Genomic DNA, 72,089 nt, shown 5'->3' with positions numbered 1-72,089 from the left:
GTTGACCAGGTTTCACCGAGGAACCTTAGGCAGGGGCACTTACAGGGTTCTACCATCTGGAGCGAGATGGACACAGGTTTTTTTTAACGAGGTGTTACTCCTCCCCCTCCTCCTTCCTCATCACTTGCAACATGAGGCCCCCGAGCTTGGGACTGCCAGTGGCATATGGCTTTCATCTTATTGGTGGAATTTTTTATGTATTTGTCATTTGCCATTAGTTTTGCTTGTTTGACAACCATTTTGAAGATATTTTTATAGGTTTTGCAGTAAGTATCAAATTCTGGTGACGTGAGTTGTTGGGACAACCTGTGTAGTAATATCTTTTGAGGATACCAGAATTCCAGAAGTGATCCATTTATTTTTTGTTTTCTTTGTGTATATTTTGCTCTGTGTTGGACGGAAGCACAATTAAAAATAGTAGGAAAAATTTCTGATTAAGTTTTATATTAATTTTTCCATCCGTGTGTTTGCAGTTGTAAATCTTTTTCCAGTTTTCTTTGCTGAAGTAATGGAGAAAGTGATTTATATTTTCATTACTGTAGTTTCTACTGGTGGTTCTTAGGCAGTGTTTAAATTGCAGCTCAGTTTCCATTCTCAGAAAGAGTTTTTGAGCTGTGTGTGTTAATATATTGGTGAGATTTGACTTCCTAGGAAATCCATTAGCTTTAAATTGGTTCTACTGATTGATTAAGTGACTGATTATTTTTAATTTGGTCTCATTCATGTGGAAATGTTAACTCAGTATATACACATTAATGAATAAAATGACTACTCAGTTTGTAACGGTTCTACCTACTTTATTTCTTTGTTTGTTGTCCTTGGTGTCGACATACTGTGTTGCTACACTGGCTGAAAAATGATGTTTGTAATTTGGACACTGACTATGGTAAATAATGTATCCGACAGATGCATAGTTACTTTTCACAGTCTTTTACTTTTGCCGTTCACAACCCACAACCCCCCCTCCCAGTAAAACACAGTGATATGGCCAGTGCACTATTGTTTAACCTTCGATAAGCCTCATTAATAGGTTGCAGGCAAACATTCACATACTGCTACAATAGTTTCCTGTTGAACATCTACAAGCAGTAAAACCTAACCACAAAGTCCACAGTTCTTGAAGAATAATCAGGTACGTATGGAGCAGACACTGTCATTGGTTTAACACATGGCCTATTGGTGTAACACTTATTTCATTGTTAAGTTGAAGCATTGTTGTTGTTCTAACCAACATAGGTTTCACGTCTGAAGCTCGGCTGTGGACTGACTGCCTCGTGACCAAAAATCGGGTCCTTATCAATAATAGGTACTGAAACTACACATTGTTCGAAGTTAAATTTACAGAGATTACAATTAAAACTTAACACATTAAATTAGCTGAATAAATTGAAAAATTCTGTCTTTTTAACAGTTTCTTCTACTACAATGTTTAGGTCAAATTATTTGGTTAAATGATGAAATTAACATATATAGTTATGTAAACAATACGTTTGACAAAACTGTTAATTACTTTGGAATTAATGAAGGGCAGGTTTTGTCAAATAAATACTTTAAGAATACTAGCATTTCATCTTCAAAATGGTTACAATTACTACAGAATTCATATTTGTTAATATTTCAACAGTAGAATTTAAGTTATGAAACAATTACAGATTTTACCCTATAACAAAAGAACTAACTAGGAATAGTCAAAATAAATGAGAAAATCAATTACATACCTAAAGCTAAGCCCAGAATTAGATCTGGTGTTAAATTCTTTAAAACTGAGGGCCAACTGTTCTCTTATATGAAAATACAGATTATACTCATGTATGATAATGGTAATTAGTTTAAGGAGGCAGATGGCAAAACAAGAGGGGAATTGAAACCAGCTTGCTTCCTCACAAGTTAATTTAGTTTATTACACTATCTTAATAGTATAAGGTTATTTCTGCATTAAATAATTTCTAGTGTCTTTGAGATAATCTCCTAATGTTTGATGTCTTATGCACTCTTTGGTAGAATGTGAAACAACTAGATTCCTGGGTCCCATCTCTCTTTCTTAAGCATTTTCATTCTGAGTAATTTGAGTCTTGGTTTTTCCATTGGGAACATTTGTATTTATTTCCAATTTATATTCATGGATAAATCAATGTATGACAGTTATTGAAACAGTTTCTACATGAAACTGTCTTCCATTTTCTTACAGTCATCAAAATTAAATCTTGCTCTTTCATATCAAAATAAAAGCTTTTTTTGTGGTATGAATGTTACAGTTTCTCACCACTGTTATTACATTTCTATATATAGTTTAAAAAATCTGTGGTATCCAGTACACAGCAGTTGTTCATCTGTGTAGGCCTATTGTGAAAGGTGCTTCATTGTAAATATAAATAAGCATAATTTATATGTCATTAGATCACCTGTACATCATCTCTACATAAACTGCGATCTAAATCTTTTCACCCTGCTCACTGTAGTCAAGCATTGGTCTCCTAAAATTTTACACGCCGTGCTTCCCTCCATTACCAAATTGACAATTCCGTGATACCTCAGGGTATAATGTATCATCTGATCCCCTCTTTTTGTCAAGTTGTCATGTTGTGCTACAGATTTCTCCCCCAACCCCCAATTTGATTCAGTACCTCTTCATTTGTTATTCAGTCTATCCATCTAATTTTCAGTATACATCTGTTCAGTGCTTGATTTGTGATGGTATGTACCGGTACTCTGTACTGGTACATGTGGCAAAAAAAAAAAAAAAAAAAGTCAGAACCACAGATTTTGAGACTGCTATGACAGAACTTTTATTGCAGCTGTAGCAAAACTTGTATTCGCACTTTTAAAATGCTCAGAAAAATGTTAAAATAACATTTTTTTTTTACAAATTAAATATTGCTTCTTTTGCATCACATTTCATAAGCTTCTGTTCTCTTCTTCTGTACAAGGCTACCCTCCAGACAAATACACTTAAAAACGATTTTTGAACATTTAAATTTGTATCTGTTGTTAATAAATTTCTCTTTTCCAGAAACATGTTTCTTGCTTTTCCCAGTCTGCATTTTATATTCTTTCTCCTTCAGCCACTGTCAGTTGCTGATTTTCAGGTTTCAAGACTGTAACTAAAAGTCTAAGAAGCCAACCTTGCCTACGATATTGGACAGGTCACAGGTGGCGGATAGTGAACGTTCCATCAGATATGGTAGACAGCTGTGAATGCAGAATAAGCAGTCCTGGACCAAGGCAAAATAAAACTAAGTCCACTTTGTGTTTGTCCTGTAGCAAGCACAAAGTGGTCAGTGTCTGCTCACCAGCTGTGTGGCTGAAATTTATATTCTGGAACCAACCCTTCCAGTCTTAACACTTTGAGTTCACTCAGTGAGTCTACTCAACCCCATCTTATTCCAGGCACAATCATCATGGAGCAGTTTGATAATCACAATATTACACCAGGTCGTCAATCCACTGACAGTATTTCTAGCATGACTGGTCTTTCAGATTCTGGGGTAGCCAGTTTAAAATGCAGTGTGATTCAACAGAGGAAGTCAGAGTCCTCTCACCATCTTAAAACCAACACAAATACATTTTTTGCAACCAAGTAAACTTCATAAATTGGGAGATACATTAAAAGAACAGAAGATTCAAATTTTGGCACTTCAAGAAACATGAATGACAAACAATAACACCATGGATTTTTGCAATTATTGTCTCTTTAAAAGTAAAACTGATAAAAGAATACACCACATCTGGGAGTCACTTTTTCAGTCTCCAAAAATATTTTTAATTCAATGACGGAAGTAAAACCTATTAATAATAGACTAATAACAATTTCTCTTAAATGTGCAAATAAAGCGTACACTTTAATTAATGGCCATATGCCAGTCAGCGAAGATAACTGTAAAAAACGTGAATAAGTTAATGAAGCTTGGGAAATGTTAGAAAGCATCATCTTGAAAATTCCCTTAAACCATGCTGAAATTTTAATGGGTGCTTTTAATGCTCAACTAGGTAAAGAGAAGGACATATAAGAAAATGGTGGATGGATTTCCTGCTCATAAGTAGACAAACCAAAATGGTCAAACACTTGTTGAAACATGCAAAAATTTTAACCTTAAAATCACATCAGCACATTTTAAAAAGAACCCTTCTAAACAAAAGCTTGACAGGAGCTCAATACATTTATTGGGGAATTTCATATCGATCATTTAGCAATTTCACACCCTAACGACAAAGAAATTTTAAATTTCCAAGTTAGGAAAGGGGCTAATCTTGATTCTGACCATTATTTAACATGAATAAAAGTAAAACTTCATACTCAAAAACTCTTCAAAACAAAAAATGCTATCCCAAAATTTGACACTGCTAAAATAACGTCAAACCTAACAAGTGAGCTTGACAAAAAACAATCCAACAATTGGCAAAGCCTAAAAGAAAAGTTCATCAAACCAGCACAAAATTTAATTCCGCTTCGAAAGAGACAAAAACACCCTTGGTGGGAGGCATTAAAAATTGGAATAGTAACAAAACTGAAAATATGTGCAACACCTTTCTAACTGTAATAAAAGGAACATCTAAATTAATCCGACAGACTAAAAGAAACTGTGAAAATGCCCAACTTTTATAAACCAAAAAGACTTCCAAAAGAACAATACAAGAAACTTTTATAAGACATTCAAAACAATACTCACTGGTTACCAACCTCAAAGTCTTTGCTTCAAAAATGAAAATGGCAGTTTGCCTCTTAACAACCAGGAAAATTGTACGGCATTTGCTAATTACTTTTAAAACTTTTAAGCTGTCTAGAACCACCGAATAAATTCCAACCACAGCAAAATAACACCAACGCTAATTCTAAAGAACCTGATGAAATTAAAATAATTAAACAAATTAACAGACTTAGAACAATAAAGCTTACAGAAAAGATGGTATAATTGCAGAACTACTAAAAATAAGCTGGCCCTAACACTATAAAATAGATCACTCAACTAATAGGACATATCTGGCAATCTGAGGAAATACCTGAGGACTGGAAAATTGCCCTGATTCATCAATTGCATAAAAAAGGGGATAGAGCCAATGTTAATAATTACTGAGGAATCTCTCCGCTTCTGGTCACATACAAAATTCTCTCGCAATGTTTACTTGATTGAGCCCAAGGATAGTTAGAACCTAAAACTGGTGAATACCAAGAGACTATAGACCAAACAGATCCTGTCCAGAACAAATTCCTAATTTAAAACTAATCCTTAGGCACCAAAGAATTTCTGGTAACAATATTGTAAGTACATTTGTGGATTTTAAAAAGACCTACAACTCAGTTGATCGTGAATCTCTTTTTCCACATTTTGTAGGAAGAAGGGCTAGATAATAAAACTCTCACACTTAATGAGGAAACATTAACTGACACTAGCTCTAAAGTTAAATTCATGTGAGAAATTTCTGAAACATTTGATATAACAACTGGTGTTAGACAGGGAGCTGGACTCTCCCAATTACTGTTTAACTGGTAATTACAGAATGGCGATAGCAAACATCAAGTCAAAATATAGATCAATCAATCAAGTTAGGTAGAAGTAATATTAGAGTAGATTTCCTCGCTTTTGCAGATGATCTGGCAATTTTAACTAGTGATATTACCACAGGTCAAAAACAAATTTAAATTCTTAACGAAGTTGTAGAAAAAAGTAAGACTACAAAAATCATTTGAAGAAACAGAATATATGACATGCAAGAAACTAGCACCAAAATTTGTGACCACAAAAGATGGAAAATTAAAAAGGATTTCTCAGTTCAAATACTTGGGGGGAAACCATAGAAGAAATCAATCTGAAAAAAGCGGCAAATGAAAATCGCTGTCAAAAAATGGCAACTGCATTCAGATTAACAAAAAATATTTATAACAAAAAAATCACTTTCTAAATTCAGTAAACTTAGGCATTACAGCACTGTGTCAAACCTGAATGTTTTTATGGGGCAGAAATGTTAATTTTAAATAGAAAGAGGGACATTGAAGAAATTCAAAAGAAAGAAAGATTATTAAAAAAATATTAGGGCCCAAAATTACTGCTGGAGATATTTATAGGCTGAGAAGTAATAAGGCAATAGAAAAATACACAGACAAACATGGTGACATGAGAAAACAAAGACTTAAATTTTATGGACACATTTAAAGAATGGCACCCACTAGGTTGACAAAACAAATAGTAGAACTCTACAAAAACAGAAATAAGGCCATAACTGACCAAATTAAATGGATTTCTGCAATGAAGGAGGATCTTAAAGTAGCTGGTATAACTCAGGCAGACATTACATGTAGAGAAACATTCAGGCATAAGATATTTGATTGGAAAGTTGGTCAGAGGGAAATTAGAAAATGGACTGCAACATCGTGATCTGCTGAAAGAAAGAGACGTCATTCTGAAAGGATGAAACAAATTTACACACAAAAGGGGAGGCCAACCATCAAAAGTGACATTGATGGATTGTACCTTGCGTAGTCCTATTGGGCCCATACATGAATAATAATAGTAATAATAATAATAATAATAATAATAAAACCCGTGGAGGCCCGGGGAAAGAATAGGCCTCTGGTATGTTCTGGCAGTCGTAAAAGGCGACAAAAAGAACAAACCACTAATCGGGCTAACCCCCCTTTTAGTGTGATTAGTTGGTTCAGGACAGAACTAATGAAGCCTCAAACAAGCGCTGTCATGGTCGGGGACGATGCTTGAACCCTATGCCCGTCCACAATGGTAACGACACTGCTAGCCACACGGAAAATGATTTAAATCCAAATAGAGGTGTTTTGCAGGATATGCTTCCTCCAACCAGTCTAGAAGGAAAACAAAGACAGAGGATGAGATGGTCAGTTAAAGTTAACCGACACCTCATGTTCTGTTATTACCAAGCAACAAACTTAGGAACCAACACAACTGGATACATATCACAAGTATATGCAACATTTATTACCAGATACCCAGAATTAAAATTTTTAACAGAACAGTGACTAGCTGATCAGATCCATGTAATAATGAAAAATAACAGGATACCGCAGTCAGAATTAGAAAACATCAAACAACAAGTACAACAAATACTAGAACAAAATAATGTGGAATCAGAAGAAGAAGAAAATACAGTAATGGACTCAAACATCCCAGAGCAAATAAACAAAGAACAACATGCATCAATTAAACAATCAGAGGAAAACGAAATCTTAAGACAACCACCAGAACAAGCAAAAATAGAACACGAAGTGACACACATGTTACATATAGAAGAAAAATTTCAGCTTAATGAAATTTTGTCATATGATGACATGTTGGAGACCGTGGCTGTTGTTTGAAGACAAATGTTGATGGTGTTAGGACAGCAACCAGCCACAAATTTACTTTGAGTTCCTTTATTCAAAGGAAACCGTTACCGGTTTCGAATCGTTGTGACTCATCATCAGACGGTTTACACGATTTTATTTCTGACATTTGGTGTGTTTTTATAGATGAATTGTCCTAAAATATAAATAAAACGTAATTATAAACACGCCACACACAGATGGTTGCGTTACAGATTTTTCGTTGCATGTGACTTACGTGAAACGTCGGTTTCGAGTGTTTGTTTTCATAATGTTCGTCCAATCGATGTAAATGCATTCCCACTTATACAGCCTTTTTGTTCTTCATTTATAATTTTGTTCTGTGTTGTATGTGCTATTAATTTCTGTGTAATGACTGAAGTTAATTATAAATGAAGAACAAAAAGGCTGTTGCAAAGGAGCACGAGGATGTAAAGAGCAACTGATAATAGATGCAGAGGTGACATATCAAGCTAAAACTAAACAAAGGTCACTACACTATGCATACATTGATTACCAAAAGCTTTTGATAGTGTACCCCACTCATGGTTACTACAAATATTGGAAATATACAAAGTAGATCCTAAATTGATACAGTTCCTAAACATAGTAATGAAAAATTGGAAAACCACACTTAATATCCAAACAAATTCAAATAATATCACATCACAGCCAATACAGATTAAGCGTGGAATATACCAAGGAGACTCATTAAGTCCTTTCTGGTCCTGCCTTGCTCTGAACCCACTATCCAACATGCTAAATAATACAAATTATAGATACAATATTACTGGAACATACCAACACAAAATCACACATTTGCTATACATGGATGATCTAAACCTACTGGCAGCAACAAATCAACAACTCAACCAATTACTAAAGATAACAGAAGTATTCAGCAATGATATAAATATGGCTTTTGGAACAGACAAATGTAAGAAAAATAGCATAGTCAAGGGAAAACACGCTAAACAAGAAGATTACATATTGGATGACCATAGCGACTGTATAGAAGCGATGGATAAAACAGATGCCTATAAATATCTAGGAATAGATAATACAAATATTAAAGAAGAACTAAAAGAAAAATATAGACAAAGGCTAACAAAAACACTGAAAACAGAACTGACAGCAAGAAACAAGATAAAAGCTATAAATACGTATGCTATACCAATATTGACCTACTCATATGGAGTATTGAAATGGAGTAACACAGACATAGAAGCACTCAATACACTTACATGATCACAATGCCACAAATATAGAATACATCACATACATTCAACTACAGAAAGATTCACATTAAGCAGAAAGGAAGGAGGAAGGGGATTTATCGACATAAAAAACCTACATTATGGACAGGTAGACAATTTAAGAAAATACTTTCCAGAACGAGCTGAAACTAGCAAAATACACAAAGCAATCACTCATATAAATACATCGGCTACACCACTGCAATTTCATAACCACTTCTACAACCCTTTAGATCACATAACATCAACAGATATGAAGAAAGTAAATTGGAAAAAGAAAACACTACATGGCAAGCACCCGTATCATCTAACACAGCCACACATCGGTCAAGACGCATCCAACACATGGCTAAGAAAAGGCAATATATACAGTGAGATGGAAGGATTCATGATTGCAATTCAGGATCAAACAATAAACACCAGATATTACAACAAGCATATTATTAAAGATCCCAATACCACAACAGATAAATGCAGACTTTGCAAACAACAAATAGAAACAGTAGATCACATCACAAGTGGATGTACAATACTAGCAAATACAGAATACCCCAGAAGAAATGACAATGTAGCAAAAATAATACATCAACAACTTGCCATACAACATAAACTAATAAAACAACACGTTCCCACATACAAGTATGCACCACAAAATGTACTGGAGAATGATGAATGCAAATTATACTGGAACAGGACCATTATAACAGATAAAACAACACCACATAACAAACCTGACATCATAATCACCAATAAAAAGAAGAAATTAACACAACTGATCGAAATATCCATACCCAATACAACAAATATACAGAAGAAAAAAAAGGAGAAAAAATTGAAAAATACATCCAACTGGCTGAGGAAGTCAAGGACATGTGGCATCAGGATAAAGTTGACATTATACCAATTATACTATCAACTACAGGAGTCATACCACACAATATCCACCAGTACATCGATGCAATACTGCTACATCCAAATGTATATATACAACTACAGAAATCTGTAATTATTGATACATGTTCAATTACCCAAAAGTTCCTAAATGCAATGTAACATATACCGTACAGTTAAAAGGAAGTCACACTTGATCAAGGTCCGCGTCACTTTCCATTTTTAACCATACATAATGTCTGAGAAAGGAAAGAAATAATAATAATAATAATAATCTGATAGTTCAGTAATATTCACACCTGCCAGCACCTGCCTTTTTTGGAATTGGAATTATTACATTTTTCTTGAAATAAGTTTATATTTCTTACAAATCTTGCACTCAAGGTGGACTAGTTTTTTTCATATCTGGCTCTCCCAAGGCTCTTTGTAATTCTGAGGGATTGTCATCCACCCTACGTGCCTTGTTTTGTCTTAGCTCTTTCAGCTGTCTACCAAATTCTTATTGCAGAATCAAATGTGTTATCTCATATTCATCTACTTCCTGTTCCCTTTCTATAATATAGTCTTCAACTTTATTTCCCTTCCACATATTCCTTCCAACTTCCAGCCTTCCTTTCTTAACTTGGTAGTAGCTTGCCAACTGGGCTCTTGACATCCATACAGCTGCTTCTGTTTTCTGCAAAGGTCTCTATGATTTTTCTTTAGGCAGCATATGTCTTTCCTGTAGTCATGCATGCTTTTACAGCTTCATATTCCTCCCCTAGTCATTCCTGCTTTACCATGTTGCAATTCTGTCAGTCAGATGTTTTACACATCTGCATTCCCTTTTGACACCATCATTTACTGCATTTTTGTATTTTCTCTTTTCGGTCAGTTACATTCCATATCTCATGTGTTATCCAAGGATTTCTACTGGGCCTTTCTTCTTGCCTTTATAATTCTATGCTGCTTTCATTATGCTACCCTTTCATTTTTTACTGTATTCCTTCTGCCTGTTTCAGTTAATTCGTAATGCTCCAAGTGCAATTCTCAACCACCTCTGGTTCCTTTAACTTAGGCAGCCCCATCTCCTTAATTTCCTGCTTTTCTGCAATTTCTTTAGTTTTAATCTGCAGTCTGTAACCACTATAATATGGTCTGAGTCCACATCTGTCCCTTGAAATATTTTTCACTTTGAAACCGTCTTGTGTCTTAAGGTCTTTTCTTTGCATACAAATTTCTTTTCATGATTCTTAAATCAAGTGTGGAAATGATGAAACTATACTCTGTGCAAAATTCTGTCAGGCTGCTTCCCCTTCCATTCCTTTCCTCTAGTCCATATTTTCCCACTATTTTTCCCATTTCCCATTTATTGCTATCAAATTACTGGCCCTCTAAACAAGGGGATACCAGCACCGTTAAACCATGCAATAGAACTGTGTGTCCTCAGCAAATCTAATAGCTGTAGTTTCCTCTTGATTTCAGCCAGTGGAGTACCAACATAGAAAGGCCATATTGGTTAATATTACAATACCAGATCAATCAATCATCCCAACAACTACTGAACAACCTGCTATCTCTCTTCAGGAGGCCTATGTTAATCTGAGTCAGACACCCCTCACATGTGGTTACACCTATCGTGCAGGTAACTGTATCTTGGAGGCACACAAGCCATCCCACTGCACCAAGGTCCATGGTTGGCTTCATAACTTGTAGCACACCCTGATCCAGGTGAGAAAATCATAGCAAATTAATGGCAGAGGTTTCTGAATACTTAGTAGGGAATTGCATTGGACACTGACTTAACAGCATCCCTAATTATGGGGTCAAATGAAATGAAGTTTCCAAATGGAACATAGTTTTGTGTTTGCAATAATCATTAAAGCTGACTAAGTGACTGCGTTATGTCCACACTGGCTGAGATCACAAATAGCTGAGGATTTTTAAATTTATGTGGCCTACAGATGTCTTCAAGTTAGATTGTCACATCCTATGTACATAAGTGACAAACCAGTTTTGCTGTGTTGTCACTCTGTTGCTTTCTTTGGGAGTAGCCTCTTTTGCTATGAATGATCAACCCACATGGCTTGCCAATGGGGTGTGTACTGTTATAGGCTGTTGATGGTATTGAACGTGAGGGAAGTGATGCAGTTTGAGCTGTACGGCACTTCTACTTTCAAATCTCCTGGCATTGCAACTTCCAAATCTGTATGATAGTCTTCTACTGTGTGATAATCTAGTTTTAATTACTCACAACAGAGTTCCTAAAATGGACAGTACCACTGTGCATTAGGAAGTTTGTATACGACTGTTCAAATTCAGAATTTAAACATATAGAATCTGGTGTTTTTAGTCTTTTTGCTGCTTGAAATTATAGTAAAACATTTAGGTTTTAATGATTACATCCATCAGGTGGTTGCTGTTAGGTACTGTTGATGAAGTCGATTGATATAATCATCAAAATTTTTAGATTTTACTCTGATTTCACATGGCAAGAAAACTGAAAACATTTTATACAAAGATCTTCATTTGTTTCATGGAAATGGCATTTACAGGTCAAACCACAAATATAGTACCTCATAAAGTTGCCCCTGATGCTTCTGGCACTGATATACAACAAAGTGGCTTTCCTTGTTGACATATGACTGGAATGGGCCATAGGCAACGAGACTGGGTTCATTAATGGCGTATATTTTCTCAGTACCTTAAATATTTGTGTCTCTATCCATGACAAGAAATTGTAACGGTTCTGTTATATTTTGACCTAATTTTTGTCTCAAAAGTTATCAAATGTGGCAAAATATTGATGAAGAGTATGAAGATGGAAGGGTTTGTGTTATAACCTTTAATCACCAATAATTGCGTGGATACTCAAACACACTCACTTAGAAGCAATAGCTGGTTACATGATAACAACTCAGTATCTCTTATTCGACTGCCGTGCCGTGACATGCGGCTGGCGCCGTTCGTAGCTAGGTGGCGCTCCTGCGCTCAGCCGAGTTGCGGAGCGCCTCTATCGCTGTTTGCGCGTACTGTCGTGGCGGCACTGTTAAATGTCATGGCACTGTCACAACACTTTTCCCCTCTTGAAGAAAAAAAAAACACTCACTTCCTTGCAGACATGGACAGTACGGAGACATCCATGGCCTCTTGTGAGGCCCCGAGAAGATCCTGCGGAGAGACACGAGAGTATGGTCGAAAATGTCCAGGACAGAAGCTCGTGCGTGGAATGTGCCTCATGGATGAGATGGGTGAAAACTCCGGAGCAGAATCCATAGGTGTCGTGGACCTGGGGCTGTGCTCCAGCGAGATGGGTCCTGGAGAAGGCGGCGTCGCAACTGGGGCCGGTTCCGGTGTACTCGGCAATGGTAGCGACGGCGGCTCCATCAACACGTACGGTAGATCAGCAGCAGCGACAGGACTGGCTTCTCGGGCTGGTGGAGGAGAAGGAAGGGGTGGTGGCACCGGCGTGGCCACCACTCGTGGGCGCATCTAGTCGTAATCACGAACAACCATGCCGTCGTCCGTATGTATTTCACAAAGCCGGCGGCCGCGAAGAGCCTTGACCACCCCTGGAATCCATTTAGGGTGAGATCCATACTCTCATGCCCACATGTCGGCACCCACCAAGTATTTTCCCGCACTAGGGGACACAGCACAAGGCCTGACAGGGTGAAGCAGGTGCAGTAGAGTGCGCGGTTTGCGGCCATGCAAGAGTTCAGCAGGGCTGCGATCACCCAGAGGCGTGAAGCGATAAGAACTCAGAAATTGCAGCAGAGCGTCATCTGTGGATAAATCACTACGGAAGTTTTTCATCTGGCTTTTGAAACTGCAGACAAGGCACTCGACCTCCCCATTCGATTGCGGATGGAAGGGCAGTGCTGTAACATGATGAATCCCTTGTCCAGTACAAAAATCACAGAAGGACTGCGAAGAGAACTGAGGGCCATTGTCTGTGATGATCGTTGATGGAAGACCTTCTAGCACAAAGATTTTGGACAAAGCCAGCGTCGTCGCCGCAGTGGTGGCCGACGAACATCGAACAACAAACGGAAACTTCGAGAAGGCGTCAATCAACAGTAGCCAATAAATACCGAGGAAGGGGCCGAGAAAGTCAGCGTGCACCCGTTCCCATGGCTGTGCTGGATCAGGCCACGGAGAGGGCATTGTACGAGGTGCAGCCAGTTGTTGAGCACACTGACCACACGCAGCAACCATGTGGGCGATGTCCGAATCAATACCGGGCCAATAAATGTGCCTGCGGGCCAGGGACTTAGTCCAAGAAATACCCCAATGGCCTTCATGCAACAGTTTGAGAACATCTTTGAGAAGAGAAGCTGGCACCACGACCCATGGAGATGCACCATCCGTGGCCAGAAGAACAACACCATCACGAACAGGCAGACGAAGGCGCAAGGCATGGTAGTTGCAAAGGGGATCCGATGCCCGGCCCTGGGTCCTGTCCGGCCAACCCCGTTGAACAAAACCGATCACCTGACGCAGGACCATGTCCTGCGCAGTAGCTGACGCGACCTGCGAACCTGTGAGTGGAAAACCCTCGACTGCACGACGTTCTTCCTCATCAATGTGGAAACAGAGTAGTTCATCACGATCGAAAACTGGGTCGGGGCCCATCGGCAATCGCGACAATGCGTCAGCGTTGGCGTGCTGGGCCGTGGGGCGATAGTGAATCTCATAGTGAAAATGAGACAAGTATAAGGCCCAACGTTGCAGGCGGTGAGCTACCTTATCCGGAAGCGACGCCGATGGGCTGAACAGAGAGACCAGCGGCTTGTGGTCAGTGATGAGGTGAAATTTAGAACCATACAAAAAAATGCTGAACTTTTTTAGAGCATAAATGATAGCGAGCACCTCCTTTTCGATTTGACAGTAATGCCGTTGCGCATCATTGAGGGTCTTGGAAGCATAGGCAATGGGTCGTTCCAACCCATCCTCATACCGATGGGCGAGAACAGCCCCTAGGCCATACTGTGACGCATCAGTCGCCAGAACCAAGTGCTGATCCGGACGGAATGTGGCAAGACAAGGCGCTGACTGCAAATGAGCCTTCAGGCGGACAAAAACCTGCTCACACTCGTCGGACCAGCAGAAAGGGACGTTTTATCATAACAACTGATGCAGAGGATGAGCGACCGCCGCCACGGATGGAATGAATTTGTGATAACAAGCAATCTTGCCTAGAAACGCCTGAAGTTCTTTGACCGTAGACGGCCGGGGTAGAGCGTTAATGGCCGCAACATGCTGACGTAGAGGACGTATACCCTCACGGGACAAGTGGAAACCAAGATACACAATGGAGGGTTGGAAGAACTGTGACTTGTCCAGATTGCACCTCCACCCAGCCGAATGCAAAACCCGAAACAGTGAACGCAAATTGCGAAGGTGCTCCTCAGTGGAGGCCCCCGTGACAAGAATGTCATCCAGATAGTTTATGCAGCCAGGAACGGAAGCCGTGAGCTGTTCCAAAAACCGCTGAAAAGTGGCCGGCGCGCGAACGACGGCAAATGGTACCCGCTGGTACTGATACAACCCACAAGGAGTGTTGATGACGAGAAATTCCTTAGAAGAAGCATCCAATGGCAACTGATGGTACGCCTCCGATAAGTCAAGTTTGGAAAAGAACTGGCCCCCAGTGAGCTTGGTAAATAACTCCTCATGACGGGGAAGGGGATAAGTGTCAATGAGGCTCTGAGCGTTGACAGTGGCTTTAAAATCACCACACAATCGCAGACTCCCGTTTGGTTTAGAAACCACCACGATTGGTGATGCCCATTCGCTGGAGGTAACAGGAAGGAGAATCTCCGAAGCTGTTAACCTGTCTATCTCAGCCTTGACAGGTGCACGCAACGCTAGCGGAATAGGGCGTGCCAGGAAAAACTTAGGGCAAGCTGTAGGTTTAAGAGTAATGTGGGCTTCAAAATCCTTGGCACGACCCAGGCCAGCAGAGAACACGAACAAAAATTCAGAACCCAATCCATCCAGCTGTTGATACGGAATATCCTCAGATATGAGGTGCACATCATCATCAATGGAGAACCTGAACAACTGGAAAGCATCATAACCGAACAGGTTTTCAGTGCCCTGTCACGAACCGGCTCTACTGTGCAGGAAAAGTTAACTCCATAAGGACACCGTTACGGTGTAGCTAATGGCTGTAAAGTAATTTAGTAGAGCTGGCCATGATGTCTCCTTTGTTGATGCTGCTGTGTCTGCGTTGTCCTTGTGGCTTCTTGTTGTCTAGGCGATGATTCCTTGGCTGCTTTGGGTCCAAGAAAAAGGTGCGGGTTTTTTAATTATTACTGGACTATCGAAAAACGACGCAGTATTCCACGGTTTCTTTGTATCAAACACATTTATTGCAAGAACTATATGCACAACTACACTCAACCGCGGCCAACACACAAGTGGCTGAAAGCCCGTAGTAGACCAAAGAACACGGTCATAAGCTACAAAGAACATACAATTCCAATATCGATTATTGATCGCAACACCTAAGTTAGTATTATCTTAAGCAAAAACTTTTATAACACGACTTTAGTGAATAATAAAATAAAGTGATGTCTAATAGTGTATCATAACATAAAATGACGTCTATTCGTCAGTTCCATTACAGCCCGCATGATCCACTACATAAAATGTGAGGGGCCGAACAACAGACTTGTAGGCAGTGGAAGCATCAAACTGGCCAATGATGGGAATTTTCTGTTTATTATAAGTTCTCAGATTTCGCGTAACTGGAGACAAGAGAGGGGAGCCCAACTCCAAATACGTGCGAGAATTAATGAGAGTTACTGCAGAGCCAGTGCCCACTTGCATGCGAATGTCTTTATCCAGAACACGAACAGTAACAAACAACTTATTTGTTTGAGAAAGCACACAGTTAACATCCATGTCCGATGCCTTGTCCTCGTTGACAGGAACTTTAGGGGACTGACACACAGAAGCAATGTGGCCTTTTTTCCTACATGAATTACACGTGGCCCAACATTTTGGACACACGGCCCTGTCATGCTGTACGAAACAATGTGGACAAGAAGGAAGTGCGCAACGAACCTGCTTCCGTGGTTGCTGTTGTCGCTGCGAGCGTTGCGGCCCAACGCGACGTTGCTTACGCGAGTGAACCGCCGCCACATCTTCGTTCTCCTGTGAAACAGGCAAATTGTCCGGGTCGAAAGTTGACTGTACAGCGCCTACATCACACCACACATCTATTTGCGCGCCAGCAGTGTGAGACACTTCAAAGGATTGAGCGATGCTTAGAACTTCCGACAACGACGGGTTTGGCAGTTGTAGGGCATGTTGCCGAACTTCTTTATCAGGAGCAAGCCGTAGAATAACATCCCTAACCATTGAATCAGCATAAGACTCATGATGAGTGTCCGTGACAAACTGACATTTCCTACTCAGACCGTGTACTTCCACCGCCCAAGCCCGGTATGATTGATGGGGCTGTTTACGACACTGGTAGAACGCCACACGGGTGGCAACGACGTGGGTGTTTTTTCGGTAATAGTTAGACAATAAGTCACACATTTCCTGGAAGGACAGAGAGGCAGGTTCCCGCAGAGGGGCTAACTGAGATAGCAGCTGATAGATCCGTGGGGAAACCCAAGATAGAAATAACGACTTACACATAGGAGCGTCGACAACGCCAAAAGCCAAGAAGTGTTGCCGCAAACGCTTCGCATAATCATCCCAGTCTTCAGCAGCCTCATCGTATGGAGAGAATGGAGGCGGAGAAGAGGAAGCCAGACGATGAGTAAGCGATGTCAACAATGCCTGAATAGCAGCCGTCAACTGTGTTTGTTGTTCAATGAGCGCTTGCATAAGCTGTTCCATGTCTGCCCCGTCACGAACACACAAATCCACAACGCAGTGAAAATATCCGACCTCGTTGCCAAAAAGTGTTATAACCTTTAATCCCCAATAATTGCGTGGATATTCAAACACACTCACTTAGAAGCAATAGCTGGTTACATGATAACAACTCAGTATCTCTTATTCGACTGCCGTGCCGTGACATGCGGCCGCCGCCATTCGTAGCTAGGTGGCACTCCCGCGCTCAGCCGAGTTGCGGAGTGCCTCTATCGCCATTTGCGCGTACTGTCGTGGCGGCACTGTTAAATGTCATGGCACTGTCACAACAGTTTGAGTCTTTTACACAGCAGACAAAGAGATAATTAAGATAATATTTACTACAAAATAAGATTGTATGTTTTATTTTAGACAGAAAATTAGTAGTTATTTTTTTATTATCCTGAGCTGTATGAGAAAAGTTATTAACAATAGAAATGCTAGTTCTACATAGATATGTGCTATACTGTGTTCCCACTACACTGGGTTCATAAATGCCCATACAAAAACCTCTCTGCCCCTGGCAACAGGCTGGCCTCAACCTCCATCACTTTCACTCTCTACAACCTCCCTTGCTCTTCTCACATTTGGTCATAGTAGTTATGAAATTGTTTTCCTGCAAAGGAAAACTTGATACATTCATATCTCTGCTCCACAGTAACCTGAGTTCTGTGGCCAACAGTGCTGACAGGTGACACTCAACTTCATGGAAAAAGTTGAGTCCAAACATATACATGAATAAGATGAAAAATACAAGTTTCTTACCAGTTTTGCTTCTGAGATAGTATTGAGAAAAAATAAGAGTTCAGTATACAGTCCAGTAAAAAGTTAATAGTGACAGAGTTAATCAAGTGAAAGGTAAATGAAACAGTAAACTCTATTTTTTTAAATTATTGTGGTTACAGTTCTATGTAGTTGGAAAGTTCAGTTAGTTGTGATGTCTTCATAGCACTTTTGGCAAGATGATGCCACTAAACTCCATAGCTGCTGTGATATCTTTCCGTACTATATTTTTTAGAAGAAATTTTGCAAAAGGGGTTGAGTCACTAATTTACGGTGACTTGGGAGATGATAACTCACAGGTTCAAATATCTTGTGACTTACGTATTCTCAGCAAACATGGTAGCTTACATAAATGAATTTCTGAACCACTGCTACAGCATTAAGTTCAGTTAATAAAATGTCCTTACAGCAAGTCTCTGAAGCAACAGGGATCATTTTACAAAATGGTAGTTGATGCTTCCTTTGTGTAGCATAGCAAATGACAGCCATTTTGGCCTTTTGAGACTATTACCCCTGTAATCTTGGAGACTAGGACTTAACAATTGAATGAGCTCCTAATTCTGGATGGAGTGTCCATAATGGCAGTGGCTGCATCACCTACAATGGCAGCGTTATGTGGGATCAGGTGCCATGTCCTTCTTCACCAGTCCATGCTGAAGACCCCCTGGTGGCTGCTACTGCTGTCCTGTATCTTGACCATAAACAGTGGAAAGCTCCCACCTCTGACAGCCTTCTGTTTGTTTCTGTCACAGAGGACACACTCCCATGTCTTTTCTCCCTTTCTGTTGCCCCCAACATATTCTCATTGGTCCCCATTCTTGCTGCTTTGTTATGACAGTAATTTTATCATTGTGTGGTTCAGAATAGTACAAAAATTTAGTGGTTATTTTCGCTGTCTAAAATAAAATGTTAAAATATTATTTAGCAATTAACATAATAATATAAGAGTTTACCTGGTATAAGAAATGATAGCCTCTCAAGTTTTCTGCCAGTGACAGATGTGTGGCAGAACCATTACAAAAGTGAATTACATACATTCACACAATGCACCTGGAACACCTCAAAATGTTGCTTTTGGTATTGCCTGTAAGAGTCTCAAGCCCCTGTGTTTCTTGGAATGGCACAAATGACGCTGGACATGGTAGTAGGGACACTAAAGCGTGTATCTCCTAAGACTGTTGGTGACTGCATTATTCCAAACTTTTTTATTGGCTCTCCTGTTTGTTTAGTTGTTACTGAAGTAGTTGATGGTGTTGCTGAAGTTATTGCTGGTCTATTTCAGTTCTTATTGCTTGCTCTTCTCTGTGGAAGGGAATACATTGTACTTTATGAAAGAATTACGACTTATTAACAGGAACCATGGACCTTGCCGTTGGTGGGGAGGCTCGCGTGCCTCAGCGATACAGATGGTCGTACCATAGGTTCAACCACAACGGAGGGGTATCTGTTGAGAGGCCAGACAAATGTGTGGTTCCTGAAGAGGGGCAGCAGCCTTTTCAGTAGTTGCAGGGGCAACAGTCTGGATGATTGACTGATCTGGCCTTGCACCACTAACCAAAACGGCCTTGCTGTGCTGGTACTGCGAACGGCTGAAAGCAAGGGGAAACTACAGCCATAATTTTTCCCGAGGGCATGCAGCTTTACTGTATGGTTAAATGATGATGGCGTCCTCTTGTGTAACATATTCCGGAGGTAAAACAGTCCCCCATTCGGATCTCTGGGCGGGGACTACTCAAGAGGATGTCGTTATCAGGAGAAAGAAAACTGGCGTTCTACGGATCGGAGCATGGAATGTCAGATCCCTTAATCGGGCAGGTAGGTTAGAAAATTTAAAAAGGGAAATGGATAGGTTGAAGTTAGATATAGTGGGAATTAGTCAAGTTCGGTGGCAGGAGGAACAAGACTTTTGGTCAGGTGAATACAGGGTTATAAATACTAAATCAAATAGGGGTAATGCAGGAGTAGGTTTAATAATGAATAAAAAAATAGGAGTTCAGGTAAGCTACTACAAACAACATAGTGAACGCATTATTGTGGCCAAGATAGACACAAAGCCCACGCCTACAACAATTGTACAAGTTTATATGCCAACTAGCTCTGCAGATGATGAAGAAATTGATGAAACGTATGATGAGATAAAAGAAATTATTCAGGTAATGAAGCGAGACGAAAATTTAATACTCATGGGTGACTGGAATTCGAGAGTAGGAAAAGGGAGAGAAGGAAACATAGTGGGTGAATACGGATTGGGGGAGAGAAATGAAAGAGGAAGCCATCTGGTAGAATTTTGCACAGAGCATAACTTAATCATAGCTAACACTTGGTTCAAGAATCATAAAAGAAGGCTGTATACATGGAAGAATCCTGGAGATACTAGAAGGTATCAGATAGATTATATAATGGTAAGACAGAGATTTAGGAACCAGGTTTTAAATTGTAAGACATTTCCAGGGGCAGATGTCGACTGTGACCACAATCTACTGGTTATGAACTGTAGATTAAAACTGATGAAACTGCAAAAAGGTGGGAATTTAAGGAGATGGGACCTGGATAAACTGACTAAACGAGAGGTTGTACAGAGTTTCAGGGAGAGCATAATGGAACAATTGACAGGAATGGGGGAAAGAAATACAGTAGAAGAAGGAATGAAGTAGTGAAGGAAGCAGAGGATCAAGTAGGTAAAAAGACGAGTGCTAGTAGAAATCCTTAGGTAACAGAAGAAATATTGAATTTAATTGATGAAAGGAGAAAATATAAAAATGCAGTAAGTGAAACAGGCAAAAAGGAATACAAACGTCTCAAAAATGAGATCAACAGGAAGTGCAAAATGGCTAAGCAGGGATGGCTAGAGGACAAATGTAAGGATGTAGAGGCTTATCTCACTAGGGGTAAGATAGATACTGTCTACAGGAAAATTAAAGAGACCTTTGGAGAAAAGAGAGCCACTTGTATGAATATCAAGAGCTCAGATGGAAACCCAGTTCTAAGCAAAGAAGGGAAAGCAGAAAGGTGGAAGGAGAATATAGAGGGTCTATACAAGGGCGATGTACTTGAGGACAATATTATGGAAATGGAAGAGGATGTAGATGAAGATGAAATGGGAGATACGATACTGTGTGAAGAGTTTGACAGAACACTGAAAGACCTGAGTCGAAACAAGGCCTCGGGAGTAGACAACATTCCATTGGAACTACTGACGGCCTTGGGAGAGCCAGTCCTGACAAAACTCTACCATCTGGTGAGCAAGATGTATGAGACAGGCGAAATACCCTCAGACTTAAAGAAGAATATAATAATTCCAATCCCAAAGAAAGCAGGTGTTGACAGATGTGAATATTACCGAACTATCAGTTTAATAAGTCACAACTGCAAAATACTAACGCGAATCCTTTACAGACGAATGGAAAAACTGGTAGAAGCCAACCTCGGCGAAGATCAGTTTGGATTCCGCAGAAATGTTGGAACACATGAGGCAATACTGACCCTACTACTTATCTTAGAAAATAGATTAAGAAAAGGCAAACCTACATTTCTAGCATTTGTAGACTTAGAGAAAGCTTTTGACAATGTTGACTGGAATACTCTCTTTCAAATTCTAAAGGTGGCAGGGGTAAAATACAGGGAGCGAAAGGCTATTTACAATTTGTACAGAAAGTAGATGGCAGTTATAAGAGTCGAGGGGCATGAAAGGGAAGCAGTGGTTGGGAAGGGAGTGAGACGGGGTTGTAGCCCACGTTGAGGTTCGCCGATGACATTGTAATTCTGTCAGAGACAGCAAAGGGCTTGGAAGAGTAGTTGAACGGAATGGACAGTGTCTTGAAAGGAGGATATAAGATGAACATCAACAAAAGCTAAATGAGGATAATGGAATGTAGTCGAATTAAGTCGGGTGATGCTGAGGGAATTAGATTAGAAAATGAGACACTTAAAGTAGTAAAGGAGTTTTGCTATTTGGGGAGCAAAACAACTGATGATGGTCGAAGTAGAGAGGATATAAAATGTAGAATGGCAATGGCAAGGAAAGCGTTTCTGAAGAAGAGAAATTTGTTAACATCGATTATAGATTTAAGTGTCAGGAAGTCGTTTATGAAAGTATTTGTATGGAGTGTAGCCATGTATGGAAGTGAAACATGGACAGTAAATAGGTTGGACAAGAGTAGTATAGAAGCTTTCGAAATGTGGTGATACAGAAGAATGCTGAAGATTAGATGGGTAGATCACATAACTAATGAGGAGGTATTGAACAGAATTGGGGAGAAGAGGAGTTTGTGTCACAACTTGACTAGAAGAAGGGATCGGTTGGTAGGACATGTTCTGAGGCATCAAGGGATCACAAATTTAGCATTTGAGGGCAGCGTGGCGTGTAAAAGTTGTAGAGGGAGACCAAGAGATGAATACACTAAGCAAATTCAGAAGGATGTAGGTTGCAGTAAGTACTGGGAGATGAAGAAGCTTGCACAGGATAGAGTAGCATGGAGAGCTGCATCAAACCAGTCTCAGGACTGAAGACAACAACAACAGCAACAACAACAACAACAGGAAACTTGAAACATATACCAGAATAATTGTCAGTTTGTCAGGACATTACATGAATAATGTAGACCTGAGTTCAAAATTTTTTGAACCTCAATTATTTGCATAGAACAGATGATAGAAATGTACTGAACTTCACTTCAGGCAAGGGAACCTTTAATGGACCACCAATCGTTGAAATACCTGTATCAATGTGCATGTAGAAGAACATTGCATTGGCATAAATAAAGATATTATGTTTTGTGGCTTGGGTACCAAGGAGAACTTTCAGGGCTGTAGAACTAGCCAATAATGTGTTGCTCAATTGAAATTTTGGTATCCCCACCAGCAGACAAATGTATGGACACAGATGAACTGCAGTGGGTTCTGTGGTAGAGTAGTGCAGAAGCTATCATGGACGTCATGTGTGGAGTGTCATATGGGCAGAACTGCTGACTCAGGTGTTTACTTGCCAGGGACGATAGGTTGGGCCAGTGAGTTCCTATGGAGTGATTGATTAACACTGACCTGACTTCCACATTGCAGCATGCTCTTGTTTCCACATGTTATTTGTTTGGTAATTCATGCTGGTTGCATTTTGTGCTTTTCTCCTTGTGTCTCTACATGGTGTTTGGACTCCCTGTTCCCCCATAGATCAACTTGCACATTGAGTTTATCCTCTTCTGCGGTCCAGCTTCCAGGCTCCTGGGTTGAGTGCCCACAGTTGGCTAGATTAGTGACATTTGTGCTGATGGCTATGTTTTGCTACGTTGTCGTGCCTGTGCAGATACAAAAGAAACAATTATGTTGAAGTATGGTTTTTCACTGTATTAAGTGTTGCAAGTATTAATTCTAGATTTGCATAAGGCATTTGGTTCTATAAATCATACAGTACTTTTATCCAAATTAGCGGTATAATAGCAGTATCACTAAAATTCATAAGTTATCTCTGAGATGGGAGACAGTATGCTAAACTATCTTATAAGAATGGAAGTAAGAATGCCCCACAGTAAAATCAGTATACAAGACTCTCAACTTTGGAGTTCCCAGGGAAGTATTCTTAGATCATAAAACTTAAAGCTAGTGAACTATGCTGCTGATACAGCATTTATTATCCTCAGCCGCAATGAGCAGATAGCATTCCAAAACAATAAAGACAACTTTGAACTAATCATGGAACATCTGATCATGAATAAACTTATGCCGAATAAGGCCAAGACTGTTGTGATAAAGTTGGTGCTCAATTGCAACCAGTCTCAAGTGTATATAAATATTGAATCACTGTCTACAGTTGAAACATCCAATAAACATAAATTTTTAGACATTGTTATTGATGAGTGTCTTACATGAAAAGAGTCTGTCAGCTACATCTGTAAAGAGACTAGCTGAAATATTTGGTTGCTAAAACACCTGAAAAATATATAACTCCTCCTATTATTAAACAAATGCTCTATGGATTAATCCCTTCTCATTTACAACACGAGACTGAAATTTGGGGTGGAGCACCCACAGTCTACATGGATAAAATATTCAGGCTTCAGAAGATACTAGTTATGGTTATTACTACTGTAAGCAAACACTAGTCGTGTTGGGACTATATTAAGTATAATTTATTGACTATACAATAAAGGTATATGCTTATGACAATTATATTTGTAAAAGAGAATGATGCAATAAGCATAATGAATAGAGATTTTATTAATGCAATACATGAACAAGGTGTATTCAAATAACTTAGGGGAATGCAGCTGGGTGACGACATTCTATACACTGGGAGAAACTAAGGTCTCATAAGGTGTTGTTATTATGATACTGAGTAACAAAAGTGCTACAAATGAAAGTCCACTTGCATTTTATAATAGGTTGCCAAATAATGTGAAGCAGCTCTGTGGAAATTTCTTTAAGAGCAAGTTGAAACAGCTGTTAATTAAAAGACTTTTATATCCACTCAGACATTTCTGAACTCCATTATCAGTAGTATTACTTTTGAATGTTGCAGTGTATTAGTGGCGTTGAATGTTTATATAATGGCATCTAATGTGCTTCTATTTTAGCTTATGTATTCCTTATATGTACGACATGATATCATCATTGTAAGTGTGCAGCAATTACAATGTTCAAGGCTGTAAAGGTATCATAGACAAATAAAGGTTAATAATAATAATAATAATAATAATAATATCATTTCTTATGTTATAAAATCCTACACTGGTGCTTTTCTATGTTAATAATCATGCATAATAATATTGTATTGTATGGAACTGAGGACCTAGAAATGATGGAGAGGCTTCGTCCCTGCCATAGCCCACAGTGGTACACAATCCCACAACAGGTTACAGCAGTCCACTCACCCCACCGCCGCCCCACACCGAACCAAGGGTTATTGCGCGGTTCAGCCCCCAGTGGACACCTCCCCTCCCCCAGGAACATATCACACCAGACGAGAGTAACCCCAATGTTTGCATGGTAGAATAATGATGGTGTATGCGTACATGGAGAAAGTGTTTGTGAAGCAATCGCTGACATAGTGTAACTGAGGCAGAATAAGTGGAACCAGCCCACATTTGCCAAGGCAGATGGAAAACCGCCTTAAAAACCATCCACATACTTGCTGGCACACCGGACCTCAACACTAATCCATTGCATGGATTTGTGCCGGGGACCGGCATGCCTCCTACCTGGAAAGCAGTGCGTTAGACTGCACAGCTAACCGAGTGGGCATGCATAATAGTACATACCTGTAGCTATATTTGGGTATTTCAGACACATCATATTGTCATATGCTTGTTCCTTAATACTATCTATGATGAGTTTCCATTGTGTTGATTTCTTTTGATTTGAAAAGTGTACTTGTAATACTGCATCTATGTTTATGTAACTTATTGTCTGTTCAGGATAAGCAATGCCCCAGTTGCAGATATTTTAATTATTTGGGCAAAATGTGAAGACGGCAAGTTACGAGGATTCATTGTGGAATGGAATGGAGCTAAAGGATTGGCAACACCCAAAATAGAAGGCAAATTCTCACTTCGGGCATCTGCTACAGGAATGATTTTCTTAGATGAAGTTGAAGTTCCAGAGGAAAACGTTCTTCCTGGTGTGACCAGTTTCAAAGTAAGCTTGAATTTTGTTTTTGTCATGTGTCACCATAACTCACTACCATGATCCCTAATCTTATACCAGAACATACTGAATATGGGCAGAGTAATTCAGTCAAGAATTGCAATGTGTGAGACTGACAACTACGTTGCGACACCAACCAAGAGCAGTATTTAATTCTTTGTTAAATGAGAATTGTGTGTTGGTAGGAACAAGTGAGGGCAAAGTGTCATGTTTTGTGTATGCATTAACTCAGAACAGCAAGAAAAATTTCTTTATTCTAGTAGAAGCATCTTTAGGCAACAGATGCAAAAGTTACTTTATTTTCTACAATTTTCTTCTTTATTATGCCTGTAATGTCTAGAACTTCCTTTAGATTCCATAGATGAGTGTATTTTAATTCCCTTAGCTGAAGTTTTACCCAGCAAAGCAATCCAATTATCTGGCCAGGGTGCCGGTGCCCCTGTGTTCATGCCCTATAAGCAAGGAGGTGAGGTAGTAATTGTGTACCTTCCAGTACTGTTACAAGAGGAGTGCTGTCGCACGCTAAATGTCTATACTCACATCTAAATGAAGTACCCATTTAGAATAAGACCGGAATTGGGACACATAGTATATCTCACCTTGGCTGCTCACAGTGGGCAGCAGTAAGAAGGGCAATATCTGGAAAACTATCTTCCCCAGTGACATCGCTATTTTCTACGTGTGTATCTGTTGATTCTTTGCTGCTGTTTCATTGGAGGATGACAATGCTGACTTTTTGTTTGAATCTGTGCTGAGTGATTTTATTTATATTTTCAGTTCCTTGGCCATCAAAGTGTGTCTCCTCCACTCATCATCACACACTTTTTTGGCATGATACGTATACTTTCAAGTCTTCTAAGGACACAGCAGTAAAAGATAATGTCACAGCCACATAAGCAAAGTGACATTGTGGTCTAGTGGTTAGCATTTGTGCCTAGTAATGCCAAGGTCCTGTGTTTGATTCCCAGTGACCATCTCAAATTTTTCGTAGGTGGAAAGGTTTGGAAGGAAACCCACTTAGCCTTGTAATGCCAACTATAACCAGAAAAATTGATGCATAAATCACCAAAGTAGTGTTACATCAAAAGGTATGCACCAAGCTAGATGACAAACAACATTTATTTATTAGCAGCAGAGGCATGAGCTGTTAAGTTTTTCAGGTTAGAGAGTAAGATGTGTGATGTATCACGATTATCTTTGCAAGATTTCATAATAGTTCTGTAGGATTTAGGTCTAGATGGCATGACAGCAGTAAGAAGGGACATTTTTTGCAAGAGTTTACCAATTGAATAAAGAGAAAGTGTTTGTTGCTCCATAATTAATGTGAAAGTTTGGTTTTCTTTGTCTCTACAGATTTGTATTTTTTTTGCCATTTCTACATGATAGTCTGAAGTTTTCCTGTTGTCACAGAGAATATGTGAACAAAAAATGAAACTCTGCAGTCACAACAATGAAACGCTCTCTGGCACTGTTGTCTGATGACACTGTTCACACATTGCCACTTTGCAATATTTTTCACAGTGTAGTGTGTCTCGATCCATGGCTCATCTAAGTAAACCATTGGTCACTTTATGCTAATGCTTCATTTTATAAATTTTTTTTAAAAGTCTGATATCATGGGCTTTTTTGCTAGTATGTTCATGACTCATTCATTCTAGCAACTTCTAAAATCAAATCCCATAGATGGAACAGTTTTTCTTAGAGTTTCTTTTCTAGTAGGGAAGGCTAATTCAGTGAAACAACAGCTGTGAAATTTCTGCAAAGATTGTATTTCCTTCCATGGCCATAATATTGCAGCAATTTATTTAGATCACCAATGAAATATTTATTGTATGCATTTCTCTAATTCTGTTTTGGAGCACATACTTGATGTCCTACTCCACTTGGCATCATATCCCTCCTTCTGTAATTTGCACACCATTCCCTAACTGAATGCATCTTTTATCACCTTCTGTGTCAGCACTATCACACTTTTCTTGTTTTCATTGCCTGTAATATTAACGATATTAATAGCAAGTAGTCATGGCTTTCCACAAAGGTATTTTCTGCAGTCCCTTTTTGTGCTCACACTCTGAGATGGACTGGAACGTTACTGTAACAAGTCACATCGCCAAGTAGTTCCCATTACAGCCAGGTAACTGATTCACCTTGCCGAGTAATACAGAGTGCTTATTGTAATTGTTGAATTCATCAGTCTGAAGACTGACTTGTTTTCCTGTATAAACTTTTTACTACCTGCATAACTACTGCACCCTACATCAATTTAAACCTGCCTACTGTATTTAACATTGATTTCCCCCTGCAATTTTTACCCCTGACACGTTCCTCTAGGCCAAATTAAACTATTCTTTGATGCCTCAGGATGTGTCTAATCAATCTCTTTCTTCTGTTAGGCAAGTTTTGATGTTAAGCTCTTTGATGTCTAATTCCATTCAGTACCTCCTTGTTACTTATCCAATCTATACATTTAATCTTCAGGATTTTTCTGTAGCACCAAATATGCTTATATTCTCTTTACCATTTATTTTCTTCCTTTCACTTCTACATGACACCACACTCCAAATGAATACATTCATAAAAGGCTCCCTAACACTTAAATTTGTATTTGTTGTTAACATCATCTTGCTTTTCAGGAAAGTTTTTCTTGCTATTGCCAGTCTCTGTGTGTGTTCGATATTCACTCTGTATGTTCTAAATATTCTTGTCAGTTTTATATTTTCTTTTGAAATATGATGTAACAACTGAACTCTAAAACATACACTATAATCTAATCATCAGATGAACATGTTAACTGTTGCAGAGGATTGGTTTTCATGATCTCGCTAATATCCAAAAGCCACTCATTGTGAGAATGCAATTGCAGCAGTGCTAGACAGGGAGCAGTGCTGTAGGTTTTGTGCCATTTTATTTTGAGACTACAGCTTGCTGTAGTTTGACAGAAAGCATGGCAAATAGATGGATCAGGCTGAATGCCTTCTGTTTTCGTCCAAAGTTTTTTGTACATTTGGGTACAAAAATCTTCAGTAATTATCAAATTTATGTGTGCTTCAGAAGAATTAGAAATTCAGAGAAGAAGAAAGTTGCTTAAAATCTACTGCTGTCTTTTGAATGCATGGAAATAAAATATTCAAATTCATAATAGTGATTATGTATAAAACTATTTTTGTGTTTAGCAGAATATAAGCAGAGTTTAGTTTCTGAGAGGATGAAACGTACAAGGGTATACTCTGCAATGGTTTTAAGATAACGACTGAATTTGATGTACCATAAACTGGGTTAAATTATGCAACCTGGGTTACTTTACACACTTTCCATTAAGTTCTGTGGGGTGCCGCCCATGGCCTGTTTTGGAAATTCTGAGTAAAATGGCTGCTTAGATAAGACATAGTGAACTTTACTGGATTGAAAAATCATGACAGTGTTGTTCATACATCATGATGCAGGATGATAAATGCAGTTAATTGGATGTGAGCATCTTTACGTATTTTTACATTGCTTAGAAACTGTCATTGCCATGTCATAGTTATGTGGAACAGTAGGTGAAACACTTTTTTAGTGGAGACATTTTACTAGCAAGCTGAAAACAAGCAAAGGTGTGTGACTTTTGCTTGGGTGGGGGTAACTTTACGATGACTGCAAACAAAAGCAGAAAATAAGGTTACTGAGGAAATTATTGGACAAGTGCTATCTTATGATGAGATTCAAGTTAAGTTCGTGAAGATGACAGGTGACTCAACATAGACATTTGTATGGCCTGATGTTGGAGATATCTCCAAAATCAATAACTAGGGGCTACTTGATGAACCTGTGGTATTACAAAGATGATCTTTGTAGTTCAAAGAACACCTGCAATCTTTTATGTATGTATCCAGTCTTTATTGAAGTGAAATCAAGGTTAGTAGTGCCTCATCCTGCTATAGAAATACTATAAAAGTGAAGGTGAGAAACTCGTGCTCCAGACACAGCAGAAGCATTATTTTCAATTTACATAATAAAAACTTAAAATTTAAATGACTTGCCATATTGCATTTATCCTTGTAATAGGTTCCAACAAGTCAATAAAGCTATGAAAAGTGTCATGCCACTTCAGATTTCTGTTTTCTTTCCATTTAAAATTTCCAGACGTGTGTAAAGTTATCCATTATAAGGCAATACTGCCAAATATCTTGCAAAGTACACTGAAGAGCCAAAAAACTGGTACACCTGCCTAATATTGTGTAGGGCCCCCGCAAGCATGCAGAAGTGCCACAATATGATGTGGCATGAACTCGACTAACGTCAGAAGTAGTGCTGGAGGGAACTGACACCATGAATGCTTCAGGGCTGTCCATAAATCCATAAGAGTATGAGAGGGTGGAATCTCTTCTGCACAGCACGTTGCAAGGCATCCCAGATATGCTGAATAATGTTCATGTCTGGGGAGTTTGATGGCCAGTGGAAGTGTTTAAAGTCAAAAGAATGTTCCTGGAGCCACTCTATAGCAATTCTGGATGTATGGGGTGTCGAGTTGTCCTGCTGGAATTGCCCAAATCTGTTGGAATGCACAGTGGACATGAATAATGGATGCAGGTGATCAGACAGGATGCTTACGCATGTGTCACCTATCACAGTCATCTCTAGACATATCAAGGGCCCCATAGCACTCCCAACTGCACACGCGCCACACTATTACAGAGCCTCCACCAGCTTGAACAGTCCTCAGCTGACATGAAGGGTCCATGAATTAATGAGGTTGTCTCCATACCCTTACACATCCATCCGCTTGTTTCCAGTCATCAACAGTCCAATGTCGGTGTTGATGATCACAGGTGAGGTGTAAAGCTTCATGTCGTGCAGTCATTAAGGGTACACGAGTGGGCCTTCGGCTCCAAAAGACTATGTTGATGATGTTTCATTGAATGGTTCACACACTGACACTTATTGATGGCCCAGCATTGAAATCTGCAGCAATTTGTGGAAGGGTTGCACTTCTGTCACGCTGCACTATTCTCTTCAGTTGTCGTTGGTCCCGTTCTTGCAGGTCTTTTTCCAGCTGCTGCGATGTCAGAGATTTGAAGTTTTACTGGATTCATGATATTCACCGTACACTCGTGAAATGGTCACATGGGAAAATCCCCACTTCACTGCTGCCTCGGAGATGCTATGTCCCATCCCTTGTGCACCGACTATAACACCACGTGCAAACTCACTTAAATATTGATAACCTGCCATTGTAGCAGCAGTAACCAATCTAACAACTGCACCAGACACTTGTTGTCTTATATAGGCATTGCCGACTGCAGTGCCATATTCTGCCTGTTTACATATCTCTGCATTTGAATATGCATGTACTCTTTGAATGGAGTAACTTTACACACAATGTTGTTAAAACATGTCATAAACACGATTTCCATTCATTTTGAGGCTACAATTGCCCTTAAGAACCTGAATGATATACAGAAACCCATTGATATCAATTATATAACCAACCACCTCCCCCTTTGAACCATAGTCCTTGCCGTTGGTGGGGAGGCTCGCGTGCCTCAGCGATACAGATAGCCGTACCGTAGGTGCAACCACAACGGAGGGGTATCTGTTGAGAGGCCAAACAAATGAATGGTTCCTGAAGAAAGGCAGCAGCCTTTTCAGTAGTTGCAGGGGCAACAGTCTGGATGATTGACTGATCTGGCCTTGTAACACTAACCAAAACAGCCTCGCTGTGCTGGTACTGCGAACGGTTGAAAGCAAGAGGAAACTACAGCCACAATTTTTACTGAGGGCATGCAGCTTTACTGTATGGTTAATGATGATGGCATCCTCTTGGGTAAAATATTCCGGAGGTAAAATAGTCCCCCATTCGGATCTCCGGGCGGGGACTAATCAGGAGGACATTGTTATGAGGAGAAACAAAGCTGGCGTTGTACGGATCGGAGTGTGGAATGTCAGATCCCTTAATCAGGCTGGTAGATTAGAAAATTTAAAAAGGGAAATGGATAGGTTAAAGTTAGATATAGTGGGAATTAGTGAAGTTCGGTGGCAGGAGGAACAAGACTTTTGGTGAGGTGAGCAAGCAGTAAAGGAAACAAAAGAAAAATTTGGAATAGGTATTAAAATCCATGGAGAAGAAATAAAAACTTTAAGGTTCGCAGATGACATTGTAATTCTGTCAGAGACAGCAAAGGACTTGGAAGAGCAGTGGAACGGAATGGACAGTGTCTTGAAGGGAGGATATAAGATGAACATCAACAAAAGAAAAACGAGGATAATGGAATGTCGTCGAATTAAGTCGGGTGATGCTGAGGGTATTAGATTAGGAAATGAGACACTTAAAGTAGTGAAGGAGTTTTGCTACTTGGGGAGCAAAATAACTAATGATGCTCGAAGGAGAGAGGATATAAAATGTACACCGTCAATTGCAAGGAAAGCGTTTCTGAAGAAGAGAAATTTGGTAACATCGAGTATAGATTTAAGTGTCAGGAAGTCGTTTCTAAAAGTATTTGTATGGAGTGTAGCCATGTATGGAAGTGAAACATGGACGATAAATAGTTTAGACAAGAAGAGAATAGAAGCTTTCAAAATGTGGTGCTGCAGAAGAATGCTGAAGATTAGATGGTTAGATCACACAACTAATGAGGAGGTATTGAATATGATTGGGGAGAAGAGGAGTTTGTGTCACAACTTGACTAGAAGAAGGGATCGGTTGGTAGGACATGTTCTGAGGCATCGGGGGATAACCAATTTAGTATTGGAGGGCAGCGTGGAGGGTAAAAATCGTAGAGGGAGGCCAAGAGATGAATACACTAATCGGATTCAGAAGGACGTAGCCTCCTGTAGGTACTGGGAGATGGAGAAGCTTGCACAGGATAGAGTAGCATGGAGAGCTGAATCAAAGCAGTCTCAGGACTGAAGACCACAACAACAACAACATAACTGACCACACTTTATAAAATCAAGAAAACACAAAAAATGTGTTTGTAGTATCTCCAGTTGACAGTAACAGGAATATTCTTAGTTTTGATGTGAAAAGGAGAAAAATAGATGGAGGAGAATGAAATACTTTTTTTGTGCAATAAGAAAAACTATTGGCTCTGGCCAGTTGTATTAAGACAATACATGTTACTGATATTAAGCTTGCAGTGACTCATAAATGATCATCATTGTGTTGTTTTGTATTGTATTGTATTGTATTGTATGTTAACCGGGGGCCTAGAAACGACGGAGAGGCCCCATCCATGCCGCAGCCAGAGTGGTCCACAACCCTACGATGGCCACCGCGGTCCTCGTCACCCCTCTACCGCCCCACACCAAACCACTCTTTCAGGGTTATTGTGTGTTTTGACCACAGCTCTGTGGTCTAATGATTTTATCAACCAGACTGACCATCTTCATCTTAATGAGGGTGACAGTATGGTCTTCAGGAACTACGGTTACAACATTCATCAAATAAATGGAGTGCTTTCAAGTGAGAATCACAATAAGACCACCGACAAAAAGTGGGAAAAGAAACATGTCTTCTTGCCATTCTGTGGGTCCATGTTGAGCAAGACAAGCCACCTACTGAAAAGACACAAAATCAAATTGATCTTCAGGTCTCTGATAAATATTCGGAAGTCCTGAGACCAGTTAGAGATGGAGTAGGTCGCAGAATACCTCGGGTCTACAAGATGGTTTGTGAGTGCGGCCAGTCATATGTTGGAAATCGGTATGAATGGTAGAACAATGCAGACAGAAGAACAAGAGGCTTTATCGCATACACTACCTTGAGAAATCGACTTTAGCTGAACATGCTTTAGAAAACGGTCGCTTGATCAAATTCGATGAAACCACTGTTGTGGCTCACACTAATGGCTTTTGGGACTGTGTAATTAAATAAGCCACTGAAATAAAAATCATCAATAACGCCCTTAATGGAGATGGCCTCCTGCAGCTCAGAATGATGTGGAATCCAGGGATCACATGGTTGAAGTGGGCATATTGAATGCCAAGTCAAATTATGCCCATATATGGCAAGGCTGTGAGCACCAGTGATATCAGCTGGCAGCTAGCATATATAAGGGTGTACCAGCAGCCCACTGGCAGTCATACCTCTTGGAAAAGGCCAATGAGCACTTGGCTGAAAGCTTGTGACGTTCACCTGCTTTGTTTCTTCATTTGTCCTTGGTGTCGACGTACTGCATTGTTATACTGGCTAAAAAATAGGGGGTGGGGGGGGGGGGGGGGGTTGGAGGGTGGAAGTTCAACACTGACTACTGTAATTAATGTAGCTAACAGTTGCACAGTTGTGTTTCACAGTTCTTTACTGTCACTGTCCACAACCCCCAACAGTACATAGCTCACTATTGGTAAATTTTGATAAGCCTCATTAATAGGTTGCAGGCAAACATCAGCATACTGCTATGATAGTTTGCTGTTGAACATCTATGAGCAGTATAAACCTAACCACACAGTTCGCAGTTCTTGCAGAAGAATAAGGTATGTGTGACACTATTTCTCAAATAACTTGAACAGACATTGTCATTGCCTTAACACATGGCCTATTTGTGTTACACTAATTCCACTGTTAAATTTGATGCATTGTTGTTACTTGAAGCAGTACATAATTTCCCTCTGAAAATTGGCCGTGGACGGACTGTCTCAGGACCAAACATAGGGCCTTTATAAATCCTCACAGTAAATAGGCACTGAGACTATACTTTTTTGATGTTTTAAGTTACAGAAATTACAATTAAAACATAACTCATTCAATTATATGAATAGATCGAAAAATTCCTCCTTTTTAACAGTTCTCTCTACCACAAAGATTAGGCCAAATTATTTGTTTAAATAATGAAATTAGCAGATCTAGTTATGCAAACAATGCTTTTGACCAATCTGGTAATTATTTTGGAATTAAATAAGGGCTGACTTTGCTAACATGTTTTCGAATAGAGCCAAGTAAATACTTAAAGGATTCTAGTAGTTCTTCTTCCAAATGTTTATAATTATTACAGATTTTATTTTTGTTTATAAGTAAACAATAGAATTTAAGTCCTGAAAAAATTACTGATTTCACTCCATAACAAAAGATATTAACTAGGAATGGTCAAAATAAATTAGGAAATTAATTACATACACAAAGCTACGCACCAAATTAGACCTGGTGCAGGGAATAGCCTTGATAGGGACAGGGAATGTGATGTAGGTGGTGACCTGATAAAGATAGCTACTCAAACTGATGGCATCAATCTGCATTTCATGCAACTGTTTCCGCATCATGATCAGCCTCATCTTAATGCAGCTGTTAAGCACGTTAACATTGGGCTGGAGAGGGCACTGATGGCAGAGGGCATGGGTCACATTGCATTGGTGCCAGTTGAGTTTATCAGTAGATCAGGTTTCACTAGGCATGGCCTGCACTTCAACAGGTTTGGGAAGGGGATACTGGCAAAGCTTATAGGTGCAAGTGTAGTGGGTGGTGGTAGGACACTCTTGGAAAAATTCCTGTAGTAGTTGGTGTTAGAGCTGCACCGTTTTTGAATGAAGTCAGCTGATGGATATACCTGCTTAAAGGAAGTCCCTCTAAGGGCTCACCTTCAGAGGATGTCATGTTTCCAAGTAGAGAAGGAGTTAGCATATTTCATCAGAATATTAAAGCTATTAGAGATAAAGTTAGTGAACTGCTTATAGATGTTGACTATGAAATTATTCGTATATCGGAGCACCACTTAAATAATTTGACGATTCAGAGGCTTCCTTTACCAGGATACAGGTTAGCTGGCTGTTTTTCAAGGATTTCATTGTGGAGTGGGAGAATGGCCATGTATGTAAAAAACAGTATTCCTTTTGCGTCCATAGAGGTATGTATCGTGGCACTGCACTGAACAGATATTTGAATGTTGTGCAGTTGCAGTTGAATTTAGTGAAACTAAACTTTTAATTGTTTTTGTTTATAGGTCCCCTAATTTTGACTTCAGAGCATTTCTGCCCAAGCTAGAGGGGGTTCTTGTTCACTTTATAGGAAGTACGAGAAATTAGTTGTGTGTGGTGACTTCAGTATAAATTTTGTACATGATAGTGCAAGAAAAATGATGTTGGTAGATCTCCTAAATTCATATGATCTGATGCAGAATGTGTTTTTCCAACTACAGTGCAGGGGAACAGTAGCACAGCCATAAACAACATTTTTATTCATTCTTCATTACCAGATGGGCATTCTGTTAGTAAAAGGGTCAATGCCCTTTCAGACCATGATGCACCAATTTTAACACTAAAAGGATTTTGTACTCAAACAAATGTCACATATAATTACAAACTATGCAGGAAAGTTAATCCAAAAGCCAGCCGGAGTGGCCGAGTGGTTCTAGGCACTACAGTCTGGAACCGTGCGACCGCTACGGCCACAGGTTCGAATCCTGCCTCGGGGATGGATGTGTGTGTTGTCCTTAGGTTAGTTAGGATTAAGTAGTTCTACGTTCTAGGGGACTGATGACCTCTGAAGTTAAGTCCCATAGTGCTCAGAGCCATTTGAACCATTTAATCCAAAAGCAATTGAGAATTTTTTAAACCTTGTCGAGGAACAAGAGTGGCAGGATGTTTATAGTGCTGGTAACATAGATGACAAATATAATGCTTTCCTTAACACATTTCTGATGCTCTTTGAGAGCTGCTTTCCATTAGAATGTCCTAAATAGGGTTGTTGTGGTCTTCAGTCCTGAGACTGGTTTGATGCAGCTCTCCATGCTACTCTATCCTGTGCAAGCTTCTTCACCTTCCAGTACCTACTGCAGCCTACATCCTTCTGAATCTGCTTAGTGTATTCATCTCTTGGTCTCCCTGTACGATTTTTACCCTCCACGCTGCCCTCCAATACTAAATTGGTTATCCCTCGATGTCTCAGAACATGTCCTACCAACCGACCCCTTCTTCTAGTCAAGTTGTGCCACAAGTACCTCTTCTCCCCAATTCTATTCAATACCTCCTCATTAGTTATGTGATCTACCCATCTAATCTTCAGCATTCTTCTGTAGCACCACATTTCGAAAGCTTCTATTCTCTTCTTGTCTAAACTATTTATCGTCCACGTTTCACTTCCATACATGGCTACACTCCCTACAAATGCTTTCAGAAATGACATCCTGACATTTAAATCTATACTCGATGTTAACAAATCTTTCTTCTTCAGAAACGATTTCCTTGCCATTGCCATTCTACATTTTATATCCTCTCTACTTCGACCATCATCAGTTATTTTGCTCCCCAAATAGCAAAACTCCTTTACTACTTTAGGTGTCTCATTTCCTAATCTAATTCCCTCAACATCACCCAACTTAATTCGATGACATTCCATTATCCTCGTTTTGCTTTTGTTGATCTTCATCTTATACCCTCCCTTCAAGACACTGTCCATTCCGTTCAACTGCTCTTCCAAGTCCTTTGCTGTCTCTGACAGAATTACAATGTCATCGGCAAACCTCAAAGTTTTTATTTCTTCTCCATGGATTTTAATACCTACTCCAAACTTTTCTTTTGTTTCCTTTATTGCTTGCTCAATATACAGATTGAATGACATCGGGAATAAGCTACAACCCTGTCTCACTCCCTTCCCAACCACTGCTTCCCTTTCATACCCCTCGACTCTTATAACTGCCATCTGCTTTCCGTACAAATTGTAAATAGCCTTTCGCTCCCTGTATTTTACCCCTGACACCTTCAGAATTTGAAAGAGAGTATTCCAATCAACATTGTCAAAAGCTTTCTCTAAGTCTACAAATGCTAGAAACATAGGTTTGCCTTTCCTTCATCTTTCTTCTAAGATAAGTCGTAGGGCCAGTATATCCTCACGTGTTCCAATATTTCTACGGAATCCAAACTTATCTTCACCGAGGTCGGGTTCTATCAGTTTTTCCATTCATTTGTAGAGAATTCGCATTACTATTTTGCAGCTGTGACTTATTAAACTGATAGTTCGGTAATTTTCACATCTGTCACCACCTGCTTTCTTTGGGATTGGAATTATTATATTCTTCTTTAAGTCTGAGGGTATTTCGCCTGTCTCATACAACTTGCTCACCAGATGGTAGAATTTTGTCAGGGCTGGCTCTCCCAAGGCTGTCAGTAGTTCCAATGGAATGTTGTCGACTCCCGGGGCCTTGTTTCGACTTACGTCTTTCAGTGCTCTGTCAAACACTTCACGCAGTATCATATCTCCCATTTCATCTTCATCTACCTCCTCTTCCACTTCCATAAAACTGTCCTCAAGAACATCGCCCCTGTATAGACCCTCTAAATATTCCTTCCACCTTTCTGCTTTCCCTTCTTTGCTTAGAACTGGGTTTCCATCTGAGCTCTTGATATTCATGCAAGTGGTTCTCTTTTCTCCAAAGGTCTCTTTAATTTTCTTGTAGGCAGTATCTATCTTATCTCTCATGAGATAAGCCTCTACATCCTTACATTTGTCCTCTAGCCATCCGTGCTTAGCCATTTTGCATTTCCTGTCGATCTCATTTTTGAGACGTTTGTATTCCTTTTTGCCTGCTTCACTTACTGCATTTTTGTATTTTCTGCTTTCATCAATTAAATTCAGTGTCTCCTCTGTTACCCAAGGATTTCTGCTAGCCCTCATCTTTTTACCTACTTGATCCTCTGCTACCTTCACTATTTCATTCCTCAAAGCCACCCATTCTTCTTCTACTGTATTTCTTTCCCCCATTCCTGTCAGTTGTTCCCTTATGCTCTCCCTGAAACTCTGTACAACCTCTGGTTCTTTCAGTTTTAATCTACAGTTCATAACCAATAGATTGTGGTCAGAGTCCACATCTGCCCCTGGAAATGTCTTAATATTTAAAACCTGGTTCCTAAATCTCTGTCTTACCATTATATAATCTATCTGAAACCTATCAGTATCTCCAGGCTGCTTACATGTATACAACCTTCTTTTATGGATCTTGAACCAAGTGTTAGCTATGGTTAAGTTGTGCTCTGTGCAAAATTCTACCAGGCGGCTTCCACGTTCATTTCTTACCCCCAATCTGTATTCACCTACTACGTTTCCGTCTCTTCCTTTTCCTACTATCGAATTCGTCACCCATGACTATTAAATTTTCATCTCCCTTCACTATCTGAATAATTTCTTTTATCTCATCATACAGTTCTTCAATTTCTTTGTCATCTGCAGAGCTAGTTGGCATATAGACTTGTAGTACTGTCGTAGGCACGGGCTTCGTGTCTATCTTGGCCACAATAATGCGTTCACTATGTTGTCTGTAGCAGCTTACCCGAACTCCTAATTTTTTATTCACTATTAAACCTACTCCTGCAGTTCCCCTATTTGATTTTGTATTTATAACCCTGTATTCACCTGACAGAAAGTCTTGTTCCTCCTGCCACCGAACTTCACTAATTGCCACTATATCGAACTTTAACCTATCAATTTCCCTTTTTAAATTTTCTAACCTACCTGCCCGATTAAGGGATCTGTCATTCCACACTCCGATCCATAGAATGCCAGTATTCTTTCTCCTGATAATGACGTCCTCTTCAGTAGTCCCCGCCTGGAGATCCGAATGGGGGACTATTTTACCTTCGGAATATTTTACCCAAGAGGACACCTTCATCATTTAATCATACAGTAAAGCTGTATACCCTTGAGAAAAATTACGGCTGTAGTTTCTCCTTGCTTTCAGCCGTTCACAGTACCAGAACAGCAAGGCCATTTTGGTTAGTGTTACAAGGCCAGATCAGTCAATCATCCAGACTGTTGCGCCTGCAACTACTGACAAGGCTGCTGCCCCTCTTCAGGAACCACAGATATGTCTGGCCTCTCGACAGATACCCCTCTGTTGTCTGTATCGCTGAGGCACGCAAGCCTCCCCACTTGGGAGGTCCATGGTTCATGGGGAGGGGGGGCTAAATAGGGTACTAGCAGTAAAAGGCAGCCTCGGTGGCTAACTAGTGGGGTAAGGATATTATGTAGAACAAAGCGGGAATTATATCAAAACGTTAGAAGTGGTCACAATCAAGCTACAGTAGTGCATTGCAAACAGTACTTCAAGGTGCTTAAAAATGTTATTAGGAAGACAAAGAGTACATGGCATGCAAATACAATAGCTCATTCACAGGATAAAATTAAAACCATATGGTCAGTTGTGAAGTAAGTGTCCGGTCAGCAGCACAAGGTTGGCAATATAAAGTCAGTTTCTGTTACTTGTATATCAGATATATGTACAGTATTTAACAATCATTTTCTGAGCATTGCTGGTGAATTAAATAAAAATTTAGTTTCTACAGGAAATCATATAACAATCTTAGCAAATGCCTTTCCGAGATTGATGTCTGAAATATTTCTCAGTGATACAGACAAGGGGGAGATTGAGTGAATAATTAAATCACTGAAGACTACGGACTCTCATGGATATGATGGAGTGCCTAGCAGAATATTAAAGTACTTTGCTGCACATGTTAGCCCTGTATTTAGCCATATTTCTAATTTTTTGTTTAGGAATGGTCAGTTTCCTGAATGATTAAAGTACTCAGTAGGAAAGTCGCTTTATAAAAAGGAAGAAAGGAATAATGTAGACAATTTTCGACCTATTTCTATGCCATCAATGTTTGCTAAAGTCATTGAAAATGCTCTGTATGTAAGGATAATTGATAATTTTATATCACACATTTTGATATCAAATGTACAGTTCGGCTTTAGAAGTCATTTAACAACTCAAAATGCTATATTCTCTTTTCTCTGTGAGGTACTTGATGTGTTAAACAAAAGGTTTCAAGTACTAGGCATATTTTTCATTTAACCAAGGTGTTTGACTGTGTTGGTCACAGAATGTTGCTGCAGAAATTGTACCATTATGGAATGTGGGTAATAGCTCACAATTGGTTCACTTCTTACTTTAGCAACAGAAGGTCATTATTCACAGTGTTGAGAATAGTGGTGATGTGGAGTCTGAGTGGGGTACGGTCAAATCACACTGTGGGTCGTGAGGGTGTGCATGAGGAGGTTCTTCTTGGTGGGTAGGGACTGGATGTTGTTAAACTAGATACAGTGCTGTCGCGCTATGATAGGAATTTACACAAGGGTGCCGAGGTGGGAGAAGGTGAAGTGGGATTGGTTGTGGGAATAGGTGGCATAAGTATTAAGGTGGAAGGCGGATTGGGTGGCGAGGGATATCTGCTGGTGGGTGAGGGGGCGCTGTAACGGGTGGACATTCTGGAGGACGATTGTGACAAACCAGATGATGTCCTCAGCAGTGGGGGTGGGGGGGATGGAGGGAGTTGCCAGGAGGGGTGGGGGTGTCCAGAGGACGGATGGGGATCAGTGTTGGGGCCACTCCTATTCCTTATTTATATAAATGCAATGCCCTCTAGTATTTCAGGTAACTCTAAAATATTTCTGTTTGCTGATGACACTAGCTTGGTAGTAAAGGATGTTATGTACAACATTGGCTCAGTTTCAAATAGTGCAGTTCATGACATAAGTTCATGGCTTGTAGAAAATAAACTAATTCTAAATCACAGTAAGACACAGCTTTTTTAGTTTCTAACACACAATTCAAAAAAACCTGACGTTTTAATTTCACAGAATGGGCGTATGATTAATGAAACTGAACAGTTCAAATTTCTAGGTGTTCAGATAGATAGTAAACTGTCATGGAAAGCCCACATTCAGGATTTTGTCCAAAGACTTAATGACGCCATTTTTACTGTTCGAATGGTATCCGAAGTAAGTGATCGTTCAACATGAAAGTTAGTCTACTTTGCTTATTTTCATTCACTTATGACATAAGTCTTATGTCATATGGTATTATATTTTGGGGTAACTCTTATCATTCTCAAAAGATATCTGTGCTTCAGAAATGCACAGTTTGGGCAATAAGTTCGCAAACCTCTTGTTGACCCCTGTTCACTAGTCTGGGTATTGACATTGGCCACTCAGTATATTTATTTTTTACTGTCATTTCTTATTAACAATATCAGCTTATCCCCAAGAGTTAGCAGCTTTCACTCAGTTAATACTAGACAGAAATCCAATCTGCATTTGGATTGCACTTCCTTAACCCTTGTGCAGAAAGGTGTGCAGTATACTGCTGCAACCATTTTCAATGAGCTACCACAGGAGTTCAAAAATCTTAGCAGTCATCTATGCACTTTGAAATTGAAACTGCAGAGAGTCCTCATGTGTTACTCCTTCTATTCTGTCGAGGAGTTCCTTGAAAAATTAAGCTCATTCCTATGTTATATTGTTGATTGTGCTTACTCAAACTTATGGCTTGTCTTTTTTTGAGTTCATATACATTTTATTTTATCTGTTATTACTTGTATGTTGTAATTTCATGTTCTGACATGTTGCATGACCTTGGAGATTTGGTACTCAATTTGGTCCTACAGAACTTGATGTGTAAATAAAAAGAAAACAAGAGCTGTGTATTTCATAGTCTTGTCATGCAAAGATAGTACATTGTGACTGTAAATTTTTTAAATGGATTCATTTGTGGGTTTGTAGCTATTTATTGTATTTACAGCATCTTTACTTCAAAGTCAGCCAATCAGGCATATTTCTTTTCCTTTCTTATGTCTTCTCAGAAACTGGTACATAATTGTATATTTAGCATCATTTAATTCTGGTACATCCACCTTTGGCGAGTCCTTTTCTACCAATCTTTTTGTAATGTGTGCTGGCTTTTTCATGTTTGCCATGTGTGTGAGAGAGACAAGCCTATTACAATCGTGGAACTTCCCTCTTCTGTTTAACTATAGCCTATGAAATGTAAATTCTTTTCATTAGTGCAGATGATAGAAATACACAAAGAATATAACAGAATCACTTGTCTGTCATACTGTCAGAAAATAAGTTTTGGAGCAAACTTTGTTGCTTCAGTTAGTTATCAATAAGCTGCCAATTTAATTGTCTGTTTGGCTACATAGGAACCTTACATGTTGGATGTTCTGAATTTCCAGCACATTTATCTCATTTCAATGACTTGCAGTGTCATTCACTATTATAAAATAGTATTAACAAATTTGACATTTTTGTGGCTTGTGTTGTGTAGTAGTAATACTTGATCTGTACAGCTATTTTATTGGCAACCATTGCTGCCTGATTATTTACCATCATTGGAAAGCCATTAATGAAAAATCAAGATAAGAATAGGTTGAGGGTAAAACACTGAAAGAGTCTATACTATCTGATTTCCCATGCTGTATTAATTTTGTAAGTCTAACCTGGAAGAGGTCCAAAAATTCAAAAAGATTCTCAGAGGATACTGTTAACAAAGTATTTTATTCCTGTAAATGATTATAGCATCCTCTGTGAAGTATCTTATATGGAAACCAAATTGGGAAGGAATCAGAAAGGAATTGCAACATGTCAATAAATATGATCATAAATAGTCTTCCAAAATATTTTGAAAAGTAAGTGGTAGGAGATAGGCAGGTTTAAAGTTGAAAGATACAAACTTATGTCTGCTTTTACAGGCTGATATCAAAACAGCATAATTTCATCTGTAGGAAATAAAACTAATTATTTTCTATAATTGTATTGCCAGTTAAAGATTTGCAATATGTATGACCATTTCTACTAATTTTAAGAAAATACAAGTAGTTTGAGACACTACTCTTTCATCTAAAGTGAGAAAATTTGTACAATTATGTTGCTACTCTTTTTCAAATTATCTTCTTCTTCCCCATTATGAGGCAAATCATCCTGCAGCTGAGCACCGATTTCATGAAGTACTGTAAGCAAATTGTTGACACAATCACTTTGGATGTTCTAAGTTCAATCATGGAATAATCTAGATTCTCATCTCCAGATATGTACATAATTCCCAAATCAACAATCAGATTGTCGCACAGATTAAAGTTGTATCCGTTACACTCATGTCTGATGGCTGATCCGATTTATTCTTCAATGCCTAGAAGAAAAAAGTAACTCTCATCCCTAGGTTCTCACTGACCTTAATACACATCTCCAGATATTTACATAATTTCCAAATCAACAATCAGATTGTCACGTAGATTAAAGTTGTATTCATTACACTCATTTATGATGGCTGATCCAATTTATTCTTCAAAGCCTAAAAGAAAAAAAAAAAAAAAAACCTCTCATCCCTACGATCTGTTATCTTGTGGATGAATCTTGGTAAACATGGCAAATGTATTCTTAGTTGAGGCACATTGGATTATATAATCAATACTCATTTGGTTCATACAGTTTACACAATGTGGATATAATGAACTCGAAGAATACTGAGGAATTGATGCATACTGTAACAGGCAAAACTAAAAAAGGCCTGATGTTTGAAGTGAAGATGATAAAGTTTTTCTGTGTGTTCTATTTATATTCAAAATAAACTCTTCCATATTTCACATTTTTATTGTAAGTGTTGGATCTGTTGTAACTTAAGGTTCTTTTTTTGTGCCCTTTTTCCCCAGGGACCTTTTACCTGTCTTAGTAATGCTCGTTATGGTATTGGTTGGGGAGCCCTGGGTGCAGCAGAGTTTTGCTTAGCAGAAGCACGTCGATATACACTAGAGCGTCACCAGTTTGGACGGCCTTTAGCAGCCACCCAGCTCATTCAGAAGAAATTAGCAGATATGCTTACAGAAATATCAATAGGTCTTCAAGCATGTCTTCATGTGGGTCGCCTGAAGGATAAGAATTTGTAAGTGTACTAATTTTTGAGGAATAAGAATTTGTAATATTGCTGATTTTAATCACAAAGAGAAAACAACATATTCAATCAAATCAAAACTTAATTTGAAATATGTTGAAAAAAACTTAGATAATCCAAACTTGTTCATTACTGAAAATAATTTTTTTAAATAAGGGTAAAATATAAGGTATATTAAAGAAAAATAACATTTTTCATCCTAGAATTCTGTCCTGTGGTATTAACTGCCTCTATAAAGACACATTGACTTGTAACTACTTTTATGTCATAATTTTCAAAGTTACACAAGAAATGCTATGTAATTCATTTGGGAATGAAGATGTTCACTTTCAACTCAGAAATTCCTGGTAACAAAACTCACTCAGGCTTAGTGTGATGCAGAAAGCAGTGGGTTATGCAGTCCCAAAATTAATTCACCCCTTATCCAAGTATGTGAAAAATCTAATATACAATATAATTAACTTCAAACGCAAACTGAAATCATGTCTGCTTGACATCTCCATCTCCATAGGAAAAGGATGGAATATTAGAGCTTAACACTGTCAATGATGAGGTCATTAGAAATAGGTTGGAGAGGAAATCAGCTGTGCACTTTTAAAAGTACCTTTACAAGGTACTTTCCCAGCATTTGCCTTAAACTGTTTAAACAAATCAAGGAAAACCTAAATCAGGATGTCCAGGTGGGGATTTGAACCGAATGAGTTGAGTGTCTTACACTGTGCCATTTTGCTTGTATACAATTGAAAAATTTGTGAATGTACAAGACTGTAAAGTGTATGTGACATTGCACATATAGTGAAGTATAAATCAATGTATGTTGAAAAATAGAGATTAAAGATAGCTTAATATTAATTAAAGGACGATCATATAAATGGCTAGCATGTTACTATATTTTTCACTGAGTAAGTCCTTTGTAAACTAAATGACTCATTTGATTAGAGTACTGTGAAATCATGTACTTAGTTACAGTATATTCTGAGGTTCATTATTACACTGCAAAGTTCCCAAGGAAGAGTACTAATTACAGGAACTGGACACAAATTTGATGAAGGAGAGTTCAGATCCTCTCAAAGTTATTTATGTTTTCCTTTACTTCCATAAATTGATGTAGACATCTACATCTGCATACATGCTCCACAAGCCACTTTATGGTGCTTGGCAGAGGTTACCTTGCACAGCAGCGAGTCATTCTCTTCCTTGTTCCACTCGCAAATGGAGTGAGGGGGAAAAGACTGTCTAATTGCTTGTGTATGAACCCAAATTTACCTTATGATTACTTCATATTCCTTACACAAGATGTACATTGGGTGCTGTAAAATTCTTCAGCAGACAATTGCAAATGCTGGTTTTCTAAACTTTCTCAATAGTGTTTCACTAAAAATATGTCGTCTTTCCTCCAGGGACTCCTATTCAAGTTCTCAGAGGATTTCCATAATACTCATATAATGATTGAACCTATCAATAACAAATCTAACAACGTGCCTCTGAATTGCTTCGATGTACTCTAATCCTACCTGGTAGAGTCTCAAAGACTCTAGTGGTATTCAAGAAGTATTCTGTATGTGGCCTCCTTTAGAGATGAGCCATACTAAAAAGACTTCTTGCAATAAAACAAATTTGACCACTTGCCTTCCCTGCAACTGATGTCATGTGCTTGTTACATTTGATATTGCTTTGCAACTTTACACCTAGATATTTAATTGATGTAACTGCGTATTTGGTTCACATGGGGTACCACAGCCATACTTGCACGTCATGTGCTGGCTTTCAGATCGGCTGTATGCACTGTTTAATAACAGGGTAACTGCACAACACATTAACACCTACAATGCTTGAAAATGGCCTGCAAGGCCAAAATTGGGCAATCACGCAATATATAATATAGGATGATTATAATTAAAATTAAACTTTCAAACCACTGTAGAAGTAACACCACTAGTCAGAATGACGTCAAATTGTAACGGAATGTTATTAGAGAAGGGGGAAAACATATGGCAGACGGAAAATAAATAGTTACAATATGTAGCAATATATGGCACTGTAAGCATTATAATTTAATAGTGGTCGACTACAAATGACAAATGAATCATACAACAATGCCTAAGGTGTACGTTTGACGTTAAACAAACTTAACTACTCAGTTTGCATGCGTGTACAGGTGTGATACTGTTAGTTACGTAAGCCCATCCACCACGGCAAGTTCATATCACATTGGATGGGAAAAATTGGTTTTTAATTGTCTTGAGGCCAAAAATCACATAAAAAGCATCACTTACATCAGTTTTTAATTGTCCTGAGACCAAAAACCGTACAAAAAGCATCAATCAAAATCAGATCACATTATTAATTTCTGTGTGACTGGTCCAAAAAATGTTCAGTATGCTGTCCACCATTTTCTGCAACAAGTTGAAATTGAGGAACAGAATGTTACACAACTGATGGAAGTGTTTCCAGAATCACATTCAGAATGTGTTGCGCAGTGCGTGCCTTCAATGCAGCGAAGTTTGCAGTCGGAACACTGAACACATCATCTTTCAGGCTGCCGGACAGCCAGAAGTCATACGGTTATGATCAGGTGATCAGGATGGCCAGGCTGTAAGAAAATGGCGGCTGATAATTCTAGCAATTCTGAAATGGCATTTCAGCAGCTGCTTAACTGGATTTGCAATGTTCAGAGGTGTGCCATCTTGCATAAAAATGATCCCATCCACACATCCAGGCTTTTGGAGAGCTAGAATAACTAGATTGCGCAAGAGACACTCATAGCACTTAGCAGAAGCACCTGTCTCTTCTAAAAAATATGGCCCTATGATAAATGATGCCGTAAACCCACACCACTCAGTGACCTTTTCAGGATGAAATGGAATCGGTTGATTTGCGTGTGGATTTTCTCTTGCCCACATTCGAAAACTCTGTGTATTGACATACCCTGTCAGATGGAAGTGGGCTTCATCTTTCCACAAAATCTTCCCTGGCCAATCATTGTCCACTTCCATGCAAGCAAAGGTCTCTCTTGCTGGCAGGTCAACAGGAAGCAACTCGTGCACATGGGTAATTTTGAATGTGTCGCAAAGAAGAGTGTTTTGTAGGATTTTACGCACAATGCTCATGGGTATGTCCAATGTTCAGGCAATTCTCCATGCACTACACGTTTGCACACCACTACTTGTCTCCTCCTGCACTGCTGTGGCCACTGCTTCCACTGACGTCGAATCAATTTGTTTCCTCTGTCTATCAGGTTGCTCACCAAAAGAACACGTCTTTTCGAATTTATGAATAATTTTCTCCAGACCCACGGCAGTCATTGGACCAACACCTTTTTTAAAACCCTACAGTGTCCAGTACTTCCACAGAATGATGTGTGCACAGTCATCGCTCTTGTAATACAGCTTCACAAGCAGAGCGTGATTCTGCATTGAGACAGTCATTGCGAACATCGCAGATGCGAAAGGAGGAAAAGCCGTGTACCTGGAGTGTTTATACCAACTTCAATGTGTCGTGCGCATGACAGGTGTTTTCATTTACCTATTCTGTCACATGAAGCACCATCTGTTGATCAATTTTCATACTATATTTTTCATCTGCCATAGGTTTTCCCCTTCTCCAATAATTTTCCATTGCAATTTGACATCATTCTGACTAGTGGTGTTATTTCTACAGTGTTTTGAAAGTTTAACTGTAATTATAATCACCCTGTATAATACTCGTGAAAATCATCTGAGGTTGAAAACTTCAAGAAGTCCTTTAATGTGATTGCTGATAAAAAAACATGACTTTCGTGTGTCATGTGACACATTTGCAGATGAATAACATGCCCAGAACTTCTAAAATGGATCCTAAAAGTGTGCTTGTCATACTTACTGATGAGAGTAAGAATTTTCCAGTGTTGTATCATGAAACACTTAAAGTTTAATTATTTATCAACAAGAATAATGTGTGGTAGCTTACCCATGATCACCTTGTAGACATTTGTTTAAGGAGTTGGGCATCCTCACTTCTGCTTCACAGTATATTTATTACCTCATGAAGTTTGTTGTAAATAATCCATTGCAGTTCATTACAGTACATTATGATGTACATAATTACAATACCACAAAGAAAAATGACATCCAATACTCCCCATAAAGGTTGTCTTTAGCAAAAGAAAGGGTGGTGTAATGCTGCAACAAAAATTGTTGATCACTTAATGAGGCATATAAAATGTCTGGCAGCCAGCAAAGCAGAATTTGAGGACAAACTGAGAAAGTTTCTCCTTGACACGTCCTTCTATTCTATAGAAGAATTTATGTAATTCTAATGTGTTAAAGGTGATGGGTAAGAATTACCAAATCAGATCCGCATATTTAAAAAAAAAAAAAAAAAAAAAAAAAAAAAAAAAAAACACTTATAAATTTTGATACCATAACAATATTCACAAAATAATTTGTGATGGGATGTAAAATGACTCATTCCTACAAGACATTGATTTATATACAACAAACTCATTTAAATTGTGCAATTTTTACTATTAAAATAAAATTGTTTTAAACATGAGATAAGTTAGTACATTTCACACAGTGACTGTCTCGGAGTATTTCAACAAATTTAAACGGATGACGGGTGGGTATTGGGAAAAACTGAAGACCAAGCTTAAGAAAATTCCTCACACACCGATTGCCTATAATATTAATATTATGAACATCCTTCTGTCAAGATTGAGCTCACCTAATAACCCAGGGGGGATGTCATAATACCAGAGGTATTATGGAGTAATGAGGAATATAACCTAATAGCATCTAGCAAAACGTTTTGGCCTTATGACAGCAGTGACATGTCATTGCTCGGGCTGTGTGAAACAGTGTGTGTAGATAGCCACCCTGATCCGTAACTACTCAACTGTTGACCACAACACACAGAAATTGGCCAGAAATGGATCCAAGAAACATACATATGGTGTCCTATATGTGCTCAATATGATTAAGGTCAGGTGACCTGGAGGACCAGAAAACTTTCTCATTTCATGCAGTGTTCCAATTTGGGAGCAACTAGATAAGGGAATGTCTTTCTAAAGGTACAAGTCACCTGGAGAGGGAGGTGAGAGATTTAGTGTGCACCTGATTGGGCTGAAGGTGGTTGTATCATTCACCAGTGAGGAACAATGTTAGTCATATCAGGAACCACATTTCATTCCACGTACATGTCCACCATATGGTTATACCACTGCTACTGGCCTGAATGGTGTTCTTTTGGAAAAACAGCTCACCTGGTTTTTGGTGTAATTGTACCCCGCCATAAGAGTGTACCAGTGTGTCCTGCAGCTCGTCAGTTCAGGTAACTTTCTTTACTGTCAGTGTCCAGTGATGATATGAATAGCCATGCTCTTTGATGTTCAATAAGCATGTGAGAGTGGTGACTTCTACACATTATAGTGAGAGGATGATTGTGGGTGCTGACCAATCATCATTGTTGTTCATGGAGGTATGTTCCATCTATGCAACTAAATGAAAGGCAGTGTGTTTATCTCCATATGCCTTTTGCTTCTTTTGTCTGTGAAGCATCTTCAGTGGCATGTTATACATATTTCTTTTTTTTACATATAATAAATGTGTGTTCGCCCTGATGGCTGAGAAGTCGGCATGGCGGTCTGTCATGTCATGGGGCCCGGTTTCAATTCCTGGCTGGGTTGGAGATTTTCTCCGCCCAGGGACTGGGTGTTTTGTTGTCCTCATTATCATTTCATCATCATCTGTGGAAGGCAAAAGGAAACCACCACTGGAATCACTTCCCTAGACGCTCGTGGGGTGGACCTCTCTGATGAGGCTTCCTCCATGACAAGACCTGCCATAAGGCAGAACACAAAGTTTTAGTTTTTATAAATGTGTTATGTAGTAGTTGCAGAATGTAAGTATGTAACATTTTGTCATGTTTTTCTCTTGTTTTATAGATTAGAAGCAACGTTTGTATCACAAATTTTGTGATGTTAAATTATCATTTGGTGTTATGATTTCCAGTGTTGTTAGTCCATATGTGGTTCTGGAGATGTATTCATTCAGTCCCCATACTCCAGCTGGCCGATTTCTGGTGTTTGTTCACTCACATTTATCATTTTTCATTTATTGTGTGTGTGTGTGTGTGTGTGTGTGTGTGTGTGTGTGTGTGTGTGTGTTGTGTTATATGTAAATTTGTTGTTCATTGTGAGAGTGTGTGTTTTGTGAATATTGTGTGTGTGTGTGTGTGTGTGTGTGTGTGTGTGTGTGTGTGTGTGTGTAGAGAGAGAGAGAGAGAGAGAGAGAGAGAGAGAGAGAGAGAGAGAGAGAGAGAGAGATCCATCAATTATTTACTCTTGTCATGTTTCAGATTTCTGTTTGTTATTGTTTTAGTGGCTAACATGATCAGAGAGTTATTGCTTGTGTTGATTTGGTCATTAATTACTTTCCTTTTCATTGCAAGGGCTCTTTGCATGTGGAAGTTTTCTTCTAATATGAGGAGTTTTGTTGTGATCGTTCACTCTAATAATTTTATGTGAGAAGAGTGAACAGTCACAACAAAAAACTCCTGACATTATGAGAAAACTTTCACATACAAAGAGCCCATGCAATGAAAAAGAAAGTAATTAATGACCTAATTAATGTAATCAATAACTCTCTGATCAAGTTAGCCACTAAAACAATAATAAACATAAATCGGAAACATTAACCAGAGTAAATAATTGATGACTCTTTCTCCCCCCCCCCCCCCCCCTCCCCATCTCTCTCTCTCTCTCTCTCTCTCTCTCTCTCTCTCTCTCTCTCTCTCTCTCTCTCACTCACACACACACACACACACACACACACACACACACACACACACACACTTATTCACTTAAGGAAAAAGAAGACTGCTCCCACAAATAATGTAACATTTACACATAACAAAATACACACACACAAAACAGATGAAAAATATGAAACCACACATAAAAGACAAAAGATAAACCACATGGTGATAGTTGGCAATACCACATACTGTAAACAAGCACATATTGATCACAAAATGAAAAGTGCAAGTAATGTGTTGTAATAAATGTGGGTGAAAAAACTGCCAGAAATCGGCGAGCTGGAGCATGGGGACCAAACGAACACAGCTACAGGACCACACATATGGACTAACAATACTGAAAATCGGAAGTAACATCAAATGATAATTGAACCTCACAAGATCTGTGTAATAAAAGTTGTTTGTAATCTAAAAAACAAGAGAAAGACATGGCGAAATGTAACATAGTAACGTATTGTAACTATTACATAATACATTTATTTTATGTATAAAAAGAAAAATGTATTACAGGCCAATGAAGATGCTTCATGAATAAAAGAAGTGAAACGTATATGGCATAAACAATCTAACTTTCATTGACTTACAGTTTTGAAACGTACCTCCATGAAATTTGAAGCAACTAAGGAATGACAGAGGAAAAAATGACATTGTTGTTGTTCTGCATTGAACTGGCTGTGGCCCACCACTTAAATCTTACAACCTGCACTAACTAAAGGAGCTAGTGGCAATCTCTTTCATCACTGTGTTATTTCTCATGACTTATGACATTGGTGGTAGTTATTTTCCCTATAAGCAAGTCCTCAGGAACACCCTTGAAAGAGTGGCATATGAAAAGCCCATCAATTGCATAGCCTCAAATGGAGTGTCTCACATGCCATATACACATGATCTGATCTTGATAAAATATGCTAATATTGCATATCTTTAACATCCTGCTCTCAACTGTTATGCCAATGACCAGTACAAAATTTGATGACTGCCAGTCATGTGGCATGCCGAAGTGTTCACTTTGAAAACAGGACCACTCTCTTTCCTACACAGCAACTATCTCAAATTAATGTACTCATGGCATGACAGGTGCCAAGAGTGCAACTAAGTCATTCAGTGTACTCCGTATTCTGAGATTACAGAAAACTGCTGATCAACTTCAACAGAGGTCACATTTTGATAATTTAGAAGCTAGAAATGATTACTGCAAAAGCAGCATAGGTTATTGGATGTTCATATTCTGATATCACTAATATTTATCAAAAGCAAACTAATTATATTGTAACCTATTAGATATTAGAGTTTGAAATATGAATTTCCTAGTAGCAGAGTGGCAACTCAGATGAAGGTTCGGAAAAGGTGACATGGACCTTGTTGGGACCTGCGGTTGTTATAGAAGGCGTTATGAAAGCTGTGGAATATGCCAGTATTTTTATTAGTCACATATGCTCCTTCATAGTTTATGGTCTCCCTACCAGATGTGGCGTTCCCAGGAAAACACAATCCATACCAACAGGTCAAAATCACGCTACAGTGGTTTGAGGGATATTTGATGTCCTGATTGCACATAATCCCAGTTGAATTGGTCTGGGGTGTCATTAACCATGCATTGGGGACATGGAGACTCCATGTTCTGATAATGTGCAGCTGTCTTGTATGTCAAGATGAGGCAGCTATCTATTAGGTGACAAGGTGTAGTATGAAACTGGATGTTGTGATGCAAGAGTGATCTCCTAATTATATGCTTCAGTTTCACCAACAAAAGTTGTCTTACATGAAAAGCCATTTGTTATTGCGTGTTTCATAATAATATAATAAAAATAGCTGTTCTCAAGATTTTACACAAATTCCTCGCTTTCTCACTTACATATTAAACCATCTTCATTTTCTCCATATAAGTAAAGTTTCATTTTGTACATATTATTTTAAGGTGTACTCCAGAAATGATATCAATACTGAAATGTAATTCCTGTGGAAAAGCTTTGGACATTGCACGCACTGCCCGTGACATGTTGGGTGGGAATGGCATTTCTGATGAATATCATATTATTAGACATGTTCTGAATCTGGAATCAGTCAATACATATGAAGGTAAGGTCATATACTTTTCTGTCTTTTTCCTCTTTGTTTCCTGAATGCAAATAATGGACAACTGCACTTGATCAATCTGTTATAGGTACTCACGATATCCATGCTCTCATTCTTGGGAGAGCTATAACTGGAATACAAGCATTTAGCTAAAAACTGGACTAAATATTGTGTTGCTACTGAATATTTATGCATTGCTGTATTTTCTGAGGTATGTGTGACAATACTTATTCACTGTGATTCTAAAATATGTAAATAATACTGTACATATTTATTTATTTATTGCTGTATTCTGAATGAGAATATCCAGTGTGTTTTACTCAAAGTTTACCTGGAATAGAAAAAGTAAATCAGTCACCAATCCAAAGATTGCACTTTACCACCAAGCCACACTTACCTGCAATATGAAGTGTAAATTTTATGTCAACACTGTAAGTTCTAGTTTTCTGTCCATAAAATTTATTAATAATAACTGACACTGAACTGATGTTTGACTGTGTGTGGAAAATACACTCCTGGAAATTGAAAAAAGAACACATGGACACCGGTGTGTCAGACCCACCATACTTGCTCCGGACACTGCGAGAGGGCTGTACAAGCAATGATCACACGCACGGCACAGCGGACACACCAGGAACCGCGGTGTTGGCCGTCGAATGGCGCTAGCTGCGCAGCATTTGTGCACCGCCGCCGTCAGTGTCAGCCAGTTTGCCGTGGCATACGGAGCTCCATCGCAGTCTTTAACACTGGTAGCATGCCGCGACAGCGTGGACGTGAACCGTATGTGCAGTTGACGGACTTTGAGTGAGGGCGTATAGTGGGCATGCGGGAGGCCGGGTGGACGTACCGCCGAATTGCTCAACACGTGGGGCGTGAGGTCTCCACAGTACATCGATGTTGTCGCCAGTGGTCGGCGGAAGGTGCACGTGCCCGTCGACCTGGGACCGGACCGCAGCGACGCATGGATGCACGCCAAGACTGTAGGAACCTACGCAGTGCCGTAGGGGACCGCACCGCCACTTCCCAGGAAATTAGGGACACTGTTGCTCCTGGGGTATCGCCGAGGACCATTCGGAACCGTCTCCATGAAGCTGGGCTACGGTCCCGCACACCGTTAGGCCGTCTTCCGCTCACGCCCCAACATCGTGCAGCCCGCCTCCAGTGGTGTCGTGACAGGCGTGAATGGAGGGACGAATGGAGACGTGTCGTCTTCAGCGATGAGAGTCGCTTCTGCCTTGGTGCCAATGATGGTCGTATGCGTGTCTGGCGCCGTGCAGGTGAGCGCCACAATCAGGACTGCATACGACCGAGGCACACAGGGCCAACACCCGGCATCATGGTGTGGGGAGCGATCTCCTACACTGGCCGTACACCACTGGTGATCGTCGAGGGGACACTGAATAGTGCACGGTACACCCAAACCGTCAACGAACCCATCGTTCTACCATCCCTAGACCGGCAAGGGAACTTGCTGTTCCAACAGGACAATGCACGTCCGCATATATCCTGTGCCACCCAACGTGCTCTAGAAGGTGTAAGTCAACTACCCTGGCCAGCAAGATCTCCGGATCTGTCCCCCATTGAGCATGTTTGGGACTGGATGAAGCGTCGTCTCACGCGGTCTGCACGTCCAGCACGAACGCTGGTCCAACTGAGGCGCCAGGTGGAAATGGCATGGCAAGCCGTTCCACAGGACTACATCCAGCATCTCTATGATCGTCTCCATGGGAGAATAGCAGCCTGCATTGCTGCGAAAGGTGGATATACACTGTACTAGTGCCGACATTGTGCATGCTCTGTTGCCTGTGTCTATGTGCCTGTGGTTCTGTCAGTGTGATCATGTGATGTATCTGACCCCAGGAATGTGTCAATAAAGTTTCCCCTTCCTGGGACAATGAATTCACGGTGTTCTTATTTCAATTTCCAGGAGTGTATAATGAGGAAAACAGGACATACAATTTCCTAACTCTGGCTATGATTCCTATACAATGAATAATGTTTGTAGAAGTATGAAGCCACAATTATTTAGTTTATTGTTTATCCATAGATAAATCATATGTCTAACATCAGTTTGATACAAAGAGAAAACACAAGTAAAAGTTTACTGACAAGAATTAGGAAATAGATCTGCTGTTCACTTGCCCCATGGGTGATGCATCTGTTCATTTAAAAGATTATAAGATCGCACTAACTTTTATTACTGACTTTCAAGTACTACGTAAGAACATGTTATTTCTCATAAATACTGAACATTTACTGGAAACACTGACTTCTGTTTCTGAAATGTTCAATATACTGTCTTCTTTCATAAACAGCACTGCACCCTGCTGCTGATTTTTATAGACTTACTAGCTGACAAACCCAGCATTGCGTGGATATTAATTTTGCCAATTTTCTATTAGAAATGAAACCTTGTATGTATTTGAGCAGTATACTTGGTGTGAGATGTGCAGTTTTGTGAACATCACTATGGCAATGCCTCTCCATATCTCTGTAGGCAGCTATAGTTTTCGTCTAATGCCGTTTGTGCTTCACAGTTCAAACATGCCAAAAGCACAAGCAGGTGTAAGGGATTACCTTAAGTTGACTTGACTAGGAGTGTTTTAGTACTTAAGAACAAGTTTATTTAAATGTCATGCATGATGCAAAAGTTTCTCCTGATCTGTACATCATACAATGATATAATTTTATAGTTACATTCAGCAGCTTTTGTGGATAGTGTCTGCAAAATGTGTTGTGAATAGAGTTAGTAGCAAAGGAGTAAAAAATGTAAATGTCATGCACAATGTAGCAGTTTTTCATGCATCTCAGTGTTAATGAAGTCATATGTCCTGAACTGTGGTGGGTAGGTGGTTCTTACCCCTCAGCAATTGTTGCTTGACAGTAATGGATATGTATATCATGTTTGGTTGAAATTGGTCCACTGGTTTAGGAGAAGATGTGGAACATACAAAACACACACACACACCAGCAGCAGTAGCAGCAGATAGTTTTGAAAGCTAGAGTATTTTTGTATAATTTTATATGTTTTGGCCGTACTAACAGTTTTGCCCCCAGAAAATAGGCACTGGGAAGAAATTCTGTCTCATAATTTATTGTTTTATCAGGTGAAGTTTTCTTTTGATGCAACAACAACTTTCTCTGACAAAACTACTGCTAGATGCATGTAAACTAACCTGCTTGTAAAGGTGTGTTTACATCTGTGTAACTTTATGTGTGCACGATAGTTCAATTCTTTTATCTTGGCGGCTCGCGCATGCCCGCCCAGATGCGGGAGATTGCTGCATTGCCAGTTGCACACGATGCACGCACCAAGAGAAGCAGTGCCATAGGATAGAATAGTTCCTAAGCTTACATTTAGGGGCGAGCGCGCAGTTCATGAAGTAAAGCTACCACGGCCGCATTAACCCTTTCGCTGATACAAAGACGTGCTCCCTGCATTCCGCGCTGTGCGCGTTTGTCACTGCACTGCTCGCCTGTGCAGACACATGGTGTTCTGACTGCTTTGACACACTTATCATTCGATTTCACAAAAACTATTTGGCCCAAAAATTAGATTTTTACACATCTTCTTGACTGATACCTTCCCCCCATAAATGAATTAATTTTGTTTTGATGTTCAACGCAGTTATTATGCAGCATTAAATATAGTAAACCATTGCACGAAATTTTTGAAGAGTTTGCAGAGGTAAAAGTCCATAGAGTATACTTTCCGTATGGTTGATTTTAGTTGCCACAACGTTGAGAATGAAATGTGGACAAGATACCTAAATTTCATGTAAAATTTACTGTATAACAATATCTCATTTAATTTAAGTACCACATAGGTGTCGTATGTAATAATGAGAAATATTCCATCTTTCGTGACTAACAAAAGTTTTATTTACACTGGGCATGTTTGGCTTTATTTAAAAGTACTTCAAGCGATCAAAAGGAAGTAGACAAAATACATTATACAAAACTGTGGACTTACAAAAACATTAGGACTCCATCTATCAGTGAAGTGTTCTGAGCTATGTCAAATATAATTTTTGTGTGTGGCACACACAAACAGAATTTATTTGCTAAAACACTGATCAGCCGACACAAACATTGAATATTGTGTTACCGCAGCACAAAACTATGAAAGGTGACTTGGCAATGGAGGAGACAAAATACTGTCCTCTGAAGATGCTTCAAAAGAGAGAAATGCGTCTGGTCTAAATAAGTCGCTTATTACAGTTGCAGAAGAGGAATATATTTCAGTACCATTGGTAAAACTGCAACTGTGGAACAAAAACAAGAAAGAGAACATGAGTACCATTGTGTATGTGTCATACCTTTTGTTGATTGAAGTGCTTTAAAATAAAGCCAAACTTGCCCAGTGTAAATAAAACTTTTGTTACAGTCGCGAAAGATGGAATATTTCTCAATATTACATATGACACCTATGTGGTACTTAAATTAAATGAGATATTGTTATACAGTAAATTTTATATGAAATTTAGGTATCTTGTCCACATTTCAATCTCAACATTGTGGCAACTAAAATCGACCATACAGAAAGTATACTCTATGGACTTTTACCTCTGCAAACTCTTCAAAATTTCGTGCAATGGTTTACTACATTTTGCTGCACAATAACTGTGTTGAACATCGAAACAAAATTAAGTCATTTATGAGGGGAAGATATCAGTCAAGAAGATGTGTAAAAATCTAATTTTTGGGCCAAATACTTTTTGTGAAATCGAATGATAAGTGTGTCAAAGCAGTGGGAACACCATGTGTCTACACAGGCTAGCAGTCCAGTGATGACAAAATCATGCACAGCATGGAATTCGAGGAGCACATGTCTGCAGCAGCGAAAGGGTTAATGAAGAGACAAAGCACTAGAAATTTCAAAAAATTGCATTCAAACGAATAAAATTCGTGAAGTAAGACACTGCGATATTGTTTTTAAATAAAGAAAATATTAAGCACCGCACAAGGTTTGAACTCATAACCTTTTGCTTAGTAGCCCAACACCTTAACCGTTACAACCTTTTGCTTAGTAGCCCAACATCTTAACCGTTACAACCTTCTGCTTAGTAGCCCAACACCTTAACCATTACGCTAACGCAGCTCATCTTACAATGTAACTACATGAGGAGTCTAACACGTCATGCAAAATACTGACAAACACTGTTGGTATGACTATGAATTACTGACGCTTCGTCGAAGTAAAATAGGAAATAAACACTTACCGCCGTTCTTTATTGCGAAAAAGCGGTTAGTGAGATTGATACAAACACCTTTCCTTGCTATCGCCTGAATTAGGAGTCTTATTACTTGTTAGGTTTAATTAATTAATAGAATATGAAGCAATTGGTATAAAGAATGTTTTTCCCAAACTTTCTATAAATGAAAGTCTGCTATCAAGACATTGATTTTGTTCTTTTACTTTATTTATGACTGAACGTTTCTAAAACTGAAACCACTCATCCATGCTCTGCACTGCAGTCGAGATCTGGCAACGTCGTTCTCTGTTCATTGGCTGATTGTGTTTTGTGATGTCAGATGCGCAGAACGAACCTAAACATGGCCGCCAACATAAATGACGCGCACTATAGGTGCATGTAGCCATTGAACGGAGAGGTGAGGGGGTGAATGCAACTTCGCAGAGTCACACGGGCTTCTGATTTGTGCACACAGGCTGCCCCATGTAGGCACAGGAATCTCCGCACTCCAGACAGGGAGACAAATGCAGCAGTCGTGTACGTCTATGTAATTTGAAGAATATTATCATGCATTTCTTGTTTGTGGCTGGTATATTCTGCAGATTATAAAGTCAGTGTGAAATGAAATGATTGTCTACAGTTTTTCACAACAAAAACAATCTAGAAACAATAAAGACACACCTGAACACAATAAAGCCATTGTTTGTACTTCTGACAAGTACGTATTGATGAGGAGTGATTCTGGGACTCTTGATGTGTCAGCATTGACCCGTTTCCTTTACATGTCACTTCAGTTCATTGATAGTTTGCGTATAAAAATAGTAGTAGTAGTAGTAGTAGTAGTAGTAGTAGTAGTAATAGTAATAATAATAATAATAATAATAATAATAATAATAATAATAATAAAGTCCACCTTACTAAGGTACCAATCTGGCAGTGTCGCTGCAAGTCCTCAGTGGTGCATGAATAATTTAGTCTCAGATCCTGAAATTGTATTAGTTGGTGTTCTCACAGTTCAGGGACGAATGTAACACCATTGATTTAATTTTGATACTCTTCCTTATTTATTCAGATTAAGTTGCACGCAACTGATGACCAGTTCTCACACTTTTTCGTAGTATCAGCAGTTTATAAAAATAATTTCATTAGTAATACTCATCTAATCAGTCCACTTTCTCTCCAGATAATAACACTAGTTGGCCAAGTTAGTTAGCGAATATAATGGACTTTTAACAGTGGCAGGATAACTCATCGATAGCGCTCTAACAGGTTCAACAATCATGTCTCACTTATCGATATTTACACCTATCACTGACTGACTACACAAGGAAGTTCATACACGTTTATTTTCACAGCTGAGCACAGATCTTTTCACTGATGTGTTGACAAAATAATTGCTGATTGTGGGACTGATTAAGGTACAGTGCTCGTGGTGCAGGGTGCGGTGACTAGAAGCCAGGATGCTGCAAATGGGTGGTGGAGCTGAGGTCGAGCCCAGATGGCAGAGGACGGCAGCTGCAAATGTAACAAGTTCTTTTATTGACACATCTGAACTGCTTGATGCATAGGGTCAGTGTCCAGCTGGCTGCCGAATTCTGCTTGGCTGTCTGCCCGCACAACCCTTGTTGCCGGTGCGGCACTACATCGTGCCAGTGACCTTGTTACATAAGCTGGTTGCATGGACCCTGCACCATCATTGTGCAAATTTTATGCTGCTATGGCTTCTGTGGCCCCAAGTACCATCTGCTGACATCACAGCAGGGGTGCCCACCACACTAGACCCCCCGTCTGGCAGTGGCTGGTGTGCATGGGAAGAAACCTCCTGCCCCCTGGGCAGGAGTTGGCTGTGCTGCCGGGGATGTACATGAGTGGCCAGTGGTGTCATGCCTCCATAAGTCTGTGGAGAGATGTAGTGTGCAAAACTGCTGTCCTGCAGTGGCCTCGACTAATAACCTCTGTTGACAAGGCCATGTGGTGTCCTCATTTGGCACAGCTGCATCATCTCGGTTGGGCTGCGAGACTAAGAATTATTCTATTAAAAAAATGACTAGTGCTTGTGGCTGGCAGCAAGATGTGTATGCACCACTACCAGTAACAGATGGCATCTATATTCAAGTGTGTGCCAGTTTAAGGTTTTCAGCATTCCTGTGAGTCAAACAAACCTGTGACCATTCATACTACTTTTACTTGTTTACATTCAATATACATGTCAGTACTAATTCTTATGGGCCCCATACACTTGAAATGGAATGTGGAAGTGTTTTTAAGCAGTTTCCTGTGTAGATTGACTGCATTATCCTACTATGCTACCAATGAACAATGAACAATGTTTTTTTTTTAGTCCTACTGCCCCAACAGTTATCATTCCAGTGGGAGACAGCACCTTAAACCTGTTGGTAAAAGTGATAAGTGTAGAACTTTGAAGTTCTTCCCAGTCCTAGCCTTCCTCTGGACCAACCATTGACTCACCACTCAAAGTCTAGTTGTCGACATCTTGTATTTCCTGGAGAAGGAACAGTACCCGTGGGAGAGGATAGTAGTTCACGCTCCTTTGACAGAAGTCTACCCAACCATCCATTCACACCGGCTTTCAAATGCTTGATAGCAGTCTGGACAATTTCCAATTACTTGCAAACACCAAGTAGTCCACCCAGTGCCTGAGAGCAGCATTCACAGTGGGGTTGCATGTGGGTGGTGCGATGTTTATCTGAACAACAAACAGTAATTTAATTGGCTAGATAAAACATCTACTCACCAAGCAGTGGCAGAACACACACATAAAAGAATGTTGTAATTAGGCAAGCTTTCAGAGTCAGTGGCTCCTTCTTCAGGCAGAAGGGTTGAAGGGGAAGGAAGAGGGGTGAGTGAAAAGGACTGGAGAGGTCTAGGTAAAGGGGTAGACTTTGGGAAAGTCACCCAGAACCGCAGGTTGGGGGAGACTCACCACACGGGACGAGAAGGATAGACTGATTATTGAGGACTGCATTGGATGAGATTTGAAAACCAGAGAGCACACAGAGCGTAGTTACTGTGAAGAGATGCTGAGGTGGAAGAAGTTAACATAAATTAAGGCCAGGTGGGTGGTGAGAACCAAGGACATGTTGTAGTGCTAGTTCCCACCTGCGGAGTTCTGAGAAATTAGTGTCTGAGGAAGAATCCAGATGGCATGTTTGGTGAAACAGACACCGAGATCGCGATAGTCACGTTGTAGAGCCTGCATGTTTCATGTATACACCCTCTGCCTTTGTCCATTCATCCTAATTGATAATTTGGTGGTCTTCAAGCTGATGTAAAAGGTCGAACAGTGTTTACATGACAGCTGGTACATGACGTGTTGTTTCACAGGTGGCTCTCCCTTTGATAGTATATGTTTGCCAGTTACAAGGCTGCTATAGTTGGTGGTAGGAGGGTGCATAGGGCAAGTCTTGCAGCAGGGATGGTCACAGGGGTAAGAGCCATTGGGTAGGGAGATGGGTGCAGAAGGAGCATAGTGTCTGACAAGAATATTGTGGAGATTGGGGGGGGGGGGGAGGGAGGGTAGGGGAGGGGAGGGGAGGGGAGGGGTGGGGAGGGGAGGGGGGGGAGGGGAGGGGGGGTGACGAAAAGCTGTTCTAGATGTGGTGGGAAAAATTTCAGACAGAATGCATCTCATTTCAGGGCATGATTTTAGGAAGTCATTGACCTGTCGAAGTAACTGATTTATGCATTCCAGTCCAGGACAAAACTGAGTCACCAGTGTTGTGTTCTGAAGCTGTTTTTTTGGAGGGATCAGCAGTACCAGGATTGGATTTGATGGCCCGGGAAATCTGCTTTTGAACTAGGCTGGTGAAGTAATTACGTGCAGTGAAGGCTGAGGTGAGACTGGTGGTGTATTGCTGTAAAGAGTCTACATCTGAACAAATACGTTTGCCTTGACATGTCAAATGTTCCCTCCCATACAGCTTTGACATTTGAGACAAATGTATTTGTTCAGATGCAAACTCTTTAGAGCAATACACCAAGAATTTCACCTCAGCCTTCACTGCACTTAATTACTCCACCAGCCAAGTTCAAAAGCATATTTCCTGGGCCATCCCATCCAATCCTGGTATTGCTGATCACTGTAAAAACAGCTTTGAAGCACACCACTGGTGACTCAGTATTATCCTGGTCTTTAATGTGTAATCAGCTACTTCAACAGGGCCATGACTTCCTAAAAACATACCATGAAATTAGATTCATTCTGTCTGAAATTGTACCCATCACATCTAGAACAGCTTTTTGTTGCCCTCCCAATCTCTGCAATATTCTTGTCGGGTCCTGTGCTCCGTCTGCACCCATCTCCCTACCCTATGGCTCCTAGCCCAGTGACCGTCCTCACTGCAAGACTTGCCATATGCACCCTCCTACCACCACCTATAGCAGCCCTGTAACTGGCAAAAGATATACTATCAAAGGGAGAGCCACCTGTGAAATGACATGTCTTGTACCAGCTGGTATGTAAACACCGTTTGGCCTTTTATATCTGCATGACAACCACCAGATTATCAATTAGGATGAATGGGCATAGGCAGAGGGTGTATATTGGGAGCATGCAATATCCTGTTGCAGAGCATGCTCTACAACATGATAACCACACATGCCATCTGTACTCTTTCCCCAGACACCAGTTTCTCAGAACTCTGCAAGTGGGAACTAGCACTACAACATGTCCTTGGTTCTCGCGAACCATCTGGCCTTAATATATGTTAACTTCTTCCATCCCAGCATTTCTTCACAGTAACTACTCTTCTCTTCACTCCACTTTAGTTTTCTACATCTTTCATTGTCTTACCTATCTATTTTTCACCACCCCCTCCCACATCTGTTACATACAATGTACTTATCTTTTTGCTCTTATTAACTCATGCATGATGTGTAAGCAGTAATCTCTGTCTTGCATATTACCCTGTGTTCCACCTTTAAGGTCTCAGGTTTTCAAATATCATCTGATGCAGTCCCCAACAATCAGTCTTTCCTTCTCATCTTGTGCGGTAAGTCTCCCCTGATCTGCGGTTCTGGGTGACTTTCCCAAAATCTACCCCTTTTCCTAGACCTCTCCAGTCCTTTTCCTTCACCCCTCTTTCTTCCCCTTCAATCCTTCTGCTCGAAGAAGGAGCCACTGGTTCTAAAAGCTTGCTTAATTACAATTTTCTTTTATGTGTGTGTTCTGCCACCTCTTGGTGAGTAGATTTTTTTTATTTATCCAATTAAATTTAAATTATTTTTTCAAAAACTGATTGTTTTTGTTGAACAATAAACAAGTAACTTTAAACTAATCTTGGATTTTTTAGTTTCGTGATTTATTACCCTACAAGGCCTCCAAGTTCCTTTTTAAGATATGAAGTTTCAACACCCAAGAAAGTGGCTTTTGTTAAATATCAGTGAATTGTTGAAGATTACTTTGTCTCAAACTTCTGTTGAAATCATCTTCATTAACAGATTCATGTGGGGAAATGATTTTCCAAAAATATATTGCTGCTAAAGTTTGCAGAGTACACAACTATAGCTCAAAACCATTGATTTATTGTCAAATATGTTACACACAGTACTCAGAGCTTCCAAAAATTCTGAAAAATGTATCATTTATCACACGTGTACCAACTGAAATCAGGAGGCAGTGGTTGTCTAAATGATGGGTTCTGCTGCCAGAATGTAGTTTGCAATTGACATTGTAGTACAGATCTTTTGCAGCACTCACAGATGTTTGAAGATACACAATATATTATGATACACACAAGCCTTAATACAAACAATAAAATATTTCTAGAATTCTGCATCAGTTTTACCTGACACATGACGTGGTCTCACACCATGGAAAAACTGAAAGTTAGTTTACATATTTAAATTAACATGTGCAATGTTTGGGTCTTTTTACTTAGCTGAATTTGTCACATATTCTACACTAGCATGCCACAGATGAATACTGTAACATCAATTTATGTCGTTTATAAGAGTGAAAATTGTGGAATACCAACCATTTAGGGCAGCTAACAGCAGAATGATTAATGTTTCATGTTGTCTGCTCAGATAATCTGAAATCTGTTTCTTGTCACATTTATTAATGAGAAATATCTATCTGCCTTTCTTAACCTATCTAATAACACTCATGGTGGTGATGCTATAACTGCTATATCAGCTTTGATTCTCTGCTTTATGTTAACTAAATTAAAATGTTATGACCAATTTGTAACTAGATTTAAGACATTTCCCCTTATAAGTCACTTCCCTTACTAATTGTTCAAGGTAAATTTTCGATAAGGATTCATAACAATATCACACAAATCCCTGTTGTTATTGCTTGCCATAATCATTATAGAGTTTTCCAGCCTATAGTTAGTAAGTTGAAATCTTCCCATACCATAACGTAATAAGGTAACTCACAGTTTATGAATTTCCATTATTGTTCATACTGTTTTTGAACAGTAGCTGAGAGGGTGTGGTGCCATGTTTCTCAGTGATAACGATGATGAAAAACTTTGACAATACATACTGTTTAGAGTGACCTGCAATAAACTTAGCTGCATCAGGCCAACACACAACAAATGGAAAATAATATGGATGGACATAAATGTCATGCATGGGACTGATGACGTCGCTGTTTGTTCCCTCCCCCAAATCAATCAACCAATCAAACAAATGTCATGCAGGCAGATGAGATACACTTTTCAAGTAATTGAAATGTGTATACATATAGCTTGATTAATTGTGGAAATACCTTTGTATTAGCAGTGAAAAGGTGTGGTGCACATTCAGAGAACGTTTCATTATTGGTTCCTTTTCCTTTGAAGATATATGCAGTGGTAAATTTTAAACAGTTGTTTTTTCTGCAAGTGAGTATTTACTGTGGTTTGAAGAAACACCATTATTTTCTGTGCACAAGAGAGGTAAGTATTCATAGAATAACAGTCACCTAGAGTGCAGCACATTCAGTGACTGCAGCTCCCGCCCCAGCAATTGCTAAAATAAAAGTTTCATTGAGTAACATTGTGGATATGCTACAACCCTGTCTCACTCCTTTCTCAATGTCTCACTCCTTTCTCAACCACTGCTTCCCTTTCATGCCCTTGGTCTATTATAACTGAGATATCTGTATAAGTTCCATATAATCCTTCACTCCCTTTAGTTTACTCCTGTCACCTTCAGAATGTCAAAGAGTGTGTTCCAGTCAACATTGTCAAAAGCCTTCTCTGAATTTACACAAGCTGTAAACATGGGTTTCCGTTTCCTCAACCTATTTACAAGACCTAAGATAGGTTGTTGGGTCAATATTGCCTCACATGTTCCAATGTTTTCCAAAACCCAAACCTATCTTCTCCGAGGTCAGCTTCTACCAGTTTTTTTTCATTCTTATGTAAATAATTCATGTTAGTATTTTGCAACCATGACTTATTAAACTGATAGTTCAGTAATATTCACACCTGTCTGCACCTGCTTTCTGTGGAATTAGATTTATTATTTGAAGTCTGAGGGTATTTTGCCTGTCTCGTACATCTTGCAGACCAGATGGAAGGGCTTTGTAATGGCTGGTTCTCCCAATGCTATTAGTAGTTATGACAGAACGTTGTCAACTCCTTAGGTCTTTTGGTGCTCTGTCAAATTCTTCTGACAGTGTCATATCTTCCATCTCATCTTCGTCCACGTCTTCTTTGATATCTATAACATTGCCCTCAAGTACATCTCTCATGGACAGACCCTCTATATACTCCTTCTACCTTTCTGTTCTTTGCTTGGTACTGGATTGCTATCTGATCTCTTGATAGCCATACAGCTAGTTTTCTTTTCTTCAAAGGCCTCTTTAATTTTTCTGTGGGTGGTACCTATCTTCCCCCTAGTTATACATGCTTCTATAGACTTACGTTTTTCCTCTATCATTCTGCTTAGCCATTTTGTACTTTTGTGAATTGCATGTTTTAGACATTTGTATTCTCTTTTGGCACTTCATTTGTTGAATTTTTATATTTTCTTCTTTCATGAGTTAAATTTAGTATCTCCTGTGATGTCCAAGGATTTCTGCAGGCCTGGTCTTTTTACCTATTAGATCCTCTGCTGCCTTCACTATTTCATCTCTCAAGCTATCAATTTGTCTTCTACCGTGTTCATTTCCATTGTTCTTGCAATCTATTCTTCTGTTTTATCCACAGTTCATGACCGATAAGTTATGGTCAGAGTCCACAGCTGCTCTGCAAATGTCTTACAGTTTAAAATCTGGTTCCAAAAATCTCTGTCTTGCTGTTATGTAATCATCTGAAACTTCCCATTATCTCAGGTGTCTTCCATGATTGTTGATTCTTGAGCCAAGTATTGATGATGATTAAAATATGCTCTGAGCAAAATTTTACCACGCAGATTACTTTTTTGTTCCTTTCCCCCAGTCCATATTTTCCTACTATTTTCCCTTCTCTTCCTCTACCTACTGCTGAATTCCAGTCACCCATCACAATTAAATTTTTCTCTCCCATAAGTGTCTGAATAATTTATTCTGTCTGATCATACATTGTTTCACCCTCCTCATTATCGGCAGAGCCAGTTCGCATATGAACTTGTACTATTGTTGTGGGTGTTGGCTTTATGCCTATCCTGTGTATAATAATGTGTTCACTGTGCTGCGCATAGTAGCTTACCCACATTGCTATGAGGGTCGCCCAGAAAATAAAGCACCAATTTTTTTTTCTCAGCCAAAAACAATGCTACAAATGCAGAATATTCCATATGTATTATTTGAAGTCTCCTGAGAGAGAGAGCGCGTCAAGATTCTGTCACTTCTGACAGATAGTGTAGCCGCAGGACAGTTTCAAAATGGCATCTGTAGGAGATGCATGTTACAGCAACATGCCATCATTGAATTTCTCACTGCAGAGAAAGAAACTGTGGTGAATATTCACAAATGCTTGTGCACAGTCTATGGAGCATATGCTGTCAACAGAAGTACAGTTAGTTGCTGGGCATGGAGGGTGAGGTCGTCAGAAGGTGATTTGGTGGAGCTCCATTATTTGCAGCAGTGTCTGTCACACCTGACACACCTAGCCTAGCCCCCTTGGACTTCCACTTGTTTGGGCCATTAAAGAATGCCATTCGTGAAGACATTTTGCTGATGAGGAGGTGATTCACACAGTGAAGCATTGGCTCCACCACCAGGACCCGGATTGGTACTGACAGGGCATACACGCCCTTGTTTCGCGCTTGAGGAAGGCCATAGGATGGGATGGAGATTACGTGGAAAAATAGGGTATGTAGATGAAACACCATTCTTTCATGTGTGTAATTCTTGTTATCTTCAATAAAGGATTGTTGAAGAAAAAAATGTGGTGCACTACTTTCTGGGCAACCCTCATATTTTCTTATTCATTATTAGACCTACACCTGCATTATCCCTATTTGATTTTTTATTGATGACAGTGTACTCACCTGACCAGAAGTTCTCTTTATCCTGCTACCAAACTTCACTAATCCCCATCCCATCTAACTTCAACCTAAGCATTTCCTTTTTTTAAAATTTTATAATCTACCTACCCAGTTGAGGGATCTAACACTGCATGCTCCAATCCGTAGAATGCCAGTTTTGTTTTTCCTAATGATGACATTCTCCTGAGTAGTCCCCACCTAGAGATCCAAATGGGAAATTGTTTTGCCTCCGGAATATTTTACCCAAGAGGATCCCATCATCATTTAACTATATGGTAGAGTTGCATGTCCTTGGGAGAAGTAATGGCTATAGTTTCCCCCTTGCTTTCAGCTATTCACAGTACCAGCACAGCAAGGCCATATTGTCTGACATTATTGTAACAGATCAGTCAATCATGCAGACTGTTTCCCTGCAACTACTAAAGAGGCTGCTGCCCCTCTTCTGGAACCACATTTTTCTGGCCTCTCCACAGTATTAATAATATAATATTGTTTCTTATATGGCAGTTACATTGTCTGGAAGAAAGTTTATTATTTGAAAGTCATATTTCTGTTAGAGACACAACTAGGAGGATCAAACTCAATGAAATATCTAATATTTTGAACAAAATTTATTAGTGTCAGTGTACTGCATATAAATGTAAGCAGTTTGGAAACACTCTTGATAAATACTCTTTTATTTTAGGTTGTACCAAAAGTGCCAATTTGTGTCATGAATGGTGAAAGTTTGTGATCGTCCTCCAACATGGAAAAAACTACAGTGAGAATCCATACTGTCTAAAAATCAGTGTACAGGTATGCAATACACATGGAGCATAGTATCAGAAGATGCAACACAGACATTTGTGCACAAGTTTTGGAATAATGAGTGTCCTGTAGCTTTAAGTAATTAACATCTAGTCTGTAACTATGAATCTAATACTGAAGACTGCAGATTATGATATTTTCTGTACACCAAAGTTGCTGTGGTATTGTATGAACTAAAAATGCTTTCATGATGCATTTGTTAATAAATAATTTTTATTTTTACTCAATAAAGTGCAATACCAAAAACATCATATTAAAAATTTTATTCTATATTATTATATGACTCTGTTGAAATGAAAGTCTGAATATTGTCAAAAAGATGCCACGTTTCTGCCAGAGAGCTGGGACCTAGTTTTGTTTTATATTTATCAACATGACACACACAGTTAATTACATCATTAAGAAATGAAAGGTAACACCAGTAGTTACTTTGTGATTGGTGTAAGAGGTAACAGTCAAAATGCCCACACATGCATGTTGACAATATGGTAATATTGCAATAGTTGCCTGAAAGATATGAAGAAGAGAAAAGGAGTGATTTCTAAACATTTACCTCAGTATTATATGCAATAATAGTGTACGCCTGTTTTGCTTTCTAGAGAAACAGTCACAGAGAAAAACTGTTCTGGTAAAATGACTATGATACTAAGAGACTTATATTAACATTGAAAGATCACAGGTTCACGTAAGTGTGAGATAAGCCATTGCAAATGTGAAGTGCTGGTAACCACTATAACAGCCAGAATGTTGCATACAAACATGCATGCATTGTGTTGTACAGGTACCGGATGTCAGTTTGTGGGGTGGAGTTACACGCCTGTTGCACTTGTTTGGTCAATGCAGGGACGGTTAATGCTGTTTGTGGATGATGCTGTAAATGATGGTTAATCCTGTTTGTGGATGCTGCTGGAGTTCTCATCCGATCATGTCCTATGTGTGCTCAATTGGAGACAGACCTGGTCATTAAGCAGGCCAAGGCAACATTTTGACACTCTGTAGAACATGTTGTGCAATGACAAGGTATGTAGTTGAGTGTTATCCTTTCAGGAAACACCCCCTGCAATGCTGTTCATGAATGGCAGCACAACAGGTCAAATCACCAGACTGATAAACAAATTTGCAGTCAGGATGCATAATATAACAATGAGAGTGCTCCTGCTGTCATACAAAATTGCACCCCAGATCCTAACTTCAGGTGTAGGTCCAGTATGTCTAGCACGCAGGCAGGTTGGCTGCAGATCCTCAACTGACCTCCTCCTAACCAACACATGGCCATCACTGGCACCAAGGCAGAACCAGACCTCCACCATGTCCTCCAATGACCTCTTGCTTAATGGAACTGAAGTCAAAAATGACAGTGATTGGGGTCAGTGGAATGCATGCTACAGGGCATCTCGTGTGAAGCTGTCCTTGAAGTAAACGATACGTAACAGTTCATTGTGTCACTGTGGTGCCAACTGCTGCTCAAATTGTAGCTGCAGATGCAGTATGATGTGCGAAACATGTTCCCTCTTGGAGGGTGACGTGACCGTCTAGAACCCGGTCTTCATGCGACCTTACATTCTTGTGAGCACCACTACCAACAGTCATGCAAAGTGGCTACATTCCTGCCAAGTCTTTCTGCAATATTGCAGAAAGAACATCCAGCTTCTCCTAGCTGTATTACAACTCATGGAGTCTCTGTCACCTTCTACATCTACATCTTTCATCCATACTCCGCAAGCCACCTGACGGTGTGTGGCGGAGGGTACCTTGAGTACTTCTATCGGTTCTTCCTTCTATTCCAGTCTCATATTGTTCGTGGAAAGAAGGATTGTCAGTATGCTTCTGTGTTGGCTCTAATCTCTCTGATTTTATCCTCATGGCCTCTTCGCGAGATATACGTAGGAGGGAGAAATATACTGCTTGACTCTTTGCTGAAGGTATGTTCTTGAAACTTCAACAAAAGCCCGTACCGAGCTACTGAGCGTCTCTCCTGCAGCGTCTTCCACTGGAGTTTATCTATCATCTCCATAACGCTTTCGCGATTACTAAATGATCCTGTAACGAAGTGCGCTGCTCTCCGTTGGATCTTCTCTATCTCTTCTATCAACCCTATCTGGTATGGATCCCACACTGCTGAGCAGTATTCAAGCAGTGGGCAAACAAGCGTACTGTAACCTACTTCCTTTGTACACTCCTGGAAATGGAAAAAAGAACACATTGACACCGGTGTGTCAGACCCACCATACTTGCTCCGGACACTGCGAGAGGACTGTACAAGCAATGATCACACGCACGGCACAGCGGACACACCAGGAACCGCGGTGTTGGCCGTCGACTGGTGCTAGCTGCGCAGCATTTGTGCACCACCGCCGTCAGTGTCAGCCAGTTTGCCGTGGCATACGGAGCTCCATCGCAGTCTTTAACACTGGTAGCATGCCGCGACAGCGTGGACGTGAACCGTATGTGCAGTTGACGGACTTTGAGTGAGGGCATATAGTGGGCATGCGGGAGGCCGGGTGGACATACCGCCGAATTGCTCAACATGTGGGGCGTGAGGTCTCCACAGTACATCGATGTTGTCACCAGTGGGCGGCGGAAGGTGCACGTGCCCGTCGACCTGGGACCGGACCGCAACGACGCACGGATGCACGCCAAGACCGTAGGATCCTACGCAGTGCCGTAGGGGACCACACCACCACTTCCCAGCAAATTAGGGACACTGTTGCTCCTGGGGTATCGGCGAGAACCATTCGCAACCGTCTCCATGAAGCTGGGCTATGGTCCCGCACACCGTTAGGCCGTCTTCCGCTCACGCCCCAACATCGTGCAGCCCGCCTCCAGTGGTGTCGCGACAGGTGTGAATGGAGGGACGAATGGAGACGTGTCGTCTTCAGCGATGAGAGTCGCTTCTGCCTTGGTGCCAATGATGGTCGTATGCGTGTTTGGCACCGTGCAGGTGAGCGCCACAATCAGGACTGCATACGACCGAGGCACACAGGGCCAACACCCGGCATCATGGTGTGGGGAGCGATCTCCTACACTGGCCGTACACCACTGGTGATCGTCGAGGGGACACTGAATAGTGCATGGTACATCTAAACCGTCATCGAACCCATCGTTCTACCATTCCTAGACCGGCAAGGGAACTTCCTGTTCCAACAGGACAATGCACGTCCGCATGTATCCCGTGCCACCCAACGTGCTCTAGAAGGTGGAAGTCAACTACCCTGGCCAGCAAGATCTCCGGATCTGTCCCCCATTGAGCATGTTTGGGACTGGATGAAGCGTCGTCTCATGCGGTCTGCACGTCCAGCACGAACGCTGGTCCGACTGAGGCGCCAGGTGGAAATGGCATGGCAAGCCGTTCCACAGGACTACATCCAGCATCTCTACGATCGTCTCCATGGGAGAATAGCAGCCTGCAATGCTGCGA

The 72,089-nt window shown here is 39.9% G+C and overlaps 1 protein-coding gene across 1 annotated transcript; it reads left to right on the top strand.

Annotated features, from left to right (window-relative positions):
- The first annotated feature begins 24,702 nt into the window (after window positions 1-24,702).
- LOC124722256 (glutaryl-CoA dehydrogenase, mitochondrial-like) lies at window positions 24,703-68,612 on the top strand. The gene is made up of 6 exons (XM_047247445.1): window positions 24,703-24,716; window positions 25,518-25,737; window positions 44,137-44,366; window positions 53,089-53,249; window positions 53,335-53,457; window positions 68,550-68,612. Exons 1-5 carry the CDS (start codon window positions 24,703-24,705, stop codon window positions 53,397-53,399), a joined length of 690 nt encoding a protein of 229 aa, XP_047103401.1. The 3' UTR covers window positions 53,400-53,457; window positions 68,550-68,612.
- Window positions 68,613-72,089: the final 3,477 nt, after the last annotated feature.

Source organism: Schistocerca piceifrons, chromosome X, assembly GCF_021461385.2.
Source record: "Schistocerca piceifrons isolate TAMUIC-IGC-003096 chromosome X, iqSchPice1.1, whole genome shotgun sequence".
NCBI lineage: Eukaryota > Metazoa > Arthropoda > Insecta > Orthoptera > Acrididae > Schistocerca > Schistocerca piceifrons.
The sequence above is the reverse complement of the archived record's forward strand: the minus strand, read 5'-3'. Positions and strand labels throughout refer to the sequence as shown.

Excerpts from the sequence above, each read along its gene's own strand:
- LOC124722256 (XM_047247445.1), top strand. Across the intron at positions 44,367-53,088 it reads CGCCTGAAGGATAAGAATTT|GTGTACTCCAGAAATGATAT; the intron begins GTAAGTGTACTA and ends TATTATTTTAAG. Across the intron at positions 53,250-53,334 it reads ATCAGTCAATACATATGAAG|GTACTCACGATATCCATGCT; the intron begins GTAAGGTCATAT and ends AATCTGTTATAG.